The 72,089-nt window shown below is 43.3% G+C and overlaps 1 protein-coding gene across 1 annotated transcript; it reads right to left on the bottom strand.

The window, feature by feature from the left end:
• Positions 1–7,454: 7,454 nt before the first annotated feature.
• Positions 7,455–51,278, bottom strand: KATNAL1 (katanin catalytic subunit A1 like 1). Its single transcript, XM_066620027.1, has 11 exons — positions 51,084–51,278; positions 42,090–42,265; positions 37,389–37,549; positions 35,952–36,117; positions 33,542–33,669; positions 31,161–31,266; positions 21,668–21,826; positions 17,542–17,668; positions 14,820–14,954; positions 14,151–14,277; positions 7,455–9,392 (listed from the first exon to the last, which is right to left on the bottom strand). The coding sequence occupies exons 2-11, from the start codon at positions 42,249–42,251 to the stop codon at positions 9,194–9,196; spliced, it is 1,470 nt and encodes a 489-aa protein (XP_066476124.1). The 5' UTR covers positions 42,252–42,265; positions 51,084–51,278; the 3' UTR covers positions 7,455–9,193.
• Between the last annotated feature and the right edge of the window lie 20,811 nt (positions 51,279–72,089).

The following is a 72,089-nucleotide window of genomic DNA, read 5'->3' on the forward strand; positions in this document are numbered from 1 at the left end:
GGGGGTGCAAGGGGTAGCAAATGTACTGGGCCACAAGGTTTAGGGGGGCAACAAGCTGATCTTGACGCTAGTGGCCAAAAATGTGAAAACCTTGGTATGTATGAATAATACCATCGTGTTATATATCATTGGAAAGGTAATTTAATGCAGAATTCAAAGAAACAAACCTCATTAGAACATCTGTATTCTATCAAAAATTATCTACCAATTTCCCCCAAAAATTTTACCCCAATTTTCACTTTTTAAAAAGTCAGGGCATGACATCACTTCCAGTTGTGACATCACTTCTGAGGCATCATTTTGAGCTTGGCACCAGGTAACATGATCATTAGCTGCGCCACTTCATGCCAGAGCCTACACTGATGCTCATACAGGAGAAGAGGAGTTAGACAATCTTCTTGGCCCCAAATGACTGACATATGCAAAGCCAAGGGAGATCAGTGGCTCAGTATGACCTGACCAGAGAGAAAACCCCTGGGGTATGAATTTGGCCACCAGGATGCCAAATGCATCTCCTTATCCTATATGTGAAACATAACTTTTAGACGTTTTAACTGACAGACTCCCTGTCTAGCTCTCTGATTGCAAAAAAACAAAAAAAAAAACAAAAAAAACTTGAAGTGATTTCCATTAGTTGGATTGATCCTAAAGTAAACAGCTCTATTTAGCAATTATGTAACTGAGTAGAGTTCACCTCTGGGTGGAGAGGGGAATGGGATAACCCCAATGATTTCCAGCAAAATACAGTCATTCCCCTGGGTATTCCCTTGGGTATTGCCCAAATGAACAAAGTGAGCGTGGGGAACCATGTAAAAAGGGAGCAGGAGGATCTCTGATACATTAGGCTCAGGCTGTGAAGAGCCTAATTGTATAAGCCAGTGGTTCTCACACATTTAGCATCAGGACACACTTTTTAGAATAAGACTCTGTCAGGACTCACCGGAAGTGATGTCATTACTGGAACTGACATCATCAAGCAGGAAAATTTTTCACAATCCTAGGCTCTAATCCTACCCACACTTACCAGGAGTAAGTTCCATTTACTATCATTGTTAAAAGAATATACAGAGTAGCTTGTTAAAAGTACAGGTCTGTAACATTGCCCCAAATACAGTCATGTACCAAGTCAAATACATTAAAAATAAAATCCTGAAATGAATGGGGACGCACCTGAAATTAGCTTGTGACCCACCTAGTGGATCTCAACACACAGTTTGAGAAATACTGGTATAAGCTTTAACATTTTGCCAGCAAAAGAAAGAAACACACATGTTTCAGGGTAAAGGCAAATCCCAAACTGTAACAAAGACTTTGCAATGCTCACATTGAAATGTCTCAGCTACCTGGACCACACAGCAAGATCAGGAGACTTGGCTCACTTCTAAATGCCCCTTAGGGCTTAGGCACACCCACACAGAAACGAAAAGAATTTTTGCTCCTCTATTATAAGCAAAACAATTCTACATCGGATGCAGTACAAAATTTATCCCTTTATGCAGAAGTGCAAGCAACAGGGCATCTTGTGCTAAAGCCACTCCCACTAAGCTGGTAGTAGCTGCTCTTGATCCTTCCATCCCATATGGTGGCCACGATTGCCCCCAACCTCCAGTTTCAGGTCACTGTAGGTTAAAATTTCAGGATTATCTACTGTAATACATGCTGCCACTGAAGAATGTTCAGAAACTAGAGTTGGTCCAAAATACAACTGCTGAAGTACTAACAGGGACTGGTACTGAAAACACATCTTGCCCTGTCTTAAAAAAAAAAAAAATACCACTGACTCTTGTTCACTTTCCAAACATAATTCAAAATGCAGCTGCTGGTGTTTAAAGCTCTATGCTGCTTACGATCTGGGTTCCAGAAGGAGCATCTATTCCCGTATCTTTCTGCCCATACACTAAGATTGTCCTTAAGGCTTTCCTTAGGGTGTCTCCTCCCATCAGAGAGGTGAGGCAGCCAGTGAGCTGAGAGAGGCCCTTCTCTGCTGCGGCTCCTTGCATATAGAACTGTCTCCCCAGAAAGACTTGCCTGCCTGCCACCTATGCTCTTAATTTTTCAGCACCAATGAATTTTTGTTTTCTCATGCACCCATGGTGGGAGAGCAGAGCATAAAAGGAATAAATACCTGCCTTTGTTAGCCCCACTATGTATGCTCAGGAGAGACTTATGCCCATGTAAGTGTGCATAGGATTGCATTCTTAAAGCCCAATCCTTAAAGCCCAATTCAGGTTGCAGGTGTATGGCATGTACAATTTATGACTGTTCTCCATGTACAAGAACAAAAACCCCACTCCCTGGAAACTAGCACATCTGAGACAAAGGTTCAAATTTAGACTTTTCCCTTCAGTGTTGGTCTTCTGCTTCTAGGGAATTTTTGATACTGCTGGCACAGATGGGGCAAATCCCAGCCCTGGATCCACCTCTCCCATGGTGCCCAACACTTACTGCTGTAAGCCAGGGATGTGCTTGAGTCACTGAACCCAAGTTGCAAGTCGTGTCCCGAGTCAGTGACCCTGCGACTCGATTCGAGTTACGAGTCATAGCATGTGATCATAGCAATTCATGAGAAATTTAGAGTATGAGTCAAGAATCATTTTGAGAAACGAGTCAAGTAGTGGGCTGAGCATGGATCTGGCTTCCAGGTTGCTTCTGGAAGCGGTGAAAAAAGAACACACACACACACCAGATAGGGACTTGTGTTACGATTGAGTCATTTCGAGTCCTCATTCATTTTTAGAGTCACTGGCCCCGAGTTGCAAGTCTAATTGGGGTCAGCGATGTCCATGAATCGAGTTGACTCAGTTGGTCAAAAAATGGGCTTTTGCCTGACTCAAGTCATCCTGAGTTGAGTGCCCATCCTTGCCTAAGTTTACTGGATTTGTGGTAGTTGTAGTGGCTCCTTCCCCTCCTGTGACAGGAAGAAAAAGGACGGCAGAAGATGCCATCTAAGCAGGAGATCCCACAGAAGTCCCTTTGTTGAGAGACTCACATGGCAGCTCCTTTTCCTCCCCCCTGCAAGCAAACGGCTTTCTCATCAAAGCCCCTGCAAACACTTCCACCACTTTTGGCAGCCTGTGTAAACCAAGCCTATGAACGCGATGCAGTTGTCAGAACATACAGCGAGGCGGGCTTGTGCTCCCCAGCGAGCTCAATGAAGCAGCTGCTGCCTCTTCTACGAAATGACATCAACTCCGTCTTGCTGCCATCCCCAGCCCAGTGCATTACAAGCCTATAATAGATATTGCCAGGCCTGGGCCTCCTCTTGGCAGAAAGAGCCAAGATAATTAGAGCAAATAGATATTCACACACAGCTCTTTAGGAGCATAAGCATAACATCAGAAAGAGCCAAGCGTAGGTGCCATATGCTGATAAAATGTTAATCTTCAGAGTACTTAATCTTCACACACTGGAAATATATTCCTCAAAGGCTGCTCTGGAGGGCTGCATGTGCCAAACTGAATAAAACAGGCCCATAAAAATGAAATTTAAATAGATAGGGTAGCATTTGCTTTCGTTTTGTTTTTATGCACATGGCCCCATCATCCTTCACACATTTACTTGGAAGTACATCTCCCTCCATTGGCTGGACCTCATTTGCATGTAGGCATGCCTAGGATTGAGGCCCCTGGAGATTCTCATGAAATATTTCAACAAAAAAAAGTTAATAAAGAAAAGGCCAAGAGGCAATACTTCCTGCTGTTCTTTGGAAGTGCTTTTTCTTTCAGCATGGTCCCTTTTAGAATTATATAGAATCCCCACAGCCACAGGATCACTTGAAAAAGCTAGTGCAATATAGTGGTTAGAGCGCTGTGGTAGGACTGGGGAGACCCTGGTCCAAATCCCCCCTTAGGCACAAAGCTCACTGAGCTGCTTATTATCTCTCAGCCTAATTTAACCAATCAAGGTTGTGGTAGGGAGAAACGAGAAGCTGAGACTCAGCATCTGCCTGCCTTCTGAACAGAGGCTCTGTCACACCTAGGACTGTCACACCTCTTCTTTTAATTTTACACTTACAATATCTTTTTTTCATTCATAGGTTATTTAATGCAGAATGTAATGAAACAAACTATCTGAATTATCTGTATTCTTTCAAACTTTGTAACCAAATAACCAGAAAAAGAAAACACAACTGCCTTATGTAACAAAAAGTGGATTTTCTTAAATCAAAGCTGACCAATGAAACTGATTCTTCTGACAGCCAATGAGGTGTTTCTATGGCTCAGCATCAAACCGATAAAGTGTTAGAATGAGTCAGCTCTCATTTCCATGTCTCAGAGCTAATACTAGAACTCCTAGTAAGTTGTGAAAGTGTTATCAAGTTGATTACTTGCTTTTTTGTTGGTTACAGATTTGTTGGGTGACATGTACTGTTATATAGTAAAATAAATTTAATGGGGATGACACCATGAGCTACTGCACTGGATGACACCAACTCCAGAGACGTCACTGGTGGGAAGCTGGTGAGGGGTGGGATCATGGAGAGTGGGGCATATGGGGGCTAATATGGGGGGGGGGAAGGAAAATTTCTTATATTGGAAAGAGGGAGATGAGTAAGGGCAATGTGTGGAAAGGTGTCAAATGACCTAGCTATGCCTCTGCCTTCTCCAGCTCAACAGATTGGAAAAGGACGTGGTAGAGGAGAATATTGGGCTATAGTGCTGACTCTCTAGCTCACCACTCGCCTCTCCTTCACTGTTTCATTCATGCTCTGTCCCCATCTTCCTTTTTGAAACCAGGGAATGAGAGGATCAAAGGCTGATGTATCACCAGATAAGGAAGGACAACATTTAGCATGTTGCCTCAAGTGCCAGGAGGCCTTAGGTCACCTCTGGTCCTATAATGAAACCTGGCATATTAGAATCAAACTGTGAACCTTCTCTGTCGTACTCACTAAGATACCATTTTGGAAATCCACATTCTTCTGGCTGGCACCTATGTGTACACTGCATTATTGTTCACAACATGGACCCTGCAGAATGTTGTCAGCAAGTTATTTACTCTGTGTGTGTGTGTGTGTGTGTGTGTGTGTGTGTGTGTGTGTGTGTGATATTTATAAACCTTCCTTGGAGTTGCTATGGTTTCTTACATTCAGCCCATTTCCTCTCATATGACCTCCCCATCACTAAGATCTTACATGCAAGCATCTCTCCAATTAAAGGCTCTGTCACAGATTACAGCAGCACACCCACAGTGAAACAAAGCTGAGAGATCCCCAATAGCCCCAGAGCTATGAGAGAGCACAACGTGATGAAATCAGTTATTTTTCTGTCATTTCAGACATACAAGGCAGCACTTCAGCCTATTCACTTACATAACATGAAGTCAAAAAGCAGGTTTTGATTTTTTCTAGGGAAAAGGCATTTTACTGATACTTATCATTCATGCTTCTTTGAGGGCTAGAACAAGATGGGACACAGGAAATCTGTGATGAGAGTCATGATCCCCCACACTATTCATTGTGTTTCCCCCCTGCAACCCCCACAGGGCCAAGTTGCACAATTAGGCACATCTAATTTGGCTCTTAAGTGTGTGAACATCTACAACAATGTACTACTAATACTGTCTTGGCACAGCAGTTCACTCATTGGTCAACATTGGGCAAGTAATTAGTTCTCAGTTTCTGGCCATTAATGATTTGGGATTTTAAGCATGAAAGGAAGAACAAGACTGAAAAGCACTATGAACACTCAAGTGCTATATAAATGATTAATAAGAAACAATACCTTCTGCTAATAAACAATGCACAATGGTTTTTTAAAAATTGGGTATTATAAGTTTATGAAAGAGGGCACTTGCATGTACGATTAAGTTCTAGTATTTAATAATCATGTCAGATTATCCTTGCCACTAATTATAGTGGTAGTCTTGAAATTGTTTTCTGGGTACCAGCAGTGGTTCCAGTATTCATTCATCCACGCATTTATGCCTTTCAGCTTGCATTGCAGCCCCCAAGGTGTGGGCCTGAGATTCCCAAGATCACACTGAAAAATGGAGAAAAATGCTGACCAGTTGTAAAATCTAGGTTTTTGTTCTTTTTAAAGAATTCCATCAGTTTCAAGAAAGAGAAAAGGGCTGCAGTGGAGGCTGTATACATTTGTGTGTATGATTCTTCCCTGTGTGCAGAGAGCTTTGCTCAACTGCAGTCATAAGACAAATGCAGTAGCTGCTTTTTCAGAGCATTCCCCAGATGTGGCCACATAATAAGAAAATGTGGCAGAGCAATTTTGTGTTGCTCAAAACAATATAGTTTTTAAAAACCACTATACTATAATATCCACAAGATAAACTACATAGTGGAGAAAAAAAACCCTGTCAAATCCAAGACTGCATAAAGCACACAAATTTATGATGATGTTTATTCTGGAGAATGTAATTTTTTACTTGTTAAGACTAAGCCCATTCATAGAGTCACAAAATGAGCAACGTATTTGATAGTATTGGTAGACACATGGTTGAAATTCACACAAGAGTGGTCAACAAGGTTAAAGAGAAAGTTATCTATTTGTGAATGTTTCACTTTCTGAAGTATAGAAAATGCTACTGTGATAAACCACATAACTCTCTGTGTGAAAACAGCACTGGGCCCAAAGACAGTTTTATCTTTCCCTCAGGAGTCCTCACATCCCAAGAGCACTGCAGCGCTAGTGCCCACTCACCCCACAAAATAAGAGAGAGCAAGAAGAACTATTAGAGATAATACTAGAAATGCTGATAATGCTCTATGAAGTGTTGTGCTCTTCCCAGGCTTCCGGTACTCTGTATCCAATTCAGGCATAGCAGGAGCCAAGCAGAATATGCAGAACAAAAATCACACCACGAACAAGAAGTGTGAGTCATCATTGGGACATTTATTGTGATTTCTTCCATTCAAGGTAGAGCTGCCTTTTGTGGGAAAGGAACAGAATGTACCATTCACAGTCTTGACATTTCCGTTTTCAAAAAGAAAAAGTACAACCCAAATAACAAGAACTCATACAAACTGTTACAAACACAACCTGTGTAGCTGATCACATTCAGTAGGATTCTGCTGGGTAAACACTGGTACCTCTCTTTCCTATTGAACCGCGTCACACCTGCAGCTCTGGACATGTCCAGCAAATGCTTTGCTGAGGAGTTAGTTTTCACAATAAATAACTTATGAGATATGAAACCTTGTAAAGCAACTGAGCAGTTCTCATGCCACTTCTAGGTGGAAACTAGAGGAACATGTGCTTAGAAAGAATCTTACCCCATACCTGATTTAGCACTGCAGTAATGAAAGGGGGCCAGGGGAGGAAAGTGGGTGCCTCAAGGTCAAGAAACCAACTAGCGTGAAGTTGTGCTCCACACTCACTTTTTGGGATGTGCCACCCAGACAAGATCATGTTTGTCCTTGTCTGTTTTTTTGGACTAGCAGAGATTCATACATGGATTAGTACAATTTCTACATGGCTGGTGGGTGACATGAGTGCTGAATCAGCATGACAATTGAAAAACCCCTTCATGCAGCAGCTTCCTGGAGGATGATTTTTCTGAGGCCCAAATTTTAGGTACCTCACTCTCAAATGAAAGGGTAGCTTGAGAACTGGACCGTGAAATACCGTAAGTTCATGGCCATATAATTTTGAGGTCTGGTCAAAATAGCATCTGACACTCATAGGCTTAGGTCACATTTTCCAAGTAGAAATGTCACTTTCACACAAAAATTTTCTAGAGCCAAATTCAAAACCAGAACCAAAAGGAATTCTGATTGTGGACTATATATACCAGACAACTAATTTGGATAAGTAGTTCCCCATGTATACATGTGAACCAGATCATTTCAAGAAGTGAACTCTACATTACATCTGAAGAGTCCAAAGATTAAGTCACTGTTAATTGGAACACTTTTCATACTCAATGAATATTAGAAAGATTCTGCATAAAAGAAAACTGCTAAAATACAAAAGAAACAGGTGAAAATGCTAAAAAGTACCAAGATTATAAAGAGTGGGGTGGGGCAGGGGAAGTAATCCTGGATGACAAAAGTGACAGCTTATACGTATATTAGGTTTAGGTTCCACTGTCTTTCATTTCCGTATCCTATCCTGCAACAAATATGCAACTAGCATTTATAAAACATAAATTAAAACAATATTATACTAAAAACATAAAACAGTTGGCTGAAACAATGCAAGATGGACACTGGTTTGAAATTTAACACTGGCAGGTTAAACCATAGTAACCTCCAGGGTACAGTAGGCTGGCCAAGAATTCTCTAGAAACTAATCTTTCTTCCCACTTACATTGCGGTAAAGAGAAATCAAGACTGACATTTAGAGCCCAACCCCATCCAACTTTCCAGACTGATGCAGCCATGCTAACAGGGTGTGTGCTGCATCCCATGGTGGGGGGGGCAGTTATGGAGGCCTCCTCAAGGTAAGGGAGTGCTTGCTCCCTTACCTTTGGGCTGTATTGTGGCTACATTGGTGCTGGAAAGTTGGATAGTATGAGGCTCCCAGTCCACTGAAATCAATGTAACCAGTGTAGATCAGAGACAAAAAGAAACTTGGACCTGAGATTTCAAACATCAAATGATATCACCAGGTTCCTATATACTGGTGTCTTCACACTTTATGAGGCAATTTTGTTTGCTATTATTACACTGGCATTGGTTTCAGTAAACGTATAAACATAAAAGGAGAATGCACATCTCTAAACACTTGGGAACGTAAGGTAGACATATGCCAAGCACAGCACACTGACACACATACATAACATGTCTGAGGACACATCTCTCTTTTATACTTTCCATACTTATCAGTGTTCCAGCAAATACCTACTCAGCTGTGGTAACATGATCTCACCTTATTTTAACTTAATCATACTCAAGAGCTCTCTAATGGAGGGAGAGAGGCAAAAGCACCAAATAAGAACTTCAGTCCTATTTCAAGGAAGAGAGAATTAGATTCTAGCTAGATATGCAATATGGCCTAACACCAAAAGCAGAATGCAATAAGCTTTTGTTCACCTTTCCTGCACAATCCCATATCTGATTAGCGGATAAAAGCTAGAAAAATCAGGACACTGGAGTGCAGGTGTCCACAAATGCATAGGGTTTTCCTTGCTACATTTACAGTTTTTAGTATTCATTCATGAAATATCATGATCTTTCCATGTAACATTTTATTTCTTTCTTTAAAGTGCAAAAAAAAAAAAAATTACGTCACCCAGGTTAAGCAGATCCAAATTCAGACATCCACTTTTCATACTTCTCCAAGTCTGCAGCTGACACAGACTTGGAGATTTTCTTCAGAGCCAGGTCAAAGTCTCCCTTGGTAACAGGCATCAGAAGCTCTTCTTTAGAGAGTGCACGAATCTCTTCTGGGGTTAAGCCGCTAATGCGCCGCCTCATTGCCATCAAAGAGGCATCCCTGAAAACAAAGGAAAGTGCACACATGCTTATTATTAGCAGCAGGAACTGAGAATTCTATTCTGCATTTTCAGGCCTTCAGCAGGACTGCAGGACATCTTTACTCACAGCTGTCTTCCCAGTCCATTTGCTGAGGCTAACTTTCACATCTTCACTATCACCAGTATGAACATAATATAAAGAACACATTGGAGCCAAAATCCACCAAGGAGTTTGGTAAATGCACACAGATAAACAAAAAACTCTTCTACAATGATTTCTGAAAATGCCCAGCCCGTGAACTTAAATGCTTCTCAGTGGGAAGAGTCCTTTAAAATTTTCTGCAGCAATCCTCCTTTATGTTGAGCACAACTGAGTTGAAGAATCCAGTCCAATGTGTATGAATCAATATCGAATTAAGCAGCACATTCTGCTAATTAATATTATTACACAGCTGAGTTACACCTACAGTTTTATGTGATTGTAAGGGCGCAGTCCTAACCAACTTTCCAGCACCGAGGCAAGGGCAACACAATTCTGAGATAAGGGAACAAAGATTGCCTTACCTTGAGGAAGCTTCTGTGACTGCCCCCCAACTGCAGGATGCAGCATATGCCCCACTGGCAGAACTATGCCAGTGCTCCAAAGTTGGTTAGGATTGCGCCCTAAATGTATTACTGATTCTGTGCAGATTCACTGTTTGATTGACCTGAAGAAATTGTGTATCTTCTACCACTGTTTGAGCTCTGTGGTTTTGATGTTTCTAATTGGTCAAAGAGAATACAAAATTAAGGAAGACCCCCCCCCCCACTGAAGCCTTTAATCAGAGTAAAGCAGCTTAAGTGTCAAATTTGTCTGTAACCTGACATTGCAGATTAACTTCCCCTCAAATGGTTTTAGTGCTGATACATGGTTCTGGAGGTTGGCCAGAATTTACTGCTTCTACCAATTCCCCATGTAACTTAACAGTGTTCTCTTTCTTGCCCCCCAAATAGCCAGAAATATAATTCAGCTGTTGCTGGACTATTTTGCCAATGTTGGAAGTGAACATATTGGGGTTGCCTAGCAACCTCCTGACCTGCTGCTTACACATACCCCAGTGGAATAAGCAAAATTGCAGGGCTGGATGCTCAGCTTATTTTCAGAGGCCCTGCTCTGTGCACGCTCACTGCCCGAAATATGGTAGGCATCCTGGAGAGCAAGGCTTTCCAGTAGTAGTGCCCGCTCTTTGCAACTCTTTCCTTAGAGAGAGTCATCCAGTTCCTTCTCTTAAATTTTTGAAGGCAAGTCAAAAAAAGTCAATTCTTTCTGTAGAGCTTTCAGAGCTGGATGGATACAGTTTTGATCCCTGCCACTTTCTGTTAAACCTACAGTTTATCTGTTGTTAGTTCTGCTCTTGGTTTTTGTTCACGCTGACATCTATCTTTTTATCTTGCATATGCCAGTTTGGGAGATTATTTTAGATGGAAAGGTGGCTTGTAAATTATTTAAACAAATACATTTATAGCCCAATCCTCTCTAGGGCTTACACTGAAGGATCTCGCAATCCATCCGTGTAAGTCCTGGAACGCTGGTATGAAAGTCACTCTGTCATTTTGCGCGCCATGGCTGGCAGGGAAAACAACCAGAAACCATGCATGGGCAACTGCAATCCACTGAATCTCCTCTGTCCCACACTGCTGCCATTAAGTCAGCATTGGGGGGGGGAGCAGAACAGGAGGGGGGACTGTGGCCAGTTTGGGGCGAGGTTCAAGCCAAGCCAGATACAGTTCAGAATAGGAGGGGGAGAACTTCAGTGGCAGGGGCACACACCAAGATCCTATCCCCCTTTTCCTGGTTCGACATACCCCCTGACTCTCCTCAGACTTCTACCAGCTAAATAGCTGATGTAGGTCCAAGGAGGACCACTGGAAGCTTACAGGGAGGTAAGTAAAACAGATGTCCATTTTCCTCTCCTGGGCTGTCTAGTCATGCTCTCCTCCCCGGCATAGCATGCAGTGCACACTCTTTCAGCGATGCTGCATCCAATGGCTGGAGAGGGAGAGGAATGGGCTGTAAGTAGGATAGCTTTTATGAGACTGGGGAAAGAAATAATTTGTCCTAGTTCATATTTAAGAACATAAGAACAGCCCCACTGGATCAGGCCATAGGCCCATCTAGTCCAGCTTCCTGTATCTCACAGCGGCCCACCAAATGCCCCAGGGAGCACACCGGATAACAAGAGACCTCATCCTGGTGCCCTCCCTTGCATCTGGCATTCTGACATAACCCATTTCTAAAATCAGGAGGTTGCGCATACACATCATGGCTTGTACCCCGTAATGGATTTTTCCTCCAGAAACTTGTCCAATCCCCTTTTAAAGGCATCTAGGCTAGACGCCAGCACCACATCCTGTGGCAAGGAGTTCCACAGACCGACCACATGCTGAGTAAAGAAATATTTTCTTTTGTCTGTCCTAACCCGCCCAACACTCAATTTTAGTGGATGTCCCCTGGTTCTGGTATTATGTGAGAGTGTAAAGAGCATCTCCCTATCTACTCTGTCCATCCCCTGCATAATTTTGTATGTCTCAATCATGTCCCCCCTCAGGCATCTCTTTTCTAGGCTGAAGAGGTCCAAACGCCGTAGCCTTTCCTCATAAGGAAGGTGCCCCAGCCCCGTAATCATCTTAGTCGCTCTCTTTTGCACCTTTTCCATTTCCACTATGTCTTTTTTGAGATGCGGCGACCAGAACTGGACACAATACTCCAGGTGTGGCCTTACCATAGATTTGTACAACGGCATTATAATACTAGCTGTTTTGTTCTCAATACCCTTCCTAATGATCCCAAGCATAGAATTGGCCTTCTTCACTGCCACCGCACATTGGGTCGACACTTTCATCGACCTGTCCACCACCACCCCAAGATCTCTCTCCTGATCTGTCACAGACAGCTCAGAACCCATCAGCCTATATCTAAAGTTTTGATTTTTTGCCCCAATGTGCATGACTTTACACTTACTGACATTGAAGCGCATCTGCCATTTTGCTGCCCATTCTGCCAGTCTGGAGAGATCCTTCTGGAGCTCCTCACAATCACTTCTGGTCTTCACCACTCGGAAAAGTTTGGTGTCGTCTGCAAACTTAGCCACTTCACTGCTCAACCCTGTCTCCAGGTCATTTATGAAGAGGTTGAAAAGCACCGGTCCCAGGACAGATCCTTGGGGCACACCGCTTTTCACCTCTCTCCATTGTGAAAATTGCCCATTGACACCCACTCTCTGCTTCCTGGCCTCCAACCAGTTCTCAATCCATGAGAGGACCTGTCCTCTTTGATCTTAACTAAAAGATTGATTCAATTAGTTCTGGCTTAAAGTATTAATATCTTCCCTTTAATTATCTTCTATTATTACACCTGTTTCATCATTTATTAATTCACCAAGCTGCAGAGACTCTGAGGTGGGTTACAATATGTAAGCATTGTTCTTATTGCACAGAAAGAAATTACTAAGAAAAACATCTTTCCAGGGTTGCACTGCATTACCTATAAAAAAAAATTCAGCAGATAATAAAGGACACCCATCTACCACCCATATGGCTGAAACAAAGACACCAGATTTCAATGCAGATTTCAATTTGTCCAGAGTGTCACTCTCAACCATTACTAATATTATGTGCTGTATATTTTTGAAATAAAAACAAAATTTCCAGGGTTGTGGTCAAATCACTTTGGCTGCAACCAAAAGTTTTCCATACAGTACTAAAAGAAGCTCTTCCAAGTTTTAATTTTTGTCCTATTAATGTGAATGGTAGCTGCCACAATTTGACCAGTGTTTAATGCAACAAATTGTTGATGCAGAACATGAAAAATTATTCAGCGTTAGTTTCATTTTCATTTGCAGTCACTTAAGGCAGTAATTTTCAAACTATGTTCTAGTCAGGAACGGCACAACTTGGAATGCCACCCCATGTCACCTCGGGGCCACCACTGCCACTTTGCCCCTTACTATTTGCAACTACACTTGCTCTTTGTGTAGTTTTTGCAAATTTGAATTGCAGGACTTCTGTTTTTATTTAAAAGGATGACGTAAATGAAGGAACTCCTTTGTTGATGCAGTCATTGTAAAGAAAAGTCAAGGTCTCACACTTCAGAGTTTGATGAGACTGTGGAAGGAGCATGGTAAGGAGGATAAAGAAGAAGGCATAAAAAGGCATAAAAATGGTGAGGATAAAGAAGAAGGCATAAAGCAAATCAATGTGGCTCTTGTCTGTGGCAGGCTGGAGGGAGGCAGTGATGGCAGCAGATTTGGGTTGAAGGGTATCCCAAATCTGCCACCCTCTCTTCTCCGACAATCCACCACTGATGTAACCCACATCATCTCACCTCATGGATGGGCCAACCCTGGTTCTAGTGAACCCTGAGATTCTTTTGAAAATTAATTGGAAAGTCCCTTGAATGGAAGATCAAGAATTGCAGGCAAGCTTCCCTGATTGTGTATGCACCACTATCAATTTTCTGTAAGGCCCAGTCACTGTGGTGCACGAAATGTGCTGTAAGGTGTACCATCAATTCATGAGGAGAAATGATTTGGTCCAACAGGACTGGTCAGCAACTCAGAATCCTGCGCAACATACTGGCGTTTGGTGGCAGACCATTTGATGTGGAAAGAGTTCCACTGAAGCTGAAAAGCCGCTGCCGTTGGTCAAAAATTCAGTACAGTGATGTTCTGTAATCAATAAGTGTAGCTTGTCTAGTAATTCAACTCTTTTTTAGCATGCAAACATAGAGAATGACATACCTGCAAACATTAGTGATATCAGCACCAGAGTAGCCTTCAATCTTTTCAGCAATTTCTTCCAGGCTGATGTCAGGATCCAGCTCAACTTCCCGAAGATTAATCTTAAGCAGCTCTGCTCTGCCTTTTGCTGAAATAATCATGTAAAATATTTTGGTGAGCAGGGCAACACAGTTTCTGATAAGAAACTATGGACTTAATGTGTTGAATATTTCCCCACTGTCAACCACCAATGCTGTGGAAGAGGGGCAGGGAAATGCACAGCAGTGTCATCAAGTCAAGACACATAAAAAACTATAGTAAACATTATGGGGAAAGTGGGAGAACCTGACACAAGGATATATGTCCAGCAGCTACATGTCATGTATAATAGGTTATTCTCATTCAAGGATTGTCCATTGAACATTCAAAATAATTCCAAGTTCATTAACATGAGCTTGCATTTAAAATCCAAGATCCTCCTCACAGGGTCTGCTGTGAAATATGACAACTCTTTTGATCTGCAATCTCAAGCATTTTAATTCCTTTTTATAAAACATGTTATTAATTCCTGAAATGCAATGTTTGTAAAAGAAATGCCAATTTAATCTTTAATAATCCCTTAGGGAAGCTTTAAACAACAAGTGCAAAAAAAAAAGCACATTCAGAGGGAAACAATTAAAGCAGTCCCACCTGTTGGCAAAGGTATATAAATCCTTTTCTCCAGCCTCCTTCTCAAAGCTTCATCAATGTCCCAGGGAAAATTTGTAGCAGCCAGTACCATCACCATTCTGGAAGGGTCATCATTCTCAAGAGCTCCACCTACTCCTATATGAACAGGCATAGGCCATTTTGGTCACTTTTAAAATTAAATATTTTACAATTAAAGGCATTGTTTTCTATTCCTCCTGGGTGAGTGGTTAGCCCAATCCTAGTTTTCAACAGAGTTTATCAGAAATGAAGGAGCAGGAAAGAAAACATGAAGACAAATGAAAATACCTAGCTACTTAGTGTAGTGGAATGTTTGCTTTATATAAAAAAATTTGCTGTTTATATCTTTGGGGAGTTCCACATGCCATACCTCTTCCACTTTCTGTGACAATCAGAGGAGTATCAGTCTATTCATCCATTAAGATCGGAGGCAAAAGCTCTCCTGCCTGTACTGGTACCCCTTGGAGAGACACACAGGAGGGCTTTCTCAGTCATGGCCCCAATGTGGGAATGGCGCTCAGTTCCATGATGTGGAATTCCTTGGCCTCTACCATGCATCTATCTCCCTCCTTGCCAGCATTTGGTTACAGACTGAAGACCCAACTCTTCTCAGGTGTTCTCTGAGCTTTTATGATCTGCTACACTCTCCATTTTGCTGCTCATCCCCTTGGGTTTATTTTTACTGCTACTGTTGCATTTTTATCATGTTGTAAACCTCTTTGAGATCCTAAAGGAAGACAGATGGTATTTTTTTTTTTAGAACAAAAGCAGCAACAACAGTAACTGCCTGCCTGGCTAGGGAGTGTTAATGTTTTTTTTCTATTGTCAAAGCTCTGCAACCTTCCTCTTTATAGCCTGTATGGGTAGGGCTCCACAGGTACAGCAGTAGAAACCTGCTGTGGAAGGCTTTTCTAAGACTTCCAGTGACATATTTGCTGTTGCTCATGTCAAACCTTCACTGCCTGGGGCAAGGGAATGAGGGGGAGGCCCTTTTCTGTGTAACCAGGTAAGATAGTCACTTCAGGGAGTGGATTGGCTTCTGCATATCTAACTTCTACCTTTGCCTGGCTTCCACCCTGCTGTTGGTCAACTCCTCCTTCTGGCCTGCCAATCATGTCTTCAGTCACCTCCTCTTCCCACTCTTGCCACCCCTTGAAAAAGGCAGAGAAAAAGTAGTATGGGGAGGAGAAGAGTGCTAGTGACCTAGATTCTAGGCCCTAGAGCATCTTCCAGAAAATGCCACCACTCTCCTCTCCACCATGCTACTTCTGTGTGTCTTTTTAAAGTACAGCCAGAGTAGGAAGGGGTGGTAGCTATGGAAGTGACACTGCTGCATCAAGAACAGGACAAAGCTAGAAGTTGTGATGGCCAGAGGAAATGGTCCACCTGCACATACCTGAGCTGGGGGGAGCACATGCAGTGCACTGACTCAGGGGTGGGGGAGGCTTGGGCCAACCCTGAGAGAATCGAACTGGATAGGTAGCAAAGTGAGATTTTAACGTTATAACCTTTTTACGACTGGAAAGGCAGTTTTTGGAAACAAGCCAATATTGTGAGGCGATGCTTAATCATCATAAGCTACCCAACCACAAACCAAAGGTCAAGGTGTGAGGTAATATCGCTTGAGAAGTATACTACAATTCTACCATATTTCTTACAGTAAGAGCATAATTAGACATGAGAACATGTCATGTCATGACAGCATCTCCTACAGCCTTTTGAAACCAATGGGAGTTACTGGTGGGCCTAATTTAAATTGGAAATGTAGCTCTAGATGAGGGAGCTACATTTCCATCCCTATACCATTTTCCCAATGAAGATTCTAAAGCTGCTGCTAGCTCAGCAAGAAAAACATGCAGGTACCAAAACGGTCCTTGTATGTTTTCCCCTGCAGAGCAAACAGAGTTCTGAAATGGGGTGAAGGAGAGAATCTCTTATTTAAGCAATTACATACTGGTTTTTATTGAAAAAATACTGCACAGAGGAAAACATAAACACCATACCCTCCACCATGAGCTCAAAAGCTCATAAGTTCACAAACAAACCAAATAAAACAAGATAAAGATCACAAATCTTCCACAGCACATCTAACCTGGTCCTTAACTGGGAAAAAAATGCATTTTTAAGAGGTCTTCTTAAGGAAATACAAGCACAGTTTTCCAGTCAGAAAGTCAAGCTCTTCATTTTCTATTTTTATTTAAAATACATCCTATGGGAGGACAACATACATAAAAAGTTGGACAGATGAAAATGTGAACATTTGAATGCATTTCTTTAAAAAAAATGCTTCTTTTCAATGAGCTGCATCAATTCTCCAAAGTACAGGTGGTGCCTAAGTATCCACAGGGAATCTGTACCCAGACCTCCTCCCCCCCCCCCCGCGAATACTGAAATATGCAGATAATCAAATCCACAGATCTTCCCACCTACTGTCCTCCAAATGCAACCAGTTGCATCTGGAGGCCCTGCTGAGGGCTGGGGAGGCCATGTGTGGCCTCCCCAGCCCTCAGATGGGTCTCTGAACGCAACTGGAGCACAGCTCCAGACACGTCTGGAGGACAGCAGGTGGGGAAATCTACAGGTTCAGGACCTGCGGTGAGGTAAAACTGCAGGTTCCAAAACCGTGGAAAAAGAGGCCCCAGCTGTGCCAACAATTTAGAAAACTGAAAGAGAAGCTCCAATGTGTATATCAAATATTCATTACCATCCATTTGAACAAGAAGCTCAGACTTGACTCGGCGGCTTGCCTCATGCTCATCAGAGGTGCCTCTGCGGCTACAGATAGAGTCTATTTCATCAATAAATATAGTTGTAGGTGCATAAAACCTGGCCTTTAAACAAAGACAACAATTTTGACATACAGCAAAACCATTCATGGGATTTCATCACACATGCAAGAAAATAGCAGCCGATAGTTATGAAAGTTTGGGATTCAGTAGAAAAAAATGAGCCCTTGCTAACCACTGGCTCATCTGCTGGGGTATTTAGAATAGCTAATAACATTCCAACTGCTCAGAAGTTTTTAAAAAGGTCAGTACACAAGACCTAAGGCTGCTTGCTGTTTGTGGGAAGGGTTTCAGCAGAAGGAGGAGTTGCACAGCAGACTGTGCCACTGTTAGACTCGGTATGCGAATGTAGTTGTGTCCATGAAAGTGTGTGATAATAGTGCATGTGCATGAAGATGCCAGAATGTAGGAGAGAAGAGGAAAAGAGTACACATATGAAAAACATGTTCATGAATTTTTCCTACTTTATGCCTGGCAAAATTATTCTAATGTTTTGCATGATGACGAATTCAGGCTGCAATCCTATTCATACTTTCCTAGAAGTAATCCCCACTGAACACAATGGGATTTACTTATGTAGACATGCCTAGGACTGCACTGTCAGGGCCCAATCCTAACCAGCCTTCCAGCACTGATGCAGCCACAGTGCAGCCCCAAGGTAAGGAAAAAAAATGTTTCCTTACCTTGAAGATACCTTTGTGACTGCCCTACCACCACAGGATGCAGCATATGCCCCACTGGTATGGCTGCATCAGAGCTGGAAAGTTGAATAGGACTGGGCCTTCAGACGTATTTTTTGTGTCTGCAATCTAAATTGTATGTCTTGCCAAAATACATTTTATCTAATGATAGAACCATTATTAAAACATTGCACAGCTCATAATGGTAAGATGTGGTAAGACTACTGCCGACTGCTCTGTCGCAGAGAAGAGAGCTCAGTGCCACTGTTCTAAGGATCAGCAGGCAGAAGTAATAGCACTTTCCTCTCTTCCTAGAGCCAGACAGATACATGATGTAATGGGGCCAAAGGTCACATACATTGAGGCACGATGACCCTTGACCCTAGACTGTAAAGTCACTGGATAGCCCAGTATAAGTATAAGCAAAGAAAGAATCATTTTAAAAGTCTGACTAAAGCATGGAAACGCACAGAATGGTAAAGAGCTGCTTGATTTTATTAAGGCTAGTCTGACTAAAGATGCTTGGGCCTCAGAGTCTGGAATGTAACTCAGATAAGCAAATACCAGTTTCAGGCAGACAACCTTGGTAGAGACAGAGATGTCTCAGCAAAAACATTCACTCACGAATTAAATGCCTGTATCCCTGTAGCTTTTATTGTAATGCTTTACGAGCAGAAGTATACATATGGAGACCAAGTGATACCAAACCAAAGTATGTACCCAAAGTAAAAGGTCACAATAGTTATATAGAATTAAGACACAGAAGTCAAAATGGTTGATTTTAGTGAAACTGTTAAAGGAAGTTTAAAGGTCTTTGCTTCACAGAGGTTTGCAGAGGGCCCCACAGTGTTTTACTAAATTCAGGAGAAGAAATGCAGAAGAGATAAGATAGGTGGCTCAAGCAAGGCCATCCTAATTAGGATGAGTCTGAAGGGGATGTATGCCAAGAAATGGGTCTGAAGTTCTGCCAAAGGTGAGGTCTTCACACCTGTCTTTGAGCATTGTGTCATCTCTTTTAATGAGGGTAGTCTAAACCTTGTCAAAGCAATTTTTAATTGAATTGATGGATGTGAAAAAGGGTCAACAATGAGTCAACACTGGATAGATGATGTTATAGCACACTCTACTGGTTTTTGAAAACTTTGTAATTCAATATGTTTAATTTTACCTTTTATGGGAACTGTAACCTAAAACAAGTCTATCGGGCATCTCTAAAGTTATCTATAGCCTATTAAGCATCAGCCCCATCCATGATGTCAAACTTCAACCAATGGGAAGTCTAAATTTTCAAACAAAGAACCTAGAATAAAGGGTCCAGTTAATATTGGGAAATTGCTCTCAATGCTTTGGACATGAGTCCCTTGAGATGCCCATTGCTTGCAATGAAATAAAGCCTGCAAACTTTCACTCCTGAGTACCGAGACTTCTTGAGTTGCCTTCTTTCTACCCTGCACCAGCATCATTACCTCTTCAGTCCCCTTCTGTAAAATGGGTACGAAAGCTTATAGAGCTGCTATAAATTATATAAAATACTCTGTATGTTGCAAGTGCTACAGAAAAGGTCTGCATCTTAGGAGTTCTCCTGGATATGTAGCTGCTCATGGATTCTCAGGTGGCAGCTGTGGCTAAGGGAGCCTTTGCTCAGTTTCAACAGCTGCAATCGTACCAGTCACTCAGACCTGGCCACGGTGACCCATGCCCTAGTGACATCTAGATTAGATTATTGTAACATGCTCTACATAGGGCTGCCTTTGAAGACTGTCGGGAAACTGCAATTAGTGCAGAATTTGGCTGCCTGTGTGGTTGCTGGGGCTTGTTGGTTCCACTCAGTTGGGCCATTACTTCAGCAGCAACATTGGCTGCTAGTTCGTTTCCAGGCACAATTCCTTTTGACTTTTAAAGCTGTTCTGGCTCAGGTCCCGGGTATTTGAGGGACTGTCTCTTTCCATATAATCCTAACCATCCTCTCAGGTCATCAGAGGGTCCCCTTCTAATTGTGCCATCATTGACAGAAGTGAGGGGAATGGCAGAGACAAATAGGGCCTCCTAGCTCAGGGCTGTCAAACATAAGGCCCGGGGGCTGGATGCGGCCCACAGAAGCTTTTTATCCAGCCCTCGGGCTCTCAGCTGCTGAGCAGTGCTAAGGTGTTACTGCTTAAAGGGCGGCCCACATGATACTTGGGCTCCCCCATATCTTGAAATATGATCAAGATTCGTGTATTTTCTGTTATTTGCAGCTAATATGTTCCTAAGTGAGAAAATGTTCTTGTTTCTGGTTATGAGCTGTTTAATGACATAACTTCCTGCCTAATGACATCACTTTTGGCCCTCAGCAGGCACCATAAACGTCATTCAGCCCACTGTATGAAACGGGTTTGACACCCCTGTCCTCGATAGTGGCGTCTTTGTGGAATTTCCTCTCCTTGCAATTAAGAATGGCTCCCTCTTTCAGGACCTTACTGTGGGACCTCAAGTCCTTTTTATTTCGGAAAGTATTTGATTGCTGACATCTAGGGCTGGCACTTTTAATGAAATGCAATTTTAACAGTTTTATGTGATCCAGTGGGGTCTGTTCTGTTTTATTTTTCTAATCTTTTTTATGTTTTAACGTTTTAGAATGGTTTTAAATTTATAATCTGTACTGGTGTCAAAAATATCATGAAATAAACATCTTGAGGCTGGAAAAAGAAAGCATTGAAGAAAGCACTAAGAAAATTTAGTTCATGTACTGTTTTCACAAAGATAAATTGGTCATGCTCAAGAACTTGACACACTAAGCAGAGCTACAGTTATTTCTAAAATCAATGGTGATCACAGGCATTGTACAGTGCACTGTAGCTGGCTGGTACAATAAGGCCTAGTAAAGGATGAGAAAAAAAATCTAGAATTTTATAGTATTAACTGGAGCTGTTTTTGTGAATAACAAATTTGCTCCTGAGTCATTGATCCAATTCAGACTGCATGTGGAACCATGGTTTAATCCTAGTTCTGCTTAATGCTCATGAGCCCTGAACACATGCTCACAGGGGAGACATTTTCTCCTTTGCTCTCTGCTTAGAACAGAACAAGACTTCATGTTTTAACCCATTAAATCCTGGTTTGATAACCACAGTATCTGAACAAGAACAGGATTTGCTGGGTTCAGACAGTTCAGTAAATATGAGTTAAACACAGAACTGAAGATGAACTTCCTCCCCTTGCATTTGAAGTGAGGGCAAAGCACACAAGCCTGGGGCTGGTAAACATCGCATGGAACCAGGATTTCATCAGTTCCATGTGACATCTGAACCAGGTCAATGAGCTGGAAGGGCTTATTATCTACTACATAAGGGGTCTGCGACACTTGAGCACTGATGATACGTACCATTTCAAACAATACACGGACCAGTTTTTCAGACTCGCCTCGATACTTTGACGTCAAAGTAGAGGAGGATACATTGAAGAAGGTTGTTCCACATTCTGTAGCAACAGCCTTTGCCAGCATGGTTTTGCCTGTCCCAGGGGGGCCAACCATCAGCACTCCCTAAAATATATGCAGACAACTCACAGTCAGGACTGGTACACCTTTTCAGCAGTGCAATACAATCAAATTAAATGAACTGGCATAGATTCTAGGCATAGCCAACAATCTTAACTGTTCACAGTCAGTTGTGCCATACAAAGTGTGAGCAGTTTTTGTTTCATGGAAGTATTCATTCACAGATCTGAAAGACAAGGTCATGCAAGAGAGTTATTCTCTCCTCCTTTGTACTTAATTCTTACAGAAATATCTTATCCAAACAACATCAGAGATGTTTTTGCCTTTTTTCTACTCGAGGAGTTAACTTGCCACTTTATAAAGAAACTTCTTACATTAAAATATATGGATGACTCTGTCATGATGTTTGTAACAGGTCAACCAAATATGATTAGGTTACTCTTCTGCAAGGCAAAGGCCCTTCCTACTTTAGGAATTAGATCCTCTTTGACAGAACCATGCATGCTGTGTGAACTGACCACCTGAAAATTCTGCTCGTTAGAACATCTGAGCAGTGAAAAGTCACTCACATGTTCCCACAAGTATGTATGGAATGTGCTATTAGCAACTACTAGGGAATAGTAAATTCTATATGTAGAATTAAGTCCCTTTCCAGTACTTTCATACAGCTACTATATACATAATGACCACAAGAATCACCACATAGTATGCAATGAAAGCACTAGTGAACATTTCAGAATATTACAAGATGAATTGAAAACATTTCTAATGGTAGGTTTTTTATACCATCTATTCTGGTGGAATGGCAAGCTTTTGGGTTTCACAACTCTTCAAGGACTTACTTGCAACTGTTCAATAATACAAAGTATCCACTGGGAAAACCTGAATTCTTTTGGCCACACTCTGGGACCAACAAAACCAATCATTATTGAACCTATTTTGGAAGGAAAAGTCCCTCTGAGATTTCAGGGACCAATTTCAGGGATGAGTATTACAGCTTCTCTCCCTTCTAGGAATGGCCAACACTTAAAAGCTATATATTAAAATAACTTAATATTTGCAAAAGTTACACAAGACTAATGATTTTTCTACTACCACTTGTCTCCTGTTCTCTCATTGGTTAACCTTGCGATTACTTCTCTCCTCCCAATCGCCCACCAGCCAGAACACTTAGGGCCCAAGCCTATCCAATTTTCCAGTGCCGGTGCTGCTGTGCCTATAGGACATCACTGCTTCCTGTTTTGGGGAGACAGTCTTGGAGGCCTCCTCAAGGTATGGGAACATTTGTTCCCTTAGCTCGGGGCTGCAATGCGGCTGCCCCAGTACTAGAAATCTGGATAGGATTGGGCCCTTACCTTACTAAGCTTACCCCATGGTCTTTGAAGTTTCCCTAATCGGACCTCCTTCCCCGCAGCCGTGACCCCCCTCCCCACACACACACACAGATGACAAGCTAATGCCTCCTCCTTCATCTACTCCCATGTTCCACTCTCAACCACAACACCTGCCTGGGAAGTTCAACCGAATTCACTGGCTTTTCTCATAATTCTTCTCCTGTTAACATGAATGAACTGCTAACAACAGATATTCAGGCACACTCAAGAGTCACATATAGTTTATAAACACTGGGTTAGTTATTTCTGGTAAAGACTGGGGGATATTTTTTTATGGTGAGGATTGTATTCCCTTAGGAAAAACCCAGCAATAATTTAAGATCTTCCCTTCAGCTACTCTCTCATCAAGCATTCTGCTGTTACTGCATATCTTTCATTCCACTGCCATAAGAAGATTGGATTACAACCTAACAAGAGCATATCAAGGCCACACTGTATTTTCAGGGTATTCAAATTAGCTGAAATTAGAATTGCACATCACAATTGACTCTATGCAATTAATATCTTACATAAAACACTGACATAATAAAGTAACCAGTTAAGAGCTATCCACACTGCAATTTAAATTTTGTTTGTTACTTACAAAAAAAAAAAATTGCTTTGAAAGAGTGACATAGGGGAGACTTATAAAAACAAATCAACCGCAAACGCAATTATTCAAATATTGTTTTCTCCCACAATTTTTTGAGTATAATGGGCTCACTGTGACTACATTTTCCATTAACTTGTACTACTACTATACTCATTTAAGGACTTTTCTAATGCTAGATCTATTGTTTGCTTATGGGTAATTAAATCACAAGCGTTCATATTCTTTCTACCCAGCTGGTATTTAAATGGACCGTCACAGGTTGCTGAAATTCTGCTGCAATCAAAAAGTAGAAATTGCCAACGATAAATGGACTTGTCTTGATAATACTACTTTTTTTCTATAATTATGTAGATTTACACCTACCATTACACCTCATCCTCACCAGGTGGCTAACAACAATTAAAAATAAAACTAGAATACAATACATAATACGCATCATAACATCAAAATTATGGTAACATCAGGAGAACAGAATACCTGCCATATTAAAAGCTGATCAATTAAAGATCTTGAGAAATAGAAAAGTTTTAAGGCCCATTTAATAACGGGGGGGGGGGGGGGTTGACAAATCTCTCAGAGAGAAATTCCAAAGCTACAGTAATACAACTAAAAAGGCCTCATCTCTGGTACCCACCATTCAAATTTGAGACAATAGTGGACCAGAACTCAAAGTCTGCAAGGTCAACTTCAGGGCTTGGGTAGGCTCATATGGGCAGAAGTAGACCTCAACGTAACCTGTTCCTAAATTATAAAGGATTTTAAAGGTTAAGCTAGCACTTTCAACTGAGTTTGGAAACAAATAGTTGTAAAATTAAGGTAAATGTGTGTTTGCCTCCCTTAGCCCCCACCAACATACTTGTGGTCACATTTTTGACCGATTGAAATTTTTGTAGTGTCTTTAAAGATATTCCTACACAAAGTGCCACCCAGATGCAACCAGTGCATCTAAGTGAGCAAGACTCGTTTGCACTAGGTAACTGGGGCAACTGGTAAACCAGTCAAAGCTGGAAAAAACCACTCCTAGATACCAGCATACCTAAGCCTAGGCATACCCAAGGCATACCTAAGAACAATGCTGTTCTTAGGTATGCCTTGAGCGCACCCAGACTCCATAGTTGACTGCTCTGGGGGAATGCAATCCTATTCAAAATAAGCTGATGGTGCTGATTTCCACCCACCCAGAACAGCACAATTCCCAAACAATAGCAGGGAATTGTCTTGCTGAGGGACAAAACAATTTGTCTTGCTGAGGGACAGGCCAATGTTCAGTGTCTTGCTGAGGAACAAAACAATTTGTCATGTTGAGAGACAGGCCAATGTTCAGTGCAAGAGCACTATTTTGCATTGAGAAGGTCCCATGTTCAGTTTCTGGTATCCCCAGGTAAGGCAGAGAAACATCCCAATCTCAAATCTTGGGAAAGTCTCTGCCAATCATTGTTGATAATACTGAACTAAACAGACCAATGGACAAACACTATAAAAGGTGGCTTTCTATGTCTGGATTAAGTTTTAGCTTTTGCAGGGAACCATGAATTGGACTGGGACAGAGACATTGGGGAATGAGGGTTTAACCCTTTCCCTTGCACCATTTTCCAAATCTAAATGCCCTCTTCCGAACATGCCATTTGCCCAACTGAAGAAAATATATGTTTTCTGCTGTGCAGTTAATAGCAAGCTCTGAGAGAGCAATTTAGATTGGTGAAATGGAATGGGGGGAAAAGGATGAAACCCTCCTCTCCCAGTGACACTGCCCCCATCCAATTCAGGAGGCTTGTGATGAGTGAGCTCCTTTTGCTCCTCTTTTTTCCCCATCCAAGGCTTCCCTGCAATACTTTGAAATTACCACCATTACAGAAGGACCACGTAGACAGGCAGTTCTGTGAATTGATGGGGGTCCAGCAAGAAAAATTTGTCAGCCCACCTGCTGCAACTGACACGTGCCTCAGTGAGCCTAGGCTACAAAAAGTGAAGGCCAAAGATACTCATGTGTGTTCTGATCTGGCTCTCTCAGGTTCAGCAAGGAAAAAAAAAACCCTTTGTCAGCCCACCTGCTGTAACTGATGTATACAAGTTCATCAGGCACTCCAACCCACCTGACTAGGCCAGAAGGTGAGGTGGGAAGCTCAGGCGGTTGTAACATCCAACCGGATGCAGAAATGCCCTCAGTGAACCTAAGCTACAAAAAGTGAAGGCCAAAGATACTCATGTGTGTTCTAATCTGGCTCTCTCAGGGTGAATTTGTGTCATTGCCCCTTTAAAGCATCCATACAGCTGAATGAGTACAGGTAGGAATCAGCAAGCTTAAGTGAGTAAAAAAAAAAAATTATTATCCTTTTAAATTTGCCTTTAATCACCTGTTCGTACTTTTCCCAAGATCCACATCTGAACACTTCTGTCATTCAAGCCCTTTTTACAAGTCTGCTCTTTTCCTTTGTATTATCCTAACACACACCACACATCCTTTTATTTTTAATAAACTCCTTTTAAGTTTTAAATCTTCACCGGCCTGGTCTGACTGAACTCAGTCAGAGCTTTGCCTAGTCCTCCTGGACTACTGGTGGCCTGCTACAGCACAGCTTTTTGGAGATCTTCCATGTAACTGAGAGAGAAGCTTTAGGGAATTGTGTATCTCTGCCTGACAGCAGAGTCTACCATTTTGGTCCTGGGATGGGGCTGATCTGGAGGAAGGGCAGAAACACTGGCACTATAGCTCACCTCAACTTCCAATAACCACCACGTGCCATAGCTGCATTTAAGTTCAAATTAAAACATTGGAAGACTATGATTGTCCATGCCTTGCTGTTTTGGTCCTTAAAAGGCATAACTACATAGAAATTCAGATGCTAACCTGCATTTTATAACTTAATAAAATTGTAAGTGGTCTAATGTTTTTGAACTAAGCCACTTTAGCAAGTGTGCTTGGGCAACACCTATTTTTGTTTATGAGGATTAGTAGTCCCATGATGCACAGTCGGTTAAAATGCTTACACAAAATTGTCCTTTTTCCTTGACCCTGTCAAACCTAGAGCCTTCCTTCCAGAAGCTCAAATGCACTGCAGGGGACAGATATTCTGATGGAATCACACTAGGGTTATTTCTTGCTGTTTCAACAATCACTAGTTGAACAGTGGGAAGCACAACTATAGCCTGGCCCTTCTTGACTCAAAAGAATGTTTCCAAGGGAGCAGAACAAGCTACTCTCTGATGTCCGGAAAATAACAACTCCAAATACAGTACATCTTATCCAAACCTGTGCTCACCTGGGAGGAGAGCTGTCTTTTTCATACTGATTACCTACTTTGGAAATAAAAGCAAGTATCTTGAGTACTGTTTTCAAGAGAGCCTGAATATATAGGAATGGAGCTGGTCAGTTTCTATCTGAATTGTTACTCTTACGGACTAGGATTAAAACCTATTTATTTCTGTTGATCCAATAATGATGAAACATAACCCTTTTATCCCATAGCATAATCAGAGATTAAAATAAGAACAGAGTTCCATATTCTTTTTGGCTCTGGGGTTTATAGCTTATTAGCAGTTTGGCAAATACATGTCAGGTCCTTTAGTTGTCACCAAACTCTCATGATTAACAATACAATACATAACAGAAACATCTACCAAAGTCTACAGAGTGTAGCTTCGACAATGAATATCTGTTGAGATTGTTGATCAAAGCATAAGTACAATCTCAATAACATACCCAAACTAAAAAATCAGATCAGCAAGAATCTAGGAAACTGAAAATACAGAAAGTTGGATAGGATTGGGCCCACTGTCTTGATAAGCCAAGTGGTTTCCCCCTGAAGAGGTGCAGCTTGAGACACCCACCTTGATGTAGTCCAGTGTTTATCAAGGTTTGATCTCTGCTGTACCACTTCATATGATCTGCCTATTCAAAGTGCCACCATAAGTAACTCGCAATGACATCACTGCCATTTACTTCTGGATTGGGAAGGCAGATGCAACACAACAAACACCAGTAAGCGGCTCAGGGCGGACAAGAGGGCTTTTTCAAGCATGGAAAAGCATGTTTTGGAGCAATGCTTGCCAAGCCAAGCCTCCTACCACTGTTTGTTGCATCGCATTCCTGGTCTTGCTGCTGGGCAGCAGGTGTCCAGGGCAGTGGCATTGCCAGGGGGTGCGGTCCGCACCAGGTGACGTACACAGGGGGGTGACGCGCACTGGGGGGTGACACACTAAAATAGCAGTGGTTAGGAGTAACCCCATCATATTATATACTGTTGGAGGCAATGCAAAAAACCAGAATGAAATATCTCCTTTCTATCAAAAGTTATGGCCAAAAGACTGGAGAACAAAAAATGCACGTATCTCTATGGAAAGTGAAAGTGAGCCGTATCACGCGTTTACTGGCAAGTAGGCAAACCTGCCTTACTCCTTCGGAAAGGGCAGGCTGAGAGGAATCCAAAGACACTAGAACGGTCCTAATCCAATGAATGCAGCCCCAAAAAACACCTGAGAAGGAAGTCCCTCCCTCCATGCAGATGAATGTATTGAGCCCTATGGAAAGCGAAACTAAGCCTCACAGTCACGATTACTCATGAGTAAGCAAACGTGCCTTGGTTGGTGTGGAAGATCAGGTGAAGGAGAGTGCAAGGCTACCAGAATGGTCCTGATCCTATGCACCTGGAGCTAAACAAGTGCTCCAGAAGGCAGCCTCCCCCCCACTAAAAAGGATCAAAAGAGGCTTCAGCTGATAAGGTGAACCTTTTTGAGACTTGCAAAGCCAGGTGGATCCTGACAGTGATCTGGTTTAAACAGAAGTTCTTAAATTGAACTGAGCACTGAGTAGGGCTGAAAACCTTACTGGTTTTGGAGGGGGGGGGGGTGTTATTGCAGGCAGGCTACAGAGGAAATTCACTTGGAACAGGGCTGGTTTCTGCTTATTTAATTATTTGTTTTACTTTAATTATTTATTTATACTTATTTATTTTAATTTGCCTGATGATGTCACTTCCACCATGACATCACTTCTGGTGGTTCTTAGACAGATTGTCATTCTAAAAAGTGGGACCTAGTGCTAAAAGTTTGAGAACTGCTGCAATAAGGTGTTAGTAAATTGACACCCTGGAGGGGGGTGACACCACTAGTGACCAAAATCACTAAAATCAGTTTGGAGGAATAATACCATCATGATATATATCAATCAATCTGTAATTTCATGCAGAAGGTGTTCTATATTTGTTCTATCAAAAGGTACAGCCAAAAAACCAGTGGAGGCGGAGTGATGGTACATCACCACGCCCACCACCTGGGGTGTTGCCCCGCCCACTGCATGGGGGGGTGACGTGCTGGCATCCAGCACCAGATGACGCGAACCCTAGTGAAGCCACTGGTCCAGGGATCCTGCAAGTACCACCACACCACTTCAAGTACCACTAGTGGTACCCATATGGTACCCAGTTGAGAAACACTGATGTTGTCTATTTAAGCTTACAGTTATTGAAAGACTATTGCCTTGTAGTTAGCTTGCCATGGCAACTTATCCCTCAATAATTACCTATAGTGCTGACCACCATCATTCTCTCCTGAACTCTTGCCATGCTTGGCCAGTACACCCCTAAAGGACACTATAACAATTCCACTGGATGAGACTTTGCTGGAGCAATAGCCACAGGAAATGGTACTTTCTATCTACTTCAGCCATAGTATAAAGTCCATTCTGATGTTACCTTATTGCATCTTCTTGTGGGGACAAGGACCTGTCATTTCACTTTCCGTAAGTGCCATGTACATGGATGGTGCAACATAATATCTGTATTATTATACATAATATAGTGTGGCATGGAAATAGCCACACCTGGTTGCCCCTCATGTAACTGTGGAGTTCCTATGTTACTGGATCATCATGAAAATCCACATTGCAAGGGCATATCAGCTTCTACGGCAACATAGCAACAAATCCATAGACACTTAAAATAGGTATAACTTTTTTTGGAGAAGGTATTTTCTAACAGCATATTGAGGCAAATACAAACATTTCAAGGGATAAACACAGGGAAACAGGATGAAAGAAAAAGAAGGGGGAAAGGGATTATCAAACAGAATTTGACATAGGAACAGAAGCTGATGTTATACCACTCTTTAATATCTTTTTAGTAATCAGTTATAGCAGCGGTTTTCAAACTCTCTTGGAGAGTTTACACCGCTGTAAGTCCTTGCGGGGGGGAGGCAGCAGGGGCAGGGGGAAGGCAGCAACGCGATCCTCAGGATCACGCTGCTCAGGAGGGCTGCAGGGACTGGGATGTACTCACCAGTCCCTGCAGCAGCCTGTCAAGGGTGCAGAGAGCCCTGTGCGAGCATCTGCAGGGCTTCCCAGCTCATTAGAAGTGACAGTGGAGCCCCACGAAGTACTAGCAGGGCTCCCTGCAGTTTCTAAATAGTGAAGCTATTGCAAGTGAGATTAAACCAGAAGTGGAATTTCTGGTTTTGTCATGCTTGCAACTTTCACTATTTAGAAGCTGCAAGGAGCCCTTCAGGTGCTTCGCAGGGCTCCCAACACACACACACCCGGACCCTGAGAGTATGTATGTTTAGTTTAAAGATAGCCCCCCTTCCCCTGCAGGGGTGCAATTCTGGGGATCGTTTCACTGCCCCCGCCAAGACTTACCCTGGGAATAAAGCTGCCAGGAAGTTTGAGAACCACTGCTAAAGTATACATGCCCCTAAATAGTCAGAAAAAATCCCAACCAGCACTAATAGGATTTTAAGGCTTGTTTAATGATTGCATTTATCTGACCAAATACTTAGCCCTAGAAATCTGAAATTAAGGGAGAGCTGTACCACAGATACGTTGTAAATGTGCTACATTTTTTTTCAGCTTCTCCAACAACTGTTAGAGAGTAACAGATCTGTTTGTAATTTGATTGGGATAGAGTGCCAGCAGTCCACAGATTTGTATGCTGCATCTTTGAAAAACTATCAGCCACCTCCCTTCTGACCACCTGCCTCAGGCTCTCTGGAAACTAGTGGTGCTTGTGCTAACAAAGCAAAAAGAGACAGCACCTTAAAACCACCACAGAGATGACCAAAGTCAACATGCCACTTCTCAGGCCAAACAACAATCAGGCTAGAAGGCCAGGGTCCAGTTGACTCCATGAATCTATGGGAGGAGACCATCTTCAGTGCAAATTGCTATCCTGACAGGGACAGAAAGTAGCAGCAAGAATCCAGCCATGATAATGGGATCATCTCAACATTTCCGACATTTATATTATCTTTTTTTAAACCAAAGCAAAACACCAAGTTGAACTGATACACACATAGTGCAGGTGAAATATAGGAAAAGATGTTTAGTCACTATCGTTTGAGACATCTTTGAACATACAAGTGCACACAAGTGAATAGTAACTACTAAGTAGCTGTAAATTCTCACCTTCCAAGGTCGCCTGATCCCCTTGAAAAAATCTGGCATCCACATTGGAAGAACAACTGCTTCCCTTAATAACTTCTTGGCTTCTTCCAAATCTGCTATATCATCCCTGAGAAAGATCATCTCAGATTTAGATGGCTAATACACTAAGTTTTGCTTTATTTTTAATAAAAGAAAAAGTTTCATTTCACATTTTATCATTGAGACTGTATCTTCTTAGTGAGGAGCCTGGTATAATTTGGTGGCCTGAAAATGACTCTTCATAAGAAAGGCATGGGGAGGAAAATAACTTTCAGACTTTCTAAATGACTATGACAGTCTGTTCAAATGAAGAGGTTTCCTGAAGTCAAGATTCTCAAGGCAGCAATTTTGAAATGCTCAGGTGTTGTTCTACATTTCTATGTGTGCCTATAATTAATATTTTGTTCATGGTACAGTTTAAGAATGAAAATATTGCTTTGTGATTCAAAAATATTCCTAATAGAACAGAAAGCCCAGCTTACTAGGACACACAGGTACCAGTTCCGCCTTGGCCATGAAGGCTAGCTACAAGGGTGGGTAAGGCAGTCTGATTTAGCAAGTCTCCATCACCTAACTAATAACATGGCAATTACCATGATATAAGAGCTGGTGCATCTATTGATTGGACAGGGACAATTGTCAGATTTCTATAGACTCCCCAGATTACAAATGGTTTCTTATCACTCAATTCTAGGCTGAACAGCTAGTTCGGCCAAAGAGAAGAAAGTGGGAATATGTTCACCTCTGGAACCAGCAAAACTGGAAAAGTCCTAGAGCTGGCAATGGTTTTGCACACTGCAGAGAATTATAAGGGTGTTGCTGGTTTTAGGGAGGGAGGATGTAATAGGATTCAGCCCAAGTGCTCCAATGGATAAAGCCATTAATGATCAGATTTTAGGAGATGGACATGGAGACAGCATCTGCAACTTAGACTAGATAAACCAAAATTCATAGTGGTCATGGTGGGCTGGGGCTCATTTTAGAAATAGGGTAGGGAAGGAAAGATAAGGAAAATGCCTTCATGGACCTCAAAGCACCTCAACAGTAAAAGGAGAATTGAACAAACTTCTGAATGAAAGTGGTGTTCCTCTGAAACACTTGTAAATCTTTCCCTATGTCCATGCTTGTGTGGTATTTAGACAGGAACCTCTTGGAGAATTCTTACAATATGTCTATCATGCAGAAGTTGTTGGAAATGCTCCCATGCTCTGGTGGCTCCACATTACGGCAGTAACATGAAAGAGCCATTCTCCATGCAGATTTTCACTATATTTGGAAGATCTTCCACACTGGAACAACACATTTTCTACTAAACGGGAGATACCCACTTGGAGAACATTTTCAAATGTTATAGCTACCATATAAGCCACTGCTGTGTAGTGGCTTTTCCAGAAGTGTGTTTTCAAGCAGCACCTTTAATGCAAGACTTGGTCTTCCATTTCTTATAAAGTCACCCTCTTCCACAAGATAATAATTAATAAAAATGAAAAACTTCATAACTGCATACTTGTAATAACACTCTCATGAACTGATATGAAGAAAAGCCATCTTGTTGTACCATTAGTCTGCAAATCTGAAATTCCAGTGAACATCATCCCTTGTCTCCAGTTTAACAGAATGTGTTCTCATCTCACAAACTCCCCTAAATATTTTCAACTGCCAGACATTGTGCCTATCTGAGATTAATTTGAGCCAAGGTTCCTCAAGGCTTGGCCTCCGATTTCTCTGACTTTTAATAAGAAATCAGTCACTTTCTGGACTACAGGAATGACCTCTGTCTCCAAAATGCACAGAGTAATGACTCTCAGAATGCAGTTACTACTTACAGGTATCCCCCGCTTTCTGACGATGCACTTTTTGATGATCCGTTCTTTCAACACATTTCAATTATACCCAGAAGTCATCCATTCAATGCATGCTCCGCTCTTGCAACCCCTCTCTGCTGTTCTAAAACATAAAACTGCCCTCCCCCATGTTGATGTGCATATGACATGGTGACTAAGAAAGAAAGAGAGCACACCAACTTTAGCTATGGTCCTCTTCCTATTCCCAAAGGCATTAATGAAAGTCTGTTTGCAGAAATCTTTGTGTGACAGCAGGAATTTGCAAGATAAGTAAGGCATTTGCAATCTGCTAGCTAAAAAAGCATTGGAAGCAACATTTGTAAACTAAAAAATGACTGGGTTCTGCTTTTCAACCGTTTCCACTTTTCACCACTGCTCCCGTCCCTAATCTGTCAAATGAGCAGGAGGCACTTGTACTACTAAATAACAGATATTCCCTACACATTTATGATTCAAGGGAATGGCAACCAGGCAGATATGAACTCCAGCATCTCTCACTTTACAAAATAGGCACTGTACCAGTGAATGCTTAGATTCCTTGAAACAATGTCTCTTTCAAGTGCTTCAACCAGATCTTTGTCATATCCTGCTCCATCAAATTTCTGAATTTCACCATCACCAGCACCATCCTGAGTAATCTTCTTTCCCTATACCATTGCAAAGGTGATAAAAGCAAAAACAAACCAATATATAAATTAGTTGAACATTTAAAACAATTCTACAGGTACATTTAATTTTCTTTTCTTGAATATGATTTCATATGCTTTGAATACAATTTCTTTTCTATGACTCTAATATTTGTCTAGTTTACACTTGCTTTGTCATAATACCTTAAACTAATGAAATAAAGGTTGGATGCATTCAGAAAGGTAAAGAAGAGATGTGAGGCGGAGGAACTCTGATATGAAAACATTAAGCCAAGAAAATAAAAAAATAAAAAACCACTTTCATAGTTCAAAATAAGTGAACAAATATTTAACTTAAACATTGGGAAAAAACTGGAGTGGGGGAACTGGGATTGATAACTGAGAATTCTTAGGACTATCAACTAATTACAATAGTTATGTCCCTACCAACTAGGTAGAGAGATACCTTTTAAAGTGGTGCTCCTCCTATATTTAGTGGAGGGGGAGACCAACTGTCCCTCTTTACTCCACCATAGTACCTTTTGTATTACTAAGGGTACCGAAGGCACTGTACCTGCTTCCACATCAAACATGTCACCTGCAGAAAGTCCTAAGTCATACAAGTGAGGACACTGGCAATGTGAGAAAATGCCTGGAGATATAGGTCTCCCAATCCCCAATGACAGTCAGCTGTGATCAGCTGGGGACATCAGTGAATAGTCTGGGAGCAGTGACTCCTATAATACTGGTGAAGTTCAAGAGGTCTGGACCTACTCAGTGCTTAGATGAAATTGGAGGCCCCATGTACATTTGCACTGAACGTCTCAAAGACAATGAGGAATGCAAAGTTAAATATTTGAAAATTAGCAAGCATTCTAAGCCAACTCCCAATAAGGCCTACAAAGGGGTTATAGTACTATACCTGGAGAGACCTGCATTCACAACATTACTTAGCCATGAAGCTCACTAGAGACCTTGGCCAGCTATTTTTTTCTCTTTCTCTCAAGCTAACCACAAACTTGTTGTGAGGATAAAATGGGTGTAGAAGAAGAACCCTGTATGCCACTCTGATCTCCTAGTGGGAAAGGTAGAATAAAAATATGCTAAAGATATGAAGTTATGTCTATAACTACTGATCCAAACTGATCAGAAAGGACAATCTCCAACCCAGTGGCCTCTTTCAACCATCATAGTTCACACTGTTCATACAAATACTTCAGAAAAGCAACCAAAGGAATTTTTTTAGCAAGCTATGCAAAATTAAGAGGCAATTTTCTCTCTCCATACCTGTTCCAAACAAGATTGTGCCTTTAGATACTTAGGAATTAATGAGAAAGAGAACAGAGGCAGTCTGGGAATTGGGAGGCACAGCTGCCATGTGAGAGCAATAGAAAAAGGGAATAGGAGGGTGCATAGATTTATGGAACCTCTCTTGTAGCAATTTATTCACATGCCCTTTTGGGAGCAGCTTGTGCTTTTCTGGTTTCTTTCCAAACCCACTGTTTTAAAAAATGTGAGTAAAAGGAAGTGTCATTCAGGAGTCTCCAATCAACCTTTCCTTCTGCATAGAAAAGTAAAATTGAACATTTCATTGAGACCAGGAACATTTGTCAAAAAGATGCTGAACCTTACAGAGCCAAGAAAACAGGGGAAAGCAGCTTAACTTGCACAGGGTGGCCTGAAGCCTTCTCAGCTGGATTTCGAATCCACAGTCTGTGCCCCACAGCAGCTCAATGGGCAGGCCACACAACACCAATGCAATTTCCCAGTGCATAAATTTTGTTGTGCTGTAGCACAATGACAATAAAGTTACTACTACTACTACTACTACTACTACTACTACAGTGCAGCTGCTCAGACCATGCACATTTCAAAATCAATTTCTTACTCTTATCTTAAGCATAAGCTATTTTCTTTCTGCCACCTAGTGAACAAATTGCTTGAATAAAAGCTTCAATTGAAAGATAAGCTTGAATCCTTCGTACAACAAATAATTTTTCATTTGGTGGACCTCCTTTAGGAGTACTATTAAAATGATAATCCCAGAGGAAACACCCGTTAACATTTTGTCACTCAGTGGCTGAGCCAGCTGAAAATATTGGAAGAAAGGAGTTGCCTTTTTTGATACATATACATTAATTACATACAATGATATCAATGCAGGAAAACAGTTGTATATGAAGTTATCCCAAAAGAGAACTTCTTCATGTGTTATTTGTAACACAGGAAGAACATCAGTGCAGATGCTTAAGATACAATTCATTTCTGGGGGGGGGGGGAAAGGCACACCACCTGTCTCTTACCTTCTCATCTTTTCCTTTTCCTTTAGATTCCCTCTCTCGGCTACTGGCAGGCTTGTCATTTTTTGATATCGGTTGGGCTCTTCCCACAGGTCCCCGCTGCAATCCTGGCGATTCTCTTCTCAGAGGTTTCACTTCTCGGTTGGGTCGTTTTATCTGAGGTGGCACTCTGTCAAACAAAGAAAACAGACACAACATACTAAGAGAAACAAGACCCTTTGCTGTTGTGCTTTTCCGTTCAATTTTGGGGTGAATGGATTTCACGGTTGATGTTTGGATTGCATAATTTGCTCTGTGGGTGGGGGCAATGCAAACCTGCCCATATTTTAGAGGAGGACTACATGACCTTTTAGTTCAGTGGTTCTCACACATTTAGCACCGGGATTCACTTTTTAGAATGAGAATCTGTCAGGACCCGCTGGATGTGATGTCATGACCAGAAGTGACATCAAGCAGGAAAATTTTTTAACAATCCTAGGCTGCAATTCTACCCAGGATTAAGCCCCATTTACTATCATTGTTAAAAGAATATACATAGTAGCTTGTTAAAAATACAGGTCTGTAACATTTCCCCAAATGCAGTTACATACCATAAAAGCATCAAGTCTAACATACTAAAAATAAAATATTGAAATGAATAGGGACCCACCTGAAATTGGCTCATGACCCACCTAGTGGGTCCTGACGCACAGTTTGAGAAACACTGTTTTAATTCATTCTAATGTTATGGGAGGGTCTCATTATTCTGTCTGCAAAGTGCGCCAAAGCTTTTTTTTAACCCAAGACTACAGATTTTGGGGAACTGGGAATATTAGCTTAACCCTTGAAAGAACCCTGTCTGGGATCAAAATCTGATAGACGAATAAGATACGCAAGCCAAAGAAGTTTGTTGAACTGTGGAAACAGAGCCACTGATATTGAACAAAAACACAATCAACGGAAAACCAGAAAGACTGACCAATCACAGCAACTGATGGAAGAGGTTCAATTCAGAGTCAGACCTCGCACAAAACAATAAATTAAGGAAGCTAAGTTATGGTTTGGTACAATTTTTGAATTGATAGATTAGAATTTATGAGTCACCAAAATCAGAAAATATAGTTGGTTCTATGAACCAGGGTTTGGCATGACAGTTCATAGGTACATGGAAAATGAACAAAGAAAAGCCACTCTAGACCATGGACTGCCTGTACATTTGGAAGAACAAACCATGGTCTGGTTAGCACAAACTACATTCTGGCATTATGTCTTAATTGAAATAGTTTCAAAATACGGCTACAAACAAGAAAACATGATTAAAGAAGCAGGTTAAAAATACAAGGAAGAAAGTATGTTCAATCTCTTAGTCTTGCAAGCTTCAATTGGTTAATCTGAACCAATTTTAAAATTGAATCAACTACTAATTGATAATAACTGAATCAATACATTAAACCTAGTTACCTGTGCTCAGCTGGAACAGGAGGTGGCCAGACAGTTGGATCCCTGCATGGTTCATCTTGATAAGATACAGGGATATCCGTAGGTTTGTCTATTTTAAAACTCTCTAAAGTGTTGACAATACTCTTTACTTGCTCGAATTCTTCTAATAATTCTTGCCGAACCTTGAAGATAAATAGATTATCCTATAGAATTCTACTATGTTAATTTACAAAACACTAAAAAGGGGGAGTCATGATTACTAGCATTTTGTTTAAAGGAGGGATGAAAGTAGATTGCAGTCCACTAGCTGGACTACTGGGCAATTTCTGGTAGACTGCATAGCACCTGCACGTTTTCAAAATGGACATATATGTAGATCTTGATATGATCCAGAAAGGCATTTCTTAAGAACATGAGAAAAGCCCTGCTTGACCAAGCCAAAGGGCCCATCTAATCCAGCAACCAGTTTCCCACAGTGCCTACCAGTTGCCTATGGAAAGCTCACAAACTTTCTCTTCTGTCATTGCTCCCCTGCATTCAGAGGTATACTGTTGCTGAAACTGGAGGTAGTACACAATCGTCATCTCTTTTAGCCATGTGTAGACCTATCCTCCTTATATTATTAAGCGAGAGTACACACTAAAAAACACTTAACATATATGATTTGTTGGAAAGAAACCATATAGCCCAACAGCATGCATTTCTTCATTTGCACATGTATGATATTTTGCCCAGATGTTGTAGGTGCTTCATGCATTTAGGGCAGTGGTTCTCAAACTGTGGGTCAGGACTGATTTTTGGTGGGTTGCCAATGGGTAATGGAAAGCTCATATAAGTAATTGTCTCAAGCCCTGAGGCTATTCAAAAATCAGAGACTGCAGCTGCTAATTGCCTTGCAAAGAGCTGAGCTCCTGTAGTTTACAAGTATGTGTAAATATAGGGAGATAATGTTTGAGGATCTCTTTTCTGCTTATTATTACTTGTAAGTAAATAAATAAATAAAATATTTCTTTCTAATCTTTCTTATAGTTTGGTAAACCTGGGTGGGACGCAACAGAATGTCATTTTTAAAAGTGGGTCATGGTGCTAAAAAGTTTGGAAACCACTGATTTAAGATCAAATCCTATCCAACTTTCCAGAGCCAATGTAGCCATGCCAATGGGGCATACACTGCATCCTGTGTTAGAGGGGTAGCCAGGGAGGCCTCCTTCAGGTAAGGGGATGTTTGTTCCCTTTCTTCAGGGCTGCACTGCAGCTGCACCAGCACTGGAAAAGTGGATAGGATTGGGCCCTACTAATAGGACAGTTACTAATTCTCCCTAATACTCCCATGTGAACTGTTAGCTGGGATATACAGTATATTCTCAATTGGTCAGTTTACTCAATAGCACTGGGGCTTCCCCCCTTCCTCAATTCTGATTCTATTTGTTCCCTTAATCCAGAGGTTCAAAAACTGGGGTATCGCAATGCCCCAGCCAGGGAAGCCATCTCTGCTCCCTTAAGGGGTGGGGCAATGGCAAAGGCATTCATGCAATTGGCACAATCACATCACTGCCAGGGATGAAAGGCTTTCTTTTTTTAACTTACCTTTGGCAGCACTGGCCCTCCAGAGGGTGAGGGGAGCCTGCAGACCCCTCAGCAGGGCTCCCCAAGCCTCAGAACAGCTAAAAATAGCAATCGCAACCCACTTCTGGTTTAGCAATCACGAACAGGAAGTGGGTCGCAATCACTATTATTTAAGTTCCAAGGGGCAGAAGCCTATCTTTTTGCTTACATGTTTCTCCAAAACAAGCATGTATGATGGTGGTAATACTTTTTTTTTTTAAGTAAACTATTTTAGGCTCATACTGAAAACTGGCCAAATGGTGATGACAAAGATGCAAAATATGTCTGCTAGCTCTGATAGCAGTGACATAAACTCTACTATGTGCTGCATTACTCATGGACAAAATAAATAAATAAGCTGCAGTTCTCACCAATTCTAAAGTCTCCATTGTTTTTACTAGTTTAAACTAGTAAGCTAGAGCTAGTAGTCTCATTAAAAGGTATTCAGTGCAGTTGCACTGCATCATATGTTCAGCTATCACCTGCAAAGCTATGGGAACAGGTATCAGCTCTTGTTGTGATCAAAGAATGCCTGACCTTTAAAATGCTCAATTATTTTTTCCCAACAGTATCAAAGCATTATAAACAGAAAGTCTACAGCACAGCTCACACTTTATTTTTTTAATGTTTACAAACATTAGAAAAATAGAAAATTATGCTGATATTACACTCACATATGTTATATAAATGTATTAATCCACAGTTATTAATATGGCTCCCAAATGTAATAGACAGATTTTGAAGTATTGCTTCACAAAAAAATTTAAACACATTTAGGGCGCAATCCTACCTTGCGCTGGAACAGGCAAGTCAAGAGGTTTGCATTGTATCTGGCACAGGATAGGAGCCCAAGGTGGCTCAGCCAGATGCAAGGGGAAACTTTTTCCCTTACATCAGGGTAAGGCGCCTTTCCCCCAATGGGTCACCTTGGACTTGCGCCACCTCCTGAGGTAGCACAAGTCCGAGGAGAGCGGAGCGGCTTCACGCCACTCCAAACTTCCAGGGAATGAGGGTTGGGATTCAGCATGCTGGATTCCAGCCCCGCCTCCCACTCCCCCTGCCTGTCCCTGGGGCTGCCCACTGCCTGTCCTCCTCCTACCCAGGAACGCCTCCGCCTGCTCCTTGCCCACCCCAGAGCCTTGCGTCAGCCCAGCTGGACCGACGCAAGGCTCGCCAAGGAAGCCGGTGTGGAGGCTTGTGTCAGCCTCCACAGGCCGGCGCACCTGTGAGCCCTGGCCCAGCTTCCTCCCAAGGAGGCGCAAACGTGCCATTCACATAAACATACAAGCCATCCTGATCACTTCCCTGAATATGCATTTATGAGGACAAAGTAATGTGTGAACTAGGCACACACACAAACCCAGCTGGCAGTCCCATGTTTACAGCAAACGGAAGAAGCATTCCCACAATCATGGGTATTGCTGTTGGCTGCATCCATGATCACTCAGCTGACATGCTGCATTGTCCATACAATTACATGTACAAGAAGGGTTGGGACTACTTGCATATAGTGCGAGACAACCTTTGTGAACATACCTTTTGAAGACAGTCCAAATCTACATGGCAGTAGTAGAAGCATAGTGATAATGTGTAAGTTAGGAGAAACCTATGCTCTAGTTATGATAATGCTATAGGCAACTGTTATCTTAGTAATATGGACAGGATAAATGATAATATTCAGAAGGTTGACAGTATCAGTGCTTCAACAACAATATTAAATAGATGCAAAATGTTAAAAGGAGATCAATCTTGATACTTTTGTTATTGTTTAAAATTAAAAGGATTCTTATTGTTCTAGCATTGAAAAGCATGCCAATTTAAAAAAGAAAATTCTTGTTTAATGCATCTGATGATTCAATTCAGAAAGAAACATTATGACCTAGAATTATGACTGAGAAAGATAATCAATTGCACAATAACTCTAATCCTGTTTATTCCAAAGTAAGCCCCATCAGGTTCAATCGTGGGCCCCAAAGGTAAATATTTGCGGCCCCTTAAACTGAAGCCAGAATATGGCATGTGCTTTCTTCTAGCTCAGTGGTATAACTAGCACTGTATAACTGATATCAACCAAAGTTATACTAGATAAAATTCAACATTTAAGAAATGACTATCAAAAGTATGCCACAATATTCTGACCATATCACATAGCAACTGCATTAAGTCAATGCTTTCAGTGAATCAAGCTTGTCTGCCATAGCTTCCTGCTCATTAGGTAAGATCAAGATGAAGAACATGCAAAACAGAGTTTCAAAAATAGGCAATTTTACAGAGTTCATTCACTAATTTATCAGTATAGTACTGTTTTTACCAAGAAGGCATTGAAGCTATACACAGGAAAAAGGGTTGATCAGGAAAGCATGAAGATAGGAAGAGGTAATGCAGATGCTTTCTTTGAAATATGTCGGTATGAAGCATTAGCAGTTGATAAATATTTATCCAGAAAGACAAAAGATTGCATATTAATTTTAAAAGTGGATTCCATTAGACTCAAAAACTCTTCTTTCGAAAGGGAAAAATTACCCCATAAATCTCAACTAAATGCTATGAAGTTAAATTTAGCAGAATCCACACACAGCATGTAAAGAAGTTGCTGAAATGAAATTCTGTTTTCTAATTTGGGGCCCAGGACAAATGAAAGAGCATCTTCTCCCAAATGTGTCCACCAACTGGTTATAGGAACTATAGGCATAAATCTATGCCCTGGATACCACCATCACCTAGGGAAATAAGAAATAGAGCTCTCATTGTAGTGGCATTCATACCAACCGATGCAAATTTAGCTAGGACACTAAGAGATTTCTGGGAAACTAGTAACATTTCTTTTGTTTGATGTGACTAAAGTCAACTTTTCATTGACTTGTGGCTAAAGTCATTTTGTGAATGCTGTAGCCAAGTGCATTCCTGATTGGTTAATATTGCAATGCTTTTTCTCACAAAGGACAGAGCTTTTTTTGATGAAAGCAATTGTACTGTAATGTATTACATTGTTTGTTTTAAAGCTTTCATACTCTGCAATCTAACTACCACTAGAGTTGCTATGTATAACGTAAGTTTTAAACTAAGCACCATAATTTTGCCACACACAAAATGCCAACAAGTACCACTTTATCATACCTGTTGCCATTTGCCCTTCAGTGCTGGATCTCTGATTGACTGACAGTGTCTCTGAATTTGCTGGATGACACCCTGGTAGTATACCATAGAAGAGTCGTAGTTCCCGAGAAGTGCGTATTCCCTCCCTTTTTTAGCATTATCACAAATCTCAGCCAAATTCATCTTCTTTCAGAAACCTACAGTATAACATGAAATCATAAAGAAGAAAAACTCTCATATCACTCAGTATAAAACAACTCACTAAGGAAAAAACTTGTCTGTAACTCAAGATATATACAATTTTCATACTTCCAGCTAACTGCTTTGAAACTCAACACTTCCAGCACCACATGGATGATAGCCTGGAATGTTCATGTTTTATAGCCTACAGACTAGGTCAGTGGTATTCAAAATGGGGTGTCGCGACGCCCCAGCCTGTTGGTCCTGGCCTCTGCCCCCTTAAGGGGCGGGGGCAGCCAGGAGACAGGGGGAAGTCTGCTCAGGGGGGCTGCAGGGGTTTAGGTGCACTTGCCCAAGCCTCCTGCAGCCTCCCTGGGGTGCGGGGAGCCCTGCACAACCTTCGGAAGTGCTCCCCAGGTCAGGAAATGTGAAAGCAGAGCGATTGCGCCCCACTCTGCAAAACCGGAAGCGGAGCATGATCGCTCCACTTTCCCTTCTGATGGGGCTGCAGGGACTGGAGTGCACTCTCCAGTTCCTGCAGCAGCCGTCCCTGTGTGTGGGGAGCCCTGCGCGAGCGCCTGCAGGGCGCCCCAGGTCAGGGAAAGGGAGAGTGGGGTGACTGCACTCTGCTTCCACTTTTGCGGAGGCAGAGCAGATCGCTCCACTCTCCCTTTCCCTGACCTGGGGCGCCCTGCAGGCGCTCGCGCAGGGCTCCCCACACACAGGGACGGCTGCTGCAGGAACTGGAGAGTGCATCCCAGTCCCTGCAGCCCCCTGAGCAACATGATCCTGGGGATCACATTGCTGCCTTCCCCCTGCCCCTGCTGCCTCCCCCCCCCCCCCCACAAAGACTTACTGCAGGTTTCAAACTCCCGGAGAGTTTGAAAACCGCAGGGCTAGGTTATGCTTCTTCAAGGTATTCTTGGTCTACACAATGGGCCACTTTAGAGAAAGGACTAGTGCATAGCAAATTTGAAGTTCAAAACCTATCCACCACTATTAGCCTATTGACCCTCCATTCCATTTAGTACACCTCTGAGATGTTTCAATGCATTATTACTAGGTATCCTAGCAAGGACATCTTTGCTCCTAAAATCAAAGTTTTGCCCACTAGTACATTAGGTTGGAGCCTGCTATGTAATTGACCACCACTGCCATCACTCCTCTCACATGGTGATGGTGGAAGATGATGGGAAGAGCTACTCCCTGGAGGCTGAGCCAGGTTGTGACTCATTCCTGGGAACCACAGGCTTAGTATTGAAAAGACATCTAGGGTAGAAAGTGTAGCTCATTTCCTCTCCCAAGGCATTTCCTGGTAGCAAGCAAGTGGCCCTGTGCTGACACTGGCAGGGTCAGCCTTAGGACAATTTGACCAGTTTGACCAAATTGGGCCATGTACCCAGAGGGGCCCCACACTGGGCAGGGAGTGGAGAACCTGCAGGCAATACCTCACTATGTAGCTGACACTCCAGCATGGAATCTTCCATGCTAAGGTGTCACAAGGAGAGCACAGCAAGTGGAGTACTGCCACTGGACAGCTCACCCAGCCACCCGAATGGCTTGAAATTGCTCCACCCCCCAGAAGCAGCTGGTGGTGATGCTGTTCATTCTATTGAGTACGGGGGGGGGGGCATGGGGGTGGAGGGCCATGCAAAAATATTTTGCATTGGATGCTACACTCTTAAGGCCAGCCCTGATCATTGATGCAGCACTAGCCAAATACACAATTTCTAATGACTGAACACATAGCACAGACTGCTGTACTTTTTAACACCCAACTTCTGGATGGATTTATGAATTTAAACTTCTTTTTTTATAGTACTTGAAAATTACAACCAGGACAAAGAGTGCTATAACAAAACAGTGTTATAGGAAGCAGTGTTATAGGAGGTATTACAAATGAAACCCAGCACTATCTCTCCTTTCCATCAGGTTCCAGCGAGGCAATGGTGGAAGTTCCTGAATCAATACTGGAGGTCAGTGATGGACTGGATGTAGGCAAACAAGCTGAGACTTCATCTAGACAAGATGCTTTTAATCATTAGGAAAGCAGATCTGGTATTGATTATACAGCTTGCTTTGGGTGCAGCAATAATCCATTAGTTCACAGTTTAGAGTTCACTGGGACATAGGTTTGCTCTTGGATGGTCAAATGACACCTGTGGCCATGGAGCAACTTTGGCTTTTAAACAGTCGCCCCTCAACTTAGATGCAGCTGATTTGTATGAATTCAACTTCTCACGGCCAAACAAACAAAGCACCCAGAGAAAAACAGCAGGTTTTCAAATCTTTCCAATAACCTACCCCACAACCACAGCACAACTTTCTGTTCTTATGAAACTCCAGTCCTCAAGGAATATGACTTGCTGAAATGCCATAATCAATACATGGGCTATCTAGTGTTGCAAGCTTTGGTCTAGCAATGCTCTTTTGCTTTAATAAAGACAACTGTAAATTACTTGTAGCTGGTCTCTCTCTAGGACAGTCATCCAAACAAATTAATTCACCTGAGACACAGCAAAGCCTTCTAGAATGCTTCAGAGAAAATGGGAGGATGGAGGTTGATGTCATCCAGATATTTTTGGCATATGGAAGACCTAATTCACTATTACAACATATACAACATCCCAGTAATAACAAAGAATGCAGGCAATTTTTCTTAAAGGGCAGAGCTAGACAGTTCAAGGTCTAAGGCACCCACATGAGAAGAACAAATCCCCCAAAAAATGTGATGATATGAAACTGCCTTCTACTGCATCACATTATTGGGCCATCTAGCTCAGGATTGTCTGCAATGACTTTCCAAGTTTTCAGTAAGCATCTTTTCCAGTCCTGAGACTGGAGATGCTAGACGGGCAGCCCAATACTGAGTTCCCATGGCACACGGCTGCACCAAAAACAGCTACCACAGCATCCTGCGCGCCTCAGGCAGCCGTGGGCAGCACCTCAGGAGAGGGGGACTTTCGTCCCCTTCCCCCAGGTAAGGGAAGTAGCCCCGCAATGGGGCTACTCAATTCACCACCGACCAAAAGGTCGGCAGTGAGGGAAGAGTGTTTGTGTCGGGCAGCAAGCACCACACCAACGCTCGGGCTCGGGTTCCGCCTCCCTCCCTCCCTGCTCCCTCCCCTCCGATACACCTCCCCCTGCCTCCCAATCATACCTCCTCCCCACCCTCTACCCGCCTCCACCCTCCCCAGAACATCTCCTCCCTACCTCCCTCCCGCATTCTTCTGTGCGGTTTGGCAGTCCATGCAACCGCCAAGTGGTGGTAGCCGGGTGCCCGCCCAGCGCTAGCCCAGTGCTGGCCAGCGCTGGGCTAGCACGGGCACTGGTTCGGCGTTAGGCCTCACAAATGTGCCTTATGGCACATTTGCCACAGTGCACACTGGCGCGTCAAGCCCAGGATTGGGCTGTAAATCTTCTGCATGAAAGGCATGCGCTCAATGACTGAGCTACAGCTATGGCCTCTCTCTTGATCATGTTTTCTAGGCAGAGCTGCAGCTATGCTTGGGAATGTTCTACAGATCTTTCTCACTTTGAAATTAAGTCAGTCTCTGCTGTGTGAATAAATAGTCCATCTTAGCATCTGCTCTCATAGCAACCACTCAAAGTTTTCTCAGTACCAGTGCTTGCCAACATTTTCCCCACTTTCTGTTTTGTTTCCAGTTAGAGTGCAAGTAAGTTGCACCTTTTGTCACTCAAACAATTTGGTGCAAGAGAAACCACTTCTCACACTGGTCCTTCTGCTGCACAAACTGCAAGCATCCGTATCACATGGGTCCCATAACTGGCAACTGAAGAGATCAGTTGCAGAAACCAACTAGGCTGGAGGTTTGGTAAATATACTTTATTAAAACAGTACAGGAGATCAACATCTTGCTCCATTCATAACCTAGGAGAACTTGCTCCTATTTAATAGTTTAAAATATTCATTGGGTCCCACTTTTTCATTTAGATCTAGAAAGCAAGGTGCCTGTTCGGGACTTTGTGGCTAGAACTGGGAAGCTGAAGGTCTGAGGCGTAGGCCTAATGAGCTATTGTTGATCCAAGCTTCAGAGCAATCTTCAGGCCTGTTCCACTGCATATTGCTCTTAACTTACCAGTGGTTAATTCCTTTAGATGGTAAAAAGCAGGGGAAATCACCAGGAAACATTTTTTCTAAGAAATAGGATGATGTCAATCTGGCCCTTCTCCCTCTCCGCATAGAACCAACTCCTACAATTCCGATCTACAAAGACTACTCTGACCAATATATAACTTGCCCACTTTTGTCAGTAAATTCAATCCACAGTGTGCCAATCACATACCCTAAATTCTAATTATCAAACTTCCCTGCATCTCTGGAACATGCTTCCAGAGGATCTTTGATCAGCCCCCTCTGTGGAGCAGTTCCAGGAAGGCTTAAAAATATTTCTGTTTCACCTAGCTTTTGAGGAGAGAAGGACAGGGGTTTAATATTGCATTTTTATTTATAGAATTTATATGCCACTTTTCTAACCCAGAAAAGGGCACATTATATGTGTATTTTACATTTTTTATTCATTTTATAATTTATATGCTTTTTGATGTTGTTGTGAGTCGCCTTGGGTGCCCTTCAGAGAGAAAGCTGGAATATAAATCAATAAATAAACATTCACTGTGATTCTCTGGTTACAGTTCTTATATATTCAAATATGAACTCATTCTGCTTGTAGAATCTGGCTTTGCATGTTGCAGAATTTTGACTGTTGAGACTCAGAAACTGTATCTGGGGAATAAGATTCCTACTCTGTTAAAGAGAAGCGGTTGGCCCTCTGGATGGTGAGGGAGGGAAAGGGGAGATAAAAGGAGACTTAGAGATGGCAGAGAAATTAAATGAGTTCTTTGCATCTGTCTTCACGGCAGAAGACCTCGGGCAGATACCACTGCACAAACAGCCCCTCGGCACGAACCGAGGAATTAAGTCAGATAGAGGTTAAAAGAGAAGATGTTTCAGACCTCATTGATAAATTAAAGATCAATAAGTCACCGGGCCCTGATGGCATCCACCCTAGAGTTATTAAGGAATTGAAGAATGAAGTTGCTGATCTCTTGACTAAGGTATGCAACTTGTCCCTCAAAACGGCCATGGTGCCAGAAGATTGGACGATAGCAAATGTCACGCCTATTTTTAAAAAGGGAAAGAGGATGGACCCGGGAAACTATAGGCCGGTCAGCCTAACATCCATACCGGGTAAGATGGTGGAATGCCTCATCAAAGATAGGATCTCAAAACACATAGATGAACAGGCCTTGCTGAGGGAGAGTCAGCATGGCTTCTGTAAGGGTAAGTCTTGCCTCACAAACCTTATAGAATTCTTTGAAAAGGTCAATAGGCATGTGGATGCGGGAGAACCCGTGGACATTATATATCTGGACTTTCAGAAGGCGTTTGACACGGTCCCTCACCAAAGGCTACTGAAAAAACTCCACAGTCAGGGAATTAGAGGACAGGTCCTCTCATGGACTGAGAACTGGTTGGAGGCCAGGAAGCAGAGAGTGGGTGTCAATGGGCAATTTTCACAATGCAGAGAGGTGAAAAGCGGTTTGCCCCAAGGATCTGTCCTAGGACCGGTGCTTTTCAACCTCTTCATAAATGACCTGGAGACAGGGTTGAGCAGTGAAGTGGCTAAGTTTGCAGACGACACCAAACTTTTCCGAGTGGTGAAGACCAGAAGTGATTGTGAGGAGCTCCAGAAGGATCTCTCCAGACTGGCAGAATGGGCAGCAAAATGGCAGAAGTGCTTCAATGTCAGTAAGTGTAAAGTCATGCACATTGAGGCAAAAAATCAAAACTTTAGATATAGGCTGATGGGTTCTGAGCTGTCTGTGACAGATCAGGAGAGAGATCTTGGGGTGGTGGTGGACAGGTCGATGAAAGTGTCAACCCAATGTGCGGCGGCAGTGAAGAAGGCCAATTCTATGCTTGGGATCATTAGGAAGGGTATTGAGAACAAAACGGCTAGTATTATAATGCCATTGTACAAATCTATGGTAAGGCCACACCTGGAGTATTGTGTCCAGTTCTGGTCGCCGCATCTCAAAAAAGACATAGTGGAAATGGAAAAGGTGCAAAAGAGAGCGACTAAGATGATTACGGGGCTGGGGCACCTTCCTTATGAGGAAAGGCTACAGCGTTTGGGCCTCTTCAGCCTAGAAAAGAGACGCCTGAGGGGGGACATGATTGAGACATACAAAATTATGCAGGGGATGGACAGAGTGGATAGGGAGATGCTCTTTACACTCTCACATAATACCAGAACCAGGGGACATCCACTAAAATTGAGTGTTGGGCGGGTTAGGACAGACAAAAGAAAATATTTCTTTACTCAGCATGTGGTCGGTCTGTGGAACTCCTTGCCACAGGATGTGGTGCTGGCGTCTACCCTAGACGCCTTTAAAAGGGGATTGGACAGGTTTCTGGAGGAAAAATCCATTACGGGGTACAAGCCATGATGTGTATGCGCAACCTCCTGATTTTAGAAATGGGTTATGTCAGAATGCCAGATGCAAGGGAGGGCACCAGGATGAGGTCTCTTGTTATCTGGTGTGCTCCCTGGGGCATTTGGTGGGCCGCTGTGAGATACAGGAAGCTGGACTAGATGGGCCTATGGCCTGATCCAGTGGGGCTGTTCTTATGTTCTTTTGACAGCTTTCACATTATTCTATTATTGTATCATCACACTTAATTCATGCAGCTAATCAATGACCTTGTAAGATAGCTTTGAGACTGCATTCTTGGATCATAGATAAAAGAATTCAGAGATAAGCTTGTCAAAGAATTGCTGTTCCAGTCAATGGTTTAAAAATCTTGTACTAGATAAGCTAAGGAGGTCATGAAAGATATTAACCCATTGGTCTTGCATGCCCATCTTGGCAGTACTGTCTTCACCAATATCCCAATCTGTTGTACAGCTCACTATTTTACATTGCCCAAACTCCTGATTTCACTTTATTTTTGCCCTCAACCTCTGAGGTAAGCTCTGCACTTACCATAAAGGGCACTTATGGTACCAAGAGTAGAGTAGTAACATTCTGACAAAGGATATACTTAAATATTACTTAAAATGTGAGAAAGCAGCAGGGTGTGTGCATGTAAATAAGCTTTAAGAAGTGTGACATACTTCATGGGTGGCCCACTGTGAAAATTCTTGCTTACTCAAACAAGAAATTCATGATTCTTACAAGAAGGTCATTTTCCTGTCACCAACCTGACATTCTTACAATAATTGTTTTTGCAGCATATGCTGGATCTGAAAAATTACAATTTGCATGTTCGGGACAAATCCAACACACATCCAATAGGCTCTGTCTTTCACAGGCAACTGTGCACATTGGAATACAAACTCATGCATGTTACCAAGTGCATCACACATAGATCCCTATTAAATGCAGACATGCATAGCACATTCAGCCATGTCTTCCTGGTCCTTCAGGGAAACCAAGATAGCCAGTTTTAAACAGCTAACTTCAAAGTACGCTGACATCACATCATTGGCATGGATGCAGAAACAACCAACTCATGAATGATTCATAACCACCATTCCATATTTCATCATGATGACATGGTACTGAACATGTGAAGTGTCTCCATTGAAAAGTATTGTGCTTGAGGTCATACAAAACCCTCTGCCTGTGGTGTGTGGTTGGCAGTGTCTCTTTCACCCATGAAAGTTATCACTTAACATTGCTGCTATGAAGGTACACAGCATCGGCACAAAGTGCGTGGGTTGTGGGTGCTTGGGCTCCTGTACTCCTGTGGGGCTCTGCCTCACCTGCCTCCCCATCCACTGCACGTCCCTGCTTAGCCCTCTCATTCCATCCCCCAGCTGGGCTGCCTGCCATATGCCACTTGAAGCAGGTGGAGGGGTGCAGCCCACGGCTCCAACTGACAAGGCCTCCAACCTGCAGCCACCTGAAGGGGAGGGGCTTCTCTGCACCATTATGTGGGTGCAGCCCAGCCTGCTGCCTCCTGTGGCCCACCCCTGTGGCCCACCCCAAGAGAGCGACTAAGATGATTACGGGGCTGGGGCACCTTCCTTATGAGGAAAGGCTACAGCGTTTGGGCCTCTTCAGCCTAGAAAAGAGACGCCTGAGGGGGGACATGATTGAGACATACAAAATTATGCAGGGGATGGACAGAGTGGATAGAGAGATGCTCTTTACACTCTCACATAATACCAGAACCAGGGGTCATCCACTAAAATTGAGTGTTGGGCGGGTTAGGACAGACAAAAGAAAATATTTCTTTACTCAGCATGTGGTCGGTCTGTGGAACTCCTTGCCACAGGATGTGGTGCTGGCGTCTGGCCTAGACGCCTTTAAAAGGGGATTGGACAGGTTTCTGGAGGAAGAATCCATTATGGGGTACAAGCCATGATGTGTATGCGCAACCTCCTGATTTTAGAAATGGGCTATGTCAGAATGCCAGATGCAAGGGAGGGCACCAGGATGAGGTCTCTTGTTATCTGGTGTGCTCCCTGGGGCATTTGGTGGGCCTTTGTGAGATGCAGGAAGCTGGACTAGATGGGCCTATGGCCTGATCCAGTGGGGCTGTTCTTATGTTCTTACCCCCAGACAGCTGCTGCTGCCACCCTTGTCCCTCAGTCCCTTCTTCCAGCCAGCCCTCCCACCCCCTCCAAGACAGGGCACCAAGAATCTGTGATCCCGAAGCTCGCTGGGATGAGTGGTTCTTCCCGACCCGCGTCTCCATGGGCGACCAAGCACAACCACGGCCGGCAAAACTACATCTCCCATCATGCTTCGCGCGGAGAAAAATCCCTTTCTCTCTCTATCTGGCCCCTCTGACTGGCTTACCTGTGGAGTAACGTCCGTTACGAAGCGCCGCGGCTGGTCCTAACGCTACCTGGCTGGAGGGATGTGCGCTGCATCCTCCACACCTTAGGCAGCCGAGGATGCTCAAGGGAGGGATGGAACAAGCGGCCTGTTACCTAGAAGGGGCCGCGGCCCTGTGTGTGTGCGCGCCCGCGCGCTGGAGGGAAGGGAGGGGGGAGCAGCTCTCCGGCTCCCGCTGCCCGTTGGTGTGTGTGCGCGCGCGGCAGCAGCTGCTGCTCTGGTTGCCATGGAGACGGAGGGGAAGGGCGTGTCTCGAGCGCCTGTTGCTCCTCCCCTGCATCCTCCGCAGGCCAAGAACTCCTGGTGCTTTCAATGGGCTCCCTCAGCATCCTCCTCCCTAGGCAGGCGCAGGACCCTTCAATATAGGGATGCTTCACAGCCCAATCCTATCCACACTTTCTTGGGAGTAAGCCCCATTGACTCTAATGAGACTTACTTCTGAGTTGACATGCATAGGATTGGGCTGTGAGTCCTTGCTGGAAGAAAGGAGGGGATACCTATGAAATGTAAACTCCTGGGGCAGAGACTTACAGCCCAATCCTATCCACACTTTCCTGGGAGTAAGCCCCATTGACTTTAAAGAGACTTACTTCTGAGTAGACATGCATAGGATTGCACTGTTATCTAAAATGGCTTAAGTCCCACTGAAAAAAAATGGAACCATTCATCAGTGCTAACATATACCAAGCCGATGCCTCGCTACTCAGATTTGTCTCATTATAGTTAATGGAGCTTACTCCCAGGTAAGAGTGAATAGGATTGCAGCCATAAGCGCATATTGATTTTGATGAGACTTAAGAGCAGTTAATTTGCTGAGTTGGGAAACGAAGGCATTCCTTTTGAAGAGAAAATAAATCAGGCATTTCTGTCTATCGTGGTGGTATCAACTGCTTAGAGATCCTTATGTCTGATCAGTCTTGCAGTTGTCTGCAAAGAGTAAACGGAGTTGTTCCTCACACAATATGCTTTTGGGTTATTCACTAGAGAACTAATTTTACACAGCTCAGATTTCAATAATAAAAAGGCTTATCTCCAGCCTAAGAAGAGTTCATTGTTCACAATGACCATCCAAAGACAAATGCTATCACTCGTGAGACTCTGCAAAGGTAGTAATTAGGCAGCATTTTATTGGGTTTCCGAGAACCCACGGAAGATGCAGTCTGACTAATCTCAAGAGTTTAAAAGCAAAATTGGCTTTCTGGAGAGAGAATGTAAGAAATCTGGCAACCTGAATATATTCAAGGAGCTTAGGGCACTCTGGAGAAAAATTTAAGTTATTGAGTTGGAGAGGACTGAACATTTGCAAAACATGAAAGACTAAGGTTTTGAATGAACAACAGCAACCCTGCACATGCCTGATCTCGTCTGAACTTGGAAGCTAAGCAGGATCAGGCCTGGTTAGTACTTGGATGGGAGACCGCCTGGGAATACCGGGTGCTGTAGGCTTATACCATAGTCTTTCGAGACTGAAGGTTGCCAACCAAAGTGCACTATAATTTTGGTATTGTATTGAAAATTGCAATGAAAATCTCAGAAGTAATTTGTCACTGTAACTCGTAGCTAAGGATTCTTTCAAGGCTCTAGGCCTAAAATGATAATTTTCCCAATCAAGTATCTGTTGACCATCATTGGGGCCTAATAATGGCTAAATAAGAATGTAATTGCTATTAGTAATCACTCCAGAACTTTTTTAAGTGTGTCATCTCCCAGTGAGGGGCTGCAATGTAGGGCAAAACCACATGTAACCCAGAAGATCTGCAAATGGATCCCCTGGTATCTTTTTGAAAGTGTAAAAGACAAAAGCAGCTATGCAAGGGAGCAAATTAGCTTAGGGCAGTGACACGGGTGGAGAGGGTGCATCACCCTTTTCCACTGTGCCATTTTCTTGTTTGGAATTCCATCTTTCAGGGTGGCTTCACTGGGGAAAGCCATAGGTATCTGCATGTGTCTGTACAGGTTCTGTTATGGAACTCCCAGAGGATTAAAAAAAATCAGTGGATTGCAATAAATGGAAAAATAGCTTTAAAGACCCGCTTCTTTGTTTCTTCCTCCATTGTTGCCCCAGAATGCATTGGTATAGATGCTATACTGCATTCAGCCACTAGCTGGGGTGAAAAATTGAATGTAATGGAATGAAATTATAATTATTTAACTGCGTGAAGGTAGGAAATTGGGTTTTGGTGCGTTTTTCCATGTTATAAGGTATTTAAAGGTAGACCTTGGTATCAGTGGCTAATCAAATCAGTGGATACTAAAAGTCCTGCCTGTATTTCTTCCTGAGTATGTTTGTTGGCTGCTTTAATCAGGAAAATGGCATGGGAGGCAAAAAAAACCCGCCCTCTACCAGTGCCACTTTATTATTATTATGAATTATATAAAAGCCAGAACAAAAGAGAAAAAGAACATCACATATTCATTACTAGAATGGGCCTATGCCAAAGGAAATAAGGAATAACCCAAGGGTTATTAAGGAATTGAAGAATGAAGTTGCAGATCTCTTGACTAAGGTATGCAACTTGTCCCTCAAAACGGCCACAGTGCCAGAAGATTGGAGGATAGCAAATGTCACGCCTATTTTTAAAAAGGGAAAGAGGGGGGACCCGGGAAACTATAGGCCGGTCAGCCTAACATCCATACCAGGTAAGATGGTGGAATGCCTCATCAAAGATAGGATCACAAAACACATAGACGAACAGGCCTTGCTGAGGGAGAGTCAGCATGGCTTCTGTAAGGGTAAGTCTTGCCTCACAAACCTTATAGAATTCTTTGAAAAGGTCAACAGGCATGTGGATGCGGGAGAACCCGTGGACATTATATATCTGGACTTTCAGAAGGCGTTTGACACGGTCCCTCACCAAAGGCTACTGAAAAAACTCCACAGTCAGGGAATTAGAGGACAGGTCCTCTCGTGGATTGAGAACTGGTTGGAGGCCAGGAAGCAGAGAGTGGGTGTCAATGGGCAATTTTCACAATGGAGAGAGGTGAAAAGTGGTGTGCCCCAAGGATCTGTCCTGGGACCGGTGCTTTTCAACCTCTTCATAAATGACCTGGAGACAGGGTTGAGCAGTGAAGTGGCTAAGTTTGCAGACGACACCAAACTTTTCCGAGTGGTGAAGACCAGAAGTGATTGTGAGGAGCTCCAGAAGGATCTCTCCAGACTGGCAGAATGGGCAGCAAAATGGCAGATGCGCTTCAATGTCAGTAAGTGTAAAGTCATGCACATTGGGGCAAAAAATCAAAACTTTAGATATAGGCTGATGGGTTCTGAGCTGTCTGTGACAGATCAGGAGAGAGATCTTGGGGTGGTGGTGGACAGGTCGATGAAAGTGTCGACCCAATGTGCGGTGGCAGTGAAGAAGGCCAATTCTATGCTTGGGATCATTAGGAAGGGTATTGAGAACAAAACGGTTAGTATTATAATGCCACTGTACAAATCGATGGTAAGGCCACACCTGGAGTATTGTGTCCAGTTCTGGTCGCCGCATCTCAAAAAAGACATAGTGGAAATGGAAAAGGTGCAAAAGAGAGCAACTAAGATGATTACGGGGCTGGGGCACCTTCCTTATGAGGAAAGGCTACGGCGTTTGGGCCTCTTCAGCCTAGAAAAGAGACGCTTGAGGGGGGACATGATTGAGACATACAAAATTATGCAGGGGATGGACAGAGTGGATAGGGAGATGCTCTTTACACTCTCACATAATACCAGAACCAGGGGACATCCACTAAAATTGAGTGTTGGGCGGGTTAGGACAGACAAAAGAAAATATTTCTTTACTCAGCGCGTGGTCGGTCTGTGGAACTCCTTGCCACAGGATGTGGTGCTGGCGTCTAGCCTAGACGCCTTTAAAAGGGGATTGGACAGGTTTCTGGAGGAAAAATCCATTATGGGGTACAAGCCATGATGTGTATGCGCAACCTCCTGATTTTAGGAATGGGTTAAGTCAGAATGCCAGATGTAGGGGAGAGCACCAGGATGAGGTCTCTTGTTATCTGGTGTGCTCCCTGGGGCATTTGGTGGGCCGCTGTGAGATACAGGAAGCTGGACTAGATGGGCCTATGGCCTGATCCAGTGGGGCTGTTCTTATGTTCTTATGTTCTTATGAAAATGCTAGACTAGACATATCTGATTTGATATGATGTTGTAATATTATATTTTGAACTCTTGTTATGATCTTTTGCTAGACTATTTTATATTTTGTCTGTTTCATGTTTTGACCAGTGTCACTGTCTAGAGCCAATTCCTTTCCTCTCTTTTCTCCGCCCACCACTACTTTTAAACTTTAAAAAAGCCAGTGACATTCAGTCATGGAACTCCTACATCACATGTACTTTGGTCTATATAGGCTTATTAAATTCGTTAGAAACTTTTGTGCCAAGTTCCCTGAAATACAGTTTTGTACTGTTAGTTAGTTAGTTGGCAACCTTCAGTCTTGAAAGACTATGGTATCGCGCTCTGAATGGTGGTTCTGGAACAGTGTCTAGTGTGGCTGAAAAGGTCAATTCGGGAGTGACGATCCCTTGCACACTGGGAGCAAGTGCAGTCTGTCCCTGGTCTGTCTCCCTGGCTATGGGCCTTCCTTCTTTGCCTCTGTCTGTTGGCCAAGTGTCTCTTCAAACTGGGAAAGGCCATGCTGCACAGCCTGCCTCCAAGCGGGCCGCTCAGAGGCCAGGGTTTCCCACCTTTTGAGGTCCACTCCTAAGGCCTTCAGATCCCTCTTGCAGATGTCCTTGTATCGCAGCTGTGGTCTACCTGTAGGGCGCTTTCCTTGCATGAGTTCTCCATAGAGGAGATCCTTTGGGATCCGGCCATCATCCATTCTCACGACATGACCGAGCCAACGCAGGCGTCTCTGTTTCAGTAGTGCATACATGCTAGGGATTCCAGCTCATTCCAGGACTGTGTTGTTTGGAACTTTGTCCTGCCAGGTGATGCTGAGGATGCGCCGGAGGCAGCGCATGTGGAAAGCGTTCAGTTTCCTCTCCTGTTGTGAGCAAAGAGTCCATGACTCGCTGCAGTACAGAAGTGTACTCAGGATGCAAGCTCTGTAGACTTGGATCTTGGTATGTTCTGTCAGCTTCTTGTTGGACCATACTCTCTTTGTGAGTCTGGAAAACGTGGTAGCTGCTTTACCGATGCGCTTGTTTAGCTCGGTATCGAGAGAAAGATTGTTGGAGATCGTTGAGCCAAGGTACACAAAGTCATGGACAACCTCCAGTTCATGCGCAGAGATTGTAATGCAGGGAGGTGAGTCCACATCCTGAATCATGACCTGTGTTTTCTTCAGGCTGATTGTCAGTCCAAAATCTTGGCAGGCCTTGCTAAAATGATCCATGAGCTGCTGGAGATCTTTTGCAGAGTGGGTAGTGACAGCTGCATCGTCGGCAAAGAGGAAGTCACACAGGCATTTCAGCTGGACTTTGGACTTTCAGTCTGGAGAGGTTGAAGAGCTTTCCGTCTGATCTGGTCTGGAGATAGATGCCTTCTATTGCAGTTCCAAAGGCCTGCTTCAGCAGGACAGTGAAGAAAATCCCAAACAAGGTTCGCGCAAGAACACAGCCCTGCTTCACTCCGCTTCGGATGTCAAAGGGGTCTGATGTGGAGCCATCAAAGACAACAGTGCCCTTCATGTCCTTGTGGAAAGATTTGATGATGCTGAGGAGCCTGGGTGGACATCCAATCTTGGAGAGAATCTTGAAGAGGCAGTCCCTGCTGACTAGGTTGAAAGCCTTCGTGAGATCTATGAAGGCTATAAAGAGTGGCTGTCATTGTTCCCTGCATTTCTCCTGCAGTTGTCTAAGGGAAAATACCATATCAGTGGTGGACCTGTTGGCTCCGAATCCGCACTGCGATTCTGGATAGATGGTCTCTGCAAGTACCTGAGCCTCTTAAGTGCAACTTGGGCAAACAGCTTTCCTACAATGCTAAGGAGAGAGATGCCGCGGTAGTTGTTGCAGTCACCCCTGTCGCCTTTGTTCTTGTACAGCGTGATGATGTTTGCATCCCTCATGTCTTGAGGTACTCCACCTTCTCTCCAGAAGCGCTGAACAACATTGAGTGCCTGACTGTGCTGGAGAAGCTTGACAGTGAACCAATCCTAGAAGAACTTCACGTGGCCCTGTACTGTATAGGGATACGTATAGTATACGTATACATATACTGTATAGGGATATGTAAGGCCTTGCATTTTCTCAGCACTTTGAGGATTGCACAGGAGAACAAACCCCATAACAGATTGGTACACGTACTCTAGAATGTGGCACATAAGTCAGACCCAAAGTAAAGTTCTGGATAGTGTACTTTTCCAAGAATAATAATTTTTAAAATTCAAGTATGATTTGTTCCATGGTAACGAATGGAATAGATTTCCAATAAGTGCTTCTTAGAGCTGTTTTTCAAAAAAGAAATATATTTACTATTAAGTTAGGCCTTTTTAAATGTCTGATTCCATTCAGGTTATCACAGGCCCTTTTCAAGGCAGAGAAAAAAGGAAAGCAAAATCTATCATGTTAGCTGGATGCATGAGAAACATTACTATAAACAGTCTCAACAACAGAATGTCTAATGTAAAAGCATGATAGCAGTATGACAGTAGCAGCACTAATTGTCTTCAAAAGACTGGCAGAATAAATTCAATTTTACCCATCTTTTCAAACGTAATAAGAGTGTTGTTTGGCAAAGTTCTCCAAAGAGAGCATTCCACATCTGCAGCACCACCAATAAGAAAATACTTATCAGTACTTGCACTGAATGGAACAACAGGTGAGGGAGAAAATTGATGTTGTACTGTACCACTGGGTTGCAGGTTGGTGAGCTGCATTGCTGAATGCTTCACTGTCACATAGTAAAGGTGGAAATCTGTGCACCTTTAGAATTAGCATATCAGGGAAAGGCTAATTAACATTGCTGGAAAGGAAGAGCCCTTCTTCTTGATACCAGATTTTAATATTTCCTGCTCCCAGGCTAGGTCCTGCAGCTAATCAGGATTCCTATACAAGCCTCTCTTTATTAAGATAGCATCTTTGCAACCTCCTGCAGGGTGATCCTTCACTCACCCAAAATCCCATTATGAATTTAATGAAATTCTCTCATTCCTATGCCTCAAGTTCTTTCCACCATCCCATAATGCTGGGGGGGGGGGCATGCAAAATCTAAATAAACAGAAATAAAAGAAAAACATAAGAATGTTGATAAATGTCATGGAAGGTTGGATGAAACTGGATGAAAGAGGAGAGCACATGGACAAATTTGGTTATTAATTATTATAACTGAAAATTGGTAGTTATAAGTAAAAATGGCCGAAAGAGCAAAGTGATAAAAGGCAAGTGTATAAAAGCTAAGATATTGCTGTACTTATTTCCTAATTCGTTTATAGTTGAAGTAGTTTGTTATCATATGTAGTAGGCATGGCAAAGGGACCCTCTCTTTTCATATTGTCACCCACACCCACTTTGATAATCTTTTCCAGTCCTGGTTCATGTTCCAACTTTATACAAGGTAAGAACTGTTCGGGTGTGAAAAAGGGCTTTTACATCAGTTGCATAAAAGCTATGCAATGAGCTCTCTCCTGTTATTTCCACAACCCTCCCTGTATTGACCTCCTGGAGCAGGCACAAACCCTATTTTTTCTGTCTATTGCTTTGGTTTCCCAGCTCGCTAGTTTAGCTATTTTGCAGATGTGGTGTCTCTGGTTTTGCCTGGGGTCTTTAAGAGGAGGGGTGTAGGAGCTTTTGCCCCTGTGCAAGGGCCTTGAACAAAAAAATTAAAAACGTTGAATGTAGTAGTCAAGCACAGTGAATTCATCAGACTCTCCCTTCCTCTCTTCCTTCTGACTAAGAGGTAGCCCACTGCAGGCCTGGATTGGAATCACACCAGGGATTTATGTATAACTTTGAAAATGTATTTATTATAACAAAATGTAACCTTGAACGGTGATAACCTGTCCTTGAATATGGATAAAATGTAGACAAACAAGGATGTGGAGCCTGAATGCAGTAGTCAAGGTTCAACAGACAATGTGCTGAGGTTTTGAGACAAGGATTTCAAATTGATAATCTGGCAACACTTCCTAGAATCCATCACCTCTCAGCTTCTGCTACACAGACTTTGAAAGCAACCTGCAACCCTTAAAAGTGTTTTCCATATGATTTAGACCCTGATGAATTATTTTTGAACATTGAAGTAACAATAAAAGGAGAAGAATGATAAAAGGATTATTTATACACGTAGCAGATGCAAGTGACATGTCTGTGGCAAGGTTGTGGCCTACATTTTCAAAAGAATCAATTATGAATAATATTGAGAGAAAGCCTTTTGAGAATTAAAATTCTTCTCCCCATTGAAAACTATATACATAATGTCTTATGTTTCATAGCAAGAAACTACTCCAAGATGGGTTTACAGCAACTGGTTTTCCTTGCAGTGAACAGGTTCATGTTATTTCTGTTCTTAATGTGTTACCCTTCTGAAGCTATGCCAGGAGTGCCCAACCCCTGGTCTGGGGGCCATTCACGGCCCTAGGGGACCCCCATTCTGGCCCACAGGGAGCACCTAGTCTCCAATGAGCCTCTGGCCCTCAGAGCCATGCTCTGTTGGAGCCCATGCTGGCACAATGCAACTGCTCTGAGTATGAGGGCAATTGTTCAACCTCTCGCGTGAGCTGCAGGTCGAGTGCTCCCTCCACTGCTTGCCATTTCACATTTGTGATGCAGCTGTGGCAGCAAAGGAAAGGCTGGCCTTGCTTTGTGCAAGACCTTTTATAGACCTTGAGCTATTGCAAGACCCTCATTCATTCATATAAGTTCCATCTCTAATATATTCATTTATGTAAATTTATTCAATTTAAAATGTAAGTTAATTATTTTTTCCCAGCCCCCGACAGTGTCAGAGAGATGATGTGGCCCTCCTGCCAAAAAATTGGACACCCCTGATCTATGTGACCAAGACCATGGGAATTGCCAATAGGCAATTTTTGGTTATTATTAGTGGGCAGTTTTTATGATTTACCCAATGACAAAAATGAATTGCATATTTTGCTGCAATTGCCATCATGCTGTTGCATAATACTGAACTAAGAAATTAATGTGGATTATATTTTTCTATTATGTTTTAGAGATATTCTGTTACTATCCATTCATACTCAGTATTGCTTCAGGCTTTCCCTCACCATCCATACAAAAATCTTTCTTTTAAATGTTTCATTTTAACATTCTGCTGTCTGTGCAGTTGAAAGAAATGGATATACAGTGACTTCTCTGATGGTGGCATCTTGGCTCAAACATCCTTAATTAGGCTAACTAGGCTGGGGAAAACCTGGAAGGAGAGTATAACTGAGGACTGGACACAGAAAGTTTGAGATTTGGATTTAATTTCAAAAGGCAGTCTCCAAAAACAGAAAAAATTGACTCAAAAATCAATTTTTAAAAAATCCCCCATATATAATAGCCCAACACTCGTATTAGTTACAGCCAGGCAGAAAATACATAAAGTCCACCCTAACTCTAAAGTTGCAATTGTATACATGCTTTCCTGGAAGTAGATCCCATTGAACTCAGTGGGACTTCTGAGTAGATATGTATAGGATTGGGCTATCAGTCTACTAACTGGAAAGCAGATCTGAAATACAGTAAATGGGACTGACTAAAAAGATGTAGGATTGGTTGTTAGTCTAATTTTTCAACTAACTGTCATAATCAGATGCCACCTAGTGACCTTAACCAGAAATACACTTTATGAAGAATGCTGAAATTTCAGGGTCATAAAGCAAATTGATCGAAGTACAGAATCATAGGCTGTAGTTTCATTTCAAAGGGAAGTGTTATGCACCAGAAGTCCTTTACTGCAGTTTGTTTCACTTGGATTTGCCTCTTAGTGTTGCTTGTTCTCTGTCCCTTATTTTGCCTCTGCTATGCGCAATATGCAATGATCAGGAAAGAATGAACTTGGACCAGGCAGGTAAATCAGTATGAAAAAATAGAAGGAGTTTATTAAGTGGCTAAGAAAAAGTATAAAAGGGATTTGCAAAGGAATCAAAGCAAGACATGTCAGAACCAAGCACATATATTCCAAAGGAGAGGTGGTTGACAACGAGTTGGTACCAGGGCTGACAGGCAGTCCAATCTTGAGCTGCCCAGCGTACAGGGCTGCCATGGTGCCAAAGTGGCTGCTGCAGTATCCAGCACACAACCAGGCAGTTGCTGACAGCTTCTTGGGGGAAGGGGACTTTCGCCCCCTTCCTCCATGTAAGGGAAGCAGCCATGCAATTGGCCTACTTTGTGGCTGCTCTGGAGTTGCCGCAGAATCAGAAAGCCCCCTGTCACTAAGAATCAGAAAGCCCCATGTCACCAGTCCCGCCCCCTCCCTCCCTGCTCCCTCCCCACCACACCTACTCCCCTCTCACTCCCCATCTTCCGCACCCCAGAATGCCTCCTCCCCGCCTCCTCCCACATCCCCACTCACCTCTCCACCGCCAGGTGGTCCAGACAACTGCCGGGTGAGCCCGCAGTAAGGGCTCACAAACTTACCATACAGCATGTCTGCAACAGTGCCACCAGCAGTGATCTGGCATAAGGTGCTGCGGATCAGGCCCTTACACATTAGGCACAATAGGCACAATGTCTAGGGCCCATGATACTTTCAGGGGGGCACAAAAATGTTTTAAGCCATTTCTGCCCAATGTTGCATATACAAAACAGGGACTAAATGTGCACATCTGTATGCTATGCAGAAATGTTTTAATTGTTTTCTCGCATCAGAAGAAAATAAACTTTCAGAGTCCACAAAAATATATTTTGCATAACACAAAAAATATATAATATTGGAGTATGTAGAGGGATATCAAAAATAATTTTTAATATTGATATTATTATGGTGGGAGGGACTCATGAGAGCAAAAGTGCCTAGAATCCATGAAAGTCATACTGTGGCCCTGGTTGGCACAGAAATGAAAAGACCAAGCAATAAAACACATTCTTTGACACGACTAACTAAACACTTTCCCTATTATAGTATACTGATGTTGTTCTGGGGCAGGCCCATACATTCACAATGCAGACCCTTTCATGAAAACAGCAGCTGTTTGCCAGCCATGGACCAGTTAACATGAACCAAGCATTTTTGTGTGTGACCTTAAAAAATGTAGGATTTATGATGTCATGAGTCCATCTGAATAGATGGCTTATGACCATCTGGGTCTACCTGTCCCTTGTCTTGGTCAGGTGGAGCTGGAGGTCCAATTGCATGCCCAGTCTAGTAGGAGGGCTGGCCAACATCTGTTGTGTTGTTTTGGGGGAAGCCAGACAGGAAGACAAGCAACCTACCAAATGACCTGTGATGTGGTTCTTCTGTAATGATGCTGAATTCAAAGATGCTTTTGCAGCTGGGTGTCTCAGCAGCCTGGTTTAGAACTGAAGCATCACAGAAGCTACTGAAGGGAAGAGGGTTAGAAGGATTCAAAAACAGAGGAGAATCTGGGTTTTTTTACTACAGTCATCATTTTACATTCTGAACTGCCATCTCTCTGGGATACAAATGCATTGAAAAGTACTCCACTTTGGAATGGCTCTTGCTCAGTGGTAGTGAGAAGGTCCCAGGTTCAATCTCTGGCATGAGGAACTGTGGAGTTGTGAACAGGGATTGTCTGGTACCTTGACTTGGACTCACCAACATTGACAGGCCTGGCCCAAGACCTTCTGATGTCTGAGGCAACATACCAAATGCTGCCCCCACAACAATATTCTAGCTCAGACCTCTTCTCCCTTCTACATGTCCTCTTCTTCTCTGTCTCTCTCTTCCTTTTCCAATCTCAGGAGTGGAAGGAGAAGGAGGAGAAGTGAGATGGGCACCTCCCACCAATCTGCTGTTTGAGATGACCATTTCAGTTTGCCTCATGGCTGAGCCAGACCGGTCTGGCATCTCCAAACAGGGTTGGGGAAAGATCCCAGTCAATAACTTATATAAACCAAGAGTCTCTGTATGTTTCTATGTTCACATGCCTTGAATGTATTGACAGAAAGTCAAGAAACAAAAGACCATAGAAAAGTCTAACAGGATCCATAAGGGATGACTGCCCTGTCAATGTCTGCATAGGTCTTTTCAACGTGTTTGTATCAGGCCGAGGGCATTGCATCCACTAAAGGAAACTGTATTGTTCCCCACAGCCAATGTTACTGCACAACACCACATTGCACCTGCACCCTTTACAACAAGCTGAAAGGTCACAAAGGCCTTCTCCCATTCTGTGCTGTTTATCAGCCGTTCAGTGACTGCGTGCGCAGGAGCCAGAGCCTCCCTGTTATGCTGCAGACTCAGAGGAACAGCTGCATCAAACAGTTACTGGTCTAACAGGAAGGAATGCTTACCCTCGCTAACCCTCCTGTACAAACATGACAGTGCAAAGTCTGAGTGCGCAGCTTGAATGCAAGGACAGCCTGGGTGCATCTCTTCTGCAGGGACCTCCAAGTCTGTAAAACAGTATTTAGAAAAGGGGAAGGGAGGGGAGGGAGGCAGGCTTTCTGCTTTCATGCACTGGCCCAGAGCTACCACCGAAACAGATGTCTGCCTGAAAAGGCTTGGCACCTGCCAAGCCACCAGCCTCAAGCTTCCTTCCTTGTTTTTTTTCTTCTTTTTATGGCCTTAGAGGAAACCAGAAAAAAGAGCATTTGAGCAATGTGCAAAGCCCTCTGTGGTTGTCGTTTTATTTCCCTCAAGACACTCTAGCTAATCTCCTCGGAGCAAGAAATCAGACAGCAGGCCTTCAGAGGCAGAAGAGAGATGAACTGTGAAGCAATGAGCATGCAGCTGAGAGGCGTTGATTTCATAACAGAAATGAGCTTAGGAAAAGAGAAAAGTGTCAGTCAGCGAATAAACAGAACTCTGACGAGACACAAGAGCACATTCTGCAGTCCAAACAGAGCATTTCTCAGATGGGTCGTGTTGATGCCTGTTACCGGATCACAATGTTTGTTTGTGCAAGCTTTTGAATTACACAGAATTCTTCCTCAGCAAGAGTGAAAGATCACCATTCTTCAGTTATACATAGCAAGGGTATTAATTGCAGTGGCATAGCTAGAGGGGGTGCAAATCAATACGTTTTGCAGGTGCCTGAACGCACTGTGCAAGCAGCCCCTTCCCCTCTCCATTCTGGGCAGTGGGAGTAAAATGGAGTTGAATGCCTACAATGGCTCTGAAGGGGAGGGGCCGCTTGCACGGTGCATTCAGACGCCTGCAAAACTTAGTGGTTTGCACCCCTTCTAGCTATGTCACTGCTCTTGAATACTTTGAATGCTCTTGAATACTGCTCTTGAATACACTGCTCTTGAATACTTTTTTGTAGCTTTGATCAGGTAATGTCCTAATTATGAGATTCATTTCTCATGCATGCATGTGTGTGTGCATATATATAAAAACTACCAGGTGTAGAGACTGTTGTAATGGCATAAAGATCTAACGTTATAAAGTGAGTGGCCTTCTGTATGCTCACCAGAGGTTCTGAAACTCACTTTCCTACTCTGTTCCAGCCTCTACGCTATCCAGAACGTTTATGGGATCTTCTGCAGAAGCATTTGATTCCAGCACAAGGAGCTAGGAAGAGGAAATTACAGAAACCCTAGAGTGCATGCAATGTTACTTGCATCCTGGGTTTTTGTTTTTTGTTTTTTTGTTTTTTGTATTAAACAAAATTGTATGCTTTAATTTCTTGGCTAGTCTTTTAAAAAGAATTGCAAACATTTCTTCTTAGGACAAGGATACAGAAGTTTAAAAAGAAATAATCATGTTGTCAAAAATTCTAACCCGCCTATGAAAATAATTGTCTATAACCAGTTTTTTAACACAAGTTCTTTCACAATCTTGAAAGATTGTGAATCTAAAATCCTACTTTCTTCCAGTGTTTTTGCACTGCATTAAGTTGAAGCTGTTCATGAACTACTAGCAAGATTTTATTTGGTTCTGGTTTTCATCAGTAGTGTGACTTACAGCCAGTGACTATTTTGCTTTTATATCCGTTGCTTTGCTAAGCTTGTGAAATAGGATACTTTAGGCATTAGGTAATGCGTAATGTACAGAAGTGTACAATCCATCACACAAAGGAAGGACCACTTTGAGCAAAAGAAAAGGTTGTGAATAAGTTGAAGGAATAGAATTAAAAAGCTAATTCATGATAGGATTATTCAATAAATGAAGAAAAATAAAGCTATGTGGTCAATGGGTACAATTAAATAAATCATTAGTTAATCACAAATTTTAAAAGCACACAGAATTTCGCTGTCTAAATAAAAAGCACAATTAAATATTAATCACATGAAATTGGAGCCATTATTGATAAAGAGCATTTAGTGGATGATGACACTGTTATAAACAAAATATATTTTACCAAGAGAGAGAACCTACTAATGTGGGATGAGCACTGTAGAAGATCATGATCATTTCTGAAGGGTGTAAGTAAATGTAAATGTAATTTTTAACTGGAGTCACAATAAGAGATTGTTTGTTTATGTTTGGAATGCCACATTTTTCTTTTCTGCTAATAATGTACACAACTGCAAGATAGGATATGACTACTACAGGTACTTCTAAAATCTTGGACAAAAATAATTAGGTCACTTTCTCCAACAGCAGCTTTTGCTCTTTAACACAGCCAGGAAATTGCATGACTGATGTTCATGTACACTACAACTTAGGGAAACACTACACTACAGCCATGTAGAATCTTTCCCTATCCCCATAGTAGGCATAATGGCTTGAATCCAAAGAATCACAAGTGGAAAAAGTATATTGTGCTAGTTCATGAAATGTGTTGTACTAGTCCATTTTCACAAGTGTTAGCAGAAGACTTCTCCCAGGATAGTGTCACAGTTTAATAAGGTTTCTGTTACAACATGAGAATAAGGTTTCTGTTACAACATCTAGCCAATAAGCTAGATGCAAGCTGTGGCATAGACACTTTTGTGGGCCTATAAAAGGCTCTTGGAAAAGTGTTGTACAAAGTGTCATACAAGAACCTCTCTAGATTTGGGAGTCGTTTTTCTCATTCCACAGTCCGCTGAATCAGAAACAACCCTTCTGTTTCCAAAGGAGACTGTCTTCTTATGGAGGGGCACATTTGGATCCATGCTAATGCAGTGGCATAGCTTGAGGGGGCGTGAAGCACCAAATTTTTCAGGGAGTCTCACCTCAGCGTGCAAGGGGCCCCTCCCCTTTGGAGCCATTCCAGGCAGTGGAAGAAAAACTGAGGTGCTGCTGTGAGGCTTCCTGCAAAACATAGTGCTTTGCACCCCCTCTAGCTATGCCACTGTGTTAATGACACTGCTGCCATCAGAGTCTAACTACATCAGAGAATGTGTCTGAAGTACCTCAAAGGAAAAAAGTCACTCATTGTGCAGTATGAATGATGCTATGGGGAGTAATTTTTCAGAGCTCATTGAAGTGGTATATGGCTATAAAATATATTAAAGCACTTCCTTCCATTGAATTTGTTCAGCTGTTGCTGAGTGTGAGGCCTCCCTGGGGGGGGGGGGCCACCCAGCCGGCCTTTCCGAGGGGGACCCCCTTGTGGAGGCCTCAGAACAGTTCACCAGAAAAAGGGGGAGGGTTGTGTCACCCGGTTCCCCCTCTTTGGGTTGGCAGCATTTGCCAGTCAGGAGCAGGGGCTAATAGCAGCAGATCCTCCTGCCTGCTCTTCTAACTCCCAACTACCTTGGCATCCCTTTTCTCCAGGTTTATGTAGGGCACACCCCTCCCCTTTGGCCCCTCCCCTTCCCTCACAGGGAGGGTACAAAAAGGGCCTGTCTCTAGGACTGCCCTCCCCTGGGATTACCACAACTCCTTCCCTTCCTCTCTCTGTTTCCCTCCCACCTCCTCTCACCTGGAGCTGCCTGAGAGGGCTGGGAAGGCTGCTACCTCTGCTCTGGTCTCTGCCTTTGAGGGTTGGGCTGGCCCTGCCCACCTGGGTCCTGTAGCTCTGCAGATGACGTCAGGAGGTCCATTTGTGGGCTCCCGACGTCATAGCCAGGTGCCCTGCCCAGCAAGGCAGGTCCCGGCTGGCTGGGTGGGGAGTGCTCCCCTTTTTCCCTGAGGGGGGAGGGGCAACTGCCCAGCAGCCGAAGGGCCTGCATCCTGTCTCCCTCCTCCAAGGCAGAGGGAGAAATGGGGGGTTCAGCGAGCAGTGTTCCTCTGCTGCGCTTTGCCACCTACAGGAGTCCCCAGGCAGCCTATGGGGAGGTGGCCCCATGTTCCACCAGCTTCCTCCCTGATCTTCTGACCCAGAAGCCTTCTCCCTGGGTAAGTTGGGGACTTGCGGGAGGAGGGGAACCCCAACACAGAGTAACTTTAATATGCAACAGAGCGGCTCCCCCAGTCTTCTTGAGCCACCACTGAGCCTTCTGCTACTCAGTTTGTGGAAGCAGAATGATGCAGCAAGGTACTCCATACCCCAGCAGCAATGTGATGAGAAAAAGACCTGTGCCACTCACATGGGGGCTGACATCGCCCAGATGAGGGTGCTCAAAGTTCCACCTGCCCCCTTCAGTATGCCCCACTCCAAACCTTTCTCATGTGCCTCGCAAGAACAACATCTCGGCTGCCACCGTGGTCACCATTTTCAGAAGGCCACCTTTATCAGCCCACTGCAGCCCTGCATAGTGTGGAGAAGCATCACTGAGGATCATAGAGGAGGACTGGGGGTGGGTGGCTGAGCATAATCCCTCCTAATTCCTCCCACTGCTGCAACCAGCACCATCGGGAACAGCAGTGGCGGAGAGAGGCCCCTCCCTTAGTGGGATTTGACAAGGCCAGGTTGCATGGATAAGAAGGGCCTGCTAGATATAGATGCTTTGAGGCAATTTTAAGATTTTGCCAGGGCTGTCATTGCCTGAGTTTGTGTCAGGACTCCATCCCTCTTCTCTCTCTCTCTCACTCACACACACACACACACACAAAATGGGGCCTGTAGTTCCAGATCTTGTTTCCTTCTTCTGTCTTGGCATGATGCCTCCACTTCAGCAAGTAGTCTGCTGCCAACTGCCTCTTCTGGCAGTAATCCAAGGATTTCATAGCTAATAATAGTGAGTGGCAACACCATAGCAATTGGTTTGAAAAACTGGAGGCCTGACACAGGTGACGGACATCTAGTGTTCACCAGAGAAAGTAAGAAATGGGTGATGTGTGCTAGTGAGAATTGTTTTCACTTCCTGTGATTCATAAGAGCAAAATGTATGACTCCTAAGTCTATTCAGTTAACATGGCTTTCACCTCATTGTTGGTTTGTTCTAAACTGTTAACATTTACTCTTGTGTGTTGCCACTGATGCTACATGGCTTAGGCACATGACTGAGGTGTTGCGACTTGCTTTCAAGCAGAAGGGTGAAATTGGGCTGCTGGAATAAGTCTATGCAACATGTCAGTGCAATGCTCCTCCTGGCACGTTACCCAGCAAGCTGGAGACTTGACATTGCCTGTAGGGTGTCTGTCTTTTCTGCATCTCATTTTGAAAATTACACACAGTAAAACTTGTTTCATAAAACTCTTTTCAACTCTTTCACAGCTAGGAAACCTTCCTTGACTTTTTTTTTTTTTTTTGCTTAAAAGGACTAAATTCAATTTTGCAACTAAAAAGAAAGTAAGCTCCTTGGTCAGGAGATCTAAGAAATTATCTGAAGAAAGGGAAAAGGAGGCCATCAGATTTGTTTGGGGGGAAAAAATCTCCAGGAATAGATTCAATCAGAGTTGGCAACCCTAGCCCTTGCCACAAACCCAGGTAGCAGTTGCAGAAAACAAAATTCAAGTTTTCAATCTGCAGCCTATCCACAGGGCAACCATACAGACCTCCCCCAGAACACACTGTTGCTGAAATCCTGTACACACCTACGGGGTAGTAAGTCCCATTGAATTCAGTAGGATTCACTTCTGAATAAATTTCTATAAGATTGCAGTATGTGGTATTTAACAGTTTCATATTAGTTGGCAACCTTCAGTCTCGAAGACTATGGTATTGCGCTCTGAATGGTGGTTCTGGAACAGCGTCTAGTGTGGTTGAAAAGGCCGATTTGGGAGTGACAATCCCTTCCACACTGGGAGCAAGTGCAGTCTGTCCCTGGTCTGTCTCCCTGGCTATGGGCCTTCCTTCTTTGCCTCTTTGCCTCAGTCTGTTGGCCAAGTGTCTCTTCAAACTGGAAGAGGGCATGCTGCACAGCCTGCCTCCAAGCGGGACGCTCAGAGGCCAGGGTTTCCCACCTGTTGAGGTTCATTCCTAAGGCCTTCAGATCCCTCTTGCAGATGTCCTTGTATCGCAGCTGTGGTCTACCTGTAGGGCACTTTCCCTGCACGAGTTCTCCATAAAGGAGATCCTTTGGAATTCGGCCATCATCCATGTCCTTGTGGAAAGATCTGATGATGCTGAGGAGCCTGGGTGGACATCCGATCTTGGGGAGAATCTTGAAGAGGCCGTCCCTGCTGACCAGGTCAAAAGCCTTCGTGAAATCTATGAAGGCTATAAAGAGTGGCTGTCATTGTTCCCTGCATTTCTCCTGCAGCTGTCTAAGGGAGAATACCATATCAGTGGTGGACCTGTTGGCTCGGAATCCGCACTGCGATTCTGGATAGACGCTCTCTGCAAGTAAGTGGAGCCTCTTTAGTGCAACTCGGGCAAACAGCTTTCCTACAACGCTAATGAGAGAGATGCCACGGTAGTTGTTGCAGTCACCCCTGTCGCCTTTGTTCTTGTACAGCATGATGTTTGCATCCCTCATGTCTTGAGGTACCCCACCTTCTCTCCAGCAGACACAGAGAATTTCATGCAGCTCAGTGACGATGATCTCTTTGCAGCACTTTAGGACTTCAGCAGGGATGTCTTTTCCAAGTGCCTTGCCGAAGGCAAGGGAGTCCAGGGCCACGTGAAGTTCTGCTAGGGTTGGTTCACCGTCAAGCTCCTCCAGCACAGGCAGGCACTCAATGTTGTTCAATGCTTCTTCGGTGACTACATTTTCTCTGGAATATAGCTCAGAGTAGTGCTGCACCCAGCGTTCCATCTGCTGAGCCTGATCCTAGATGACCTCGCCTGTGGCAGACTTCAGAGGGGTAATTTTCTCCTGTGTTGGACCTAGGGCCTGCTTGATACCATCATACATCCCCTTGATGTTGCCCATGTCAGCTGCTATCTGTATCTGGGAACAGAGCTGGAGCCAGTAGTCGTTAGCACATCTCCTGGCAGTCTGCTGGACTTCACTGAGAGCAACTCGGAGGACCTGCAGGTTGCGCTCACTGGGACAGGCCTTGTATGCTGCTTGAGCTCTCCTCTTTTCCTCAATGACTGGTTGTAACTCCTCAGAGTGGGCTTCAAACCAGTCTGCCGCCTTGTTGGTCTTCTTGCCGAATATGGACAAAGCGGTGTTGTAAACAGCATTCTTGAAATGTTCCCATCTGTTGGATGCGTTTGCTTCGGCTGGGCCTGGAAGAGATTCCTCAAGCACTCGTGCAAATTCCTCCACTTTTCTCTGATCCCGGGTCTTGCTGGTATCAATGCGAGGTCTTCCTTCCTTTTTCGTGTGATACAGTCGCTTTGTTTGCAGTTTCACTCTGCTGCACACCAGGGAGTGGTCAGTGTCGCAGGTAGCACCCTGATAACTGTGTGTGATCTTGATGCTGGGAAGGCTGGAGCGTCTGGTGAGAATCAGGTCGAGCTGGTGCCAGTGCTTTGATCTTGGGTGTCTCCAGGAGACTCTATGTTGGGGCTTCGTGTTGAAGAACGTGTTGCTGACACAGAGACCATGATGACAGCAAAGCTCTAGCAGGCGTTGGCCATTTTCGTTCATCTTCCCAGTGCCAAACTGACCTAAGCAAGTGGGCACAAACTGTGATCAGCACCAACTCTAGCATTGAAATCACCGAGGATGAACAATGGCTCTTTTCCAGGGATCTTCTTGATAGTGGTGGCCAGGTCGTTGTAGAATTTGTCTTTGGCTTCTGCTGGAGACGACAGAGTCAGTGCATATGCACTGATGAGAGTGACAGGTCCTGCTGATGACTGGAGCTGCAGGGATAAAATTCTTTCACTTCCCACAGTAGGTGGGATGATAGATTCCAGCAGGGTATTTCTGACCGCAGAGCCAATGCCATGTTCCCTGGTCTCATTTGGTGGTTTTCCCTGCCAGAAAAATAAGAAATTTCTCTCCTTGACAGATCCGGAATCTGACAGCCTTGTCTCTTGATGGGCGATGATGTCCATCTGCAATCTGCTCAGCTCCATGTCGATGACAGCTGTTTTGAGTGCATCGTCTATTTCTTGCAGGTCGTCAGAGAAGCCAGGTGTCATTGTCCTTACGTTCCAGGTGCCCAGCTTTAGGGCAGGAGTTTTCTGTTTTCTGTTGCATGGTGCAGAGTTGTCGATCCATATAGGTTTCATATAGTTATAGTTATAGTTTATAGTTATAGTTTCATATAGTTATAGTTTCATATAGGTTATTAAAAAGCCTTTACAACAACTTAATAGATGCAATTTCAGGTGTGTATCACTTGACAATGGGGATTACTCCAATCCCTGTTGTTATGTGATTAGGCTGTGAACATTCAGCCCAATCTAGTGCCTTTGCTGTGCAAACAGACACTTCCTGCCAGGCACTAGCTGGCTGCACAGGCTACTGGAGATAGATTGCCTCTTCTTTGCTTTAAGAGCCTCTTTGTTGGGTAAACAGACACTGCTGCAGGCTATGGGAAACCTGACTGCCTCATTAAAAGCCTCTTTGTTGTGCTTTGACCTTACATATATACAGGTGAACATTGGATGGAGATGGATAGCACAGCACCCCTTTCACACAGCAACATATTCCATCTGTTTCTCAGTGAGCAACCTTGATAGGGTGGTTTATTCTTGGCTTGTTCTTAGCTTCTCCATTCTACAGTGGTCTCTCTCTGTTTCAGATCCAAAAATTCTCTATCCTGACTTGGAAATTGCTTTTAAAAAATCTTCCTTTGTCTGT

This window comes from Tiliqua scincoides, chromosome 3 (genome assembly GCF_035046505.1).
Source record: "Tiliqua scincoides isolate rTilSci1 chromosome 3, rTilSci1.hap2, whole genome shotgun sequence".
NCBI classification, from domain to species: Eukaryota; Metazoa; Chordata; class Lepidosauria; order Squamata; family Scincidae; genus Tiliqua; species Tiliqua scincoides.

Excerpts from the sequence above, each read along its gene's own strand:
- KATNAL1 (XM_066620027.1), bottom strand. The coding sequence starts at position 42,251 with ATGAATTTGGCTGAGATTTGTGATAATGCTAAAAAAGGGAGGGAATAC. Across the intron at positions 33,670-35,951 it reads GAAAAGGAAAAGATGAGAAG|GGAAAGAAGATTACTCAGGA; the intron begins GTAAGAGACAGG and ends GCAATGGTATAG. Across the intron at positions 14,955-17,541 it reads GCTTCTTGTTCAAATGGATG|GAGTAGGTGGAGCTCTTGAG; the intron begins GTAATGAATATT and ends CTGTTCATATAG.